This window comes from Vigna unguiculata, chromosome 3 (genome assembly GCF_004118075.2).
Source record: "Vigna unguiculata cultivar IT97K-499-35 chromosome 3, ASM411807v1, whole genome shotgun sequence".
Classification (NCBI taxonomy): Eukaryota; Viridiplantae; Streptophyta; class Magnoliopsida; order Fabales; family Fabaceae; genus Vigna; species Vigna unguiculata.
In genome coordinates, this window is record NC_040281.1 from 37,903,407 (window position 1) to 37,970,968 (window position 67,562).

At 31.0% G+C, this 67,562-nt stretch overlaps 3 protein-coding genes across 3 annotated transcripts; 2 read left to right on the forward strand and 1 right to left on the reverse strand.

Moving 5' to 3' along the window:
* The first annotated feature begins 2,826 nt into the window (after positions 1-2,826).
* LOC114176948 (probable mannitol dehydrogenase) lies at positions 2,827-6,114 on the forward strand. Its single transcript, XM_028062152.1, has 5 exons — positions 2,827-3,059; positions 3,139-3,252; positions 4,806-5,319; positions 5,452-5,602; positions 5,709-6,114. Exons 1-5 carry the CDS (start codon positions 2,962-2,964, stop codon positions 5,912-5,914), a joined length of 1,083 nt encoding a protein of 360 aa, XP_027917953.1. The 5' UTR covers positions 2,827-2,961; the 3' UTR covers positions 5,915-6,114.
* An 8,534-nt stretch (positions 6,115-14,648) lies between these two features.
* LOC114175415 (putative surface protein SACOL0050) lies at positions 14,649-16,000 on the reverse strand. Its single transcript, XM_028060181.1, has 3 exons — positions 15,952-16,000; positions 15,849-15,874; positions 14,649-15,536 (listed from the first exon to the last, which is right to left on the reverse strand). Exons 1-3 carry the CDS (start codon positions 15,998-16,000, stop codon positions 14,649-14,651), a joined length of 963 nt encoding a protein of 320 aa, XP_027915982.1.
* A 14,029-nt stretch (positions 16,001-30,029) lies between these two features.
* On the forward strand, positions 30,030-31,807 carry LOC114179516 (dof zinc finger protein DOF5.7-like). Its single transcript, XM_028065883.1, has one exon. It carries the CDS (start codon positions 30,408-30,410, stop codon positions 31,512-31,514), a length of 1,107 nt encoding a protein of 368 aa, XP_027921684.1. The 5' UTR covers positions 30,030-30,407; the 3' UTR covers positions 31,515-31,807.
* Positions 31,808-67,562: the final 35,755 nt, after the last annotated feature.

A 67,562-nucleotide genomic window follows, 5' to 3' on the forward strand; every position in this document is an offset into this window, starting at 1 on the left:
TGTAAATAAGTAAATGGAAATAAATATAAATTGAATAAATAGGATCAGTGCATAACTAGAGATGAATATAAATAAATAAATAGGAACGAGAACTAAATATAAATTAGAATGAGGTTAGGGACACCTCACTTAAGGTAAATATAGAGATAAAAATAAAAATAATCATCGTAAAAAGATAAAATGATAAATGTCTCATTCCCTTACCTTAGTTACTATGGAAAACACACCAAGGTTGTATGGAGACTGTGATAAAAAAATTTCTTCGTTGTTGTAATCTCTCTCTCTCTTTCAGTGGATCCATACAAAAGTTTCTCTCTATTTTTTCTCTCTTCCAGCTTCTCTTTCGCTCTCTATTTCTCTTACCACACCCCTATTTATACTATATTAGGTAATCATTACTTCTAGTTTGATTCTTAATTAACTTAGTTCCTATACTATTCTGATTTCATTAGTTCTCAACATCCAGTCCTAGATTTTTTTACAGTGAAAGGATAAAAGATAGAAACGAATATGCTAACATTAAATGCTTCTAATCCCTTCCATTTATATATATATATATATATATATATATATATATATATATTCTTTTCTTTTAATTCTTATTAGATACGATAATAACGTTGTTCATTTGTTATTCAATTCACTGACACTTTGTTTTCCAAGATTTTGCATTTGATTGTGACCCGCTTTTCATTTATTCATTTTGCATTTATTCAAACTTTTGTATATAAATTCATATATGGATTATTATTAAACGTATATTCATAATTTATTGTATTATTAGTTTCAATAATATATAAATATTCAACTATCATATAATTTGTTGGTAAAGAATTATTACCTATCAGTACCATTTATTTTCTAAATTTATAGCTAACAGATATTATAAGTACTATCAACGTTTTGCATAAAATGTTGTCAATGAAGATCTTAAATATGGTTTGTTTAAAATATATTGACTTCATCACAAAAAATAATAATAATTTGTTAATAGTGTATATAATATGATTATTGGGATTTTATTTTATAATGTTAGAAATAATGAAAATAAATAGTATAACTACAATATATGAAAAGTAATCTATCATTAACTTTTAGGTGTTAACATACTAAAAAAAATATTGTGGTATAAATTTTATTTATTTATTTATATATATATATATATATATATATATATATATATATATATATATATATATATATATATATATATATATATATATATATATATATATATTGGATGTTACACTTTCAACCTAGTCTAAGTAGCTCTATAGTGATTTCAAATGCTCAATTCATATAAAATTTCAAGTTCACAACAAGCATGAGTAGAAAAGAGTCTAAAACAATATAAATTACATAATTGCTTTCTAAAAATCAACATCAAAATCAACACCCATTTTCACTCATTTACATTACATACAATGGCTAAATCTTCATAAGCAAATCTCAATAATTCATACCAATTCAACAATCTCACAAAACAAATATAGTCTAATTAGCTTTCATTATCTAAAGATGACTTAAACAACTTAAAGAGTATCAAATTCCCCCTTTCCAATTACAAAATGCACAACTCAACCTATGAAGAACACAGACATGCAGGGTACATCATCAGAACCACTGATCAACAGAACTTACAAGAAACACTTAAATGCCACATGCGAACTATATTTGCTCACATGCAAGAACAAGTAAAATTGATCAAGGAAAGGAGAAAAAACCAACTTATCAATTGATGAAATTAATTGAATAGATGTGGAAAGCTCGCCATAAAAATCAATGTAGTGACCTCTAATCTTTATAAAGATGAACGCACGATAAGAAATTTTAGAGAAAAAGAAAATAAGTTTTAAAAGAGTATTTATAGAAAGATAAAATATTTTCTAATTAACAAAATTCTTTTATGAAATTTTTATTTATATTTGAATTTTTTATAATTATAATTATAATAATAATAATAATAATATCTTATTAGTTTAAAATACTATCATTGTTAAAACATGATATTCTACTTTCTGGAAGCATCTCTTTCTTTATATATTTGAATTTTCATCCACAACCGTGTGTGTATATATATTTCAATTTGAATACCTGTTTTACCCTTAGTTATTTTAAAAAAACAACAACAAAAAAAGACTCGTTCGTAGGCACAGGTCTCATAACAGTTTTTATTAAAACACTCCTAACAAAATTCTGTTAAGAGAGCACAACATCCTATATAAAACAAGGTCGATTCATTTCTTGCATTTGTGTCGTTCTTGCATTCTGTCTGTCGCACTCCTCTCCTCTCGCTCTGCAATTCTCTGTCCTCCAGCACTCTTCTTTCTTTCGTAAGTTCATTTCTCCAATTTCCATCGCACTACTGTCTTTTTGTGTCCACATTTTATAATACTCATTTTACTCTTAGTTATACCCGTTTTATCCTTAGTTATTTTAAAAATTAATTATTTTATAAATAATTTATTTTTAATTATTTTTCTATACATCTCTTTTCTCTTAAATCATTATTTAAAATTTTTTATATATATATATTTTTTTTAATTTTAGAACATTTTTTGAAAATTAAAAAATACGAATACACAGACGCGACAAGACCCATATGTTCGCTAGTATATTATATATATATATATATATATATATATATATATATATATATATATATATATATATATATATATATTTATTTATTTATTTATTTATTTTTGGTACCTGTATAAATATATTAAAAGAAAACGAAAACGATACCTATTCCGTGAATACCTTTTCTTAAGGGTTTCCATGAAACATTTTTTGAAAAAAAAAAAAAAACTTGAAAAGGAAAGCACAGTGGGCACGTTGTTGGGAGTTAATGATTGAATAGGGGAAGCAGTGTGAGTCACATATCTCTGATCTTTCGATGCCTTTAAATGTTACAGCGATGATGTTTGGTTCCTTCAAAATTGGGTAGAACATCTTGAAATGGCTGTTACACCAGGACTGGAGCATACAAGGAAGGCTATTGGATGGGCAGCGAGAGACACATCTGGGGTTCTTTCCCCCTTTAATTTCACCAGAAGGTACTCATCTCAAACCTCTTCAATTCCTCAACTTCAATAATGTTTCATCTGAAGATGTTCTTTTTTTCTAATGGTACAGGGAAACAGGAGAGAAAGATGTAGCAATCAAAGTGTTATACAGCGGCATATGCCACACCGACCTCCATAATGCTAAGAGTGAATGGGGTCCATCATTCTATCCACTCGTACCCGGGTATACTTCCTCCACTATTTCAACTATATTTCAATCACCTTCATACATAAAATATTGCCTTCATTTTATTTATGATACAAGAAACACTTCCGTATATTTATTCAAATAAATAATTAATTGAACCATTTCAAACGAAAGAAAATGGCTTCGATACGACTCAAACTTGGAAACTCATTGGATGGTCCGTCCTAGAAGAAACAACTTTCTTTCTCATCATATATATATAATGAAAGTATTAAATTTTTATGAAAAAGAATTTGACACTAAAATAGAATTTATTGATTAATTTTATTAAATGGATTTTAGAGATAAAAATTTCTGTAATAGATTTACCGGTAAAATTTATATGTAAATTTATATTTGCCTCGTATTCGTACTCGTATATGTGTAAATATATATTATGTGAGTACTCAAATATTTTTGTACTATCCACAGATATCTACGGATAGGGGTAGCAAAACGGGTCAGTCCGGCCCGTTTTGGCTCGGCCCGCCAAAAACAGGTCGAGCTGGCCCGCTACCAATAAACGGGTTGGATATTGTAACCCATCTCGTCTTAGGGCGGGCTGGCAGGCTGGTCTGCCTCTTTTTTTTAAATTCTTTTTAAATTTTTTTAATTTTTTGTTTATAAATCTATTTTTTATATATAAATTTATTTATATAATATAAAAAAATATTATTTTTTAATTATTTTAATTTTAAACATAAAAAATAAAAAATATTAAAAAAAATAAAGTGGGTTGACGGACCAGGGCCAGGTTGGCCTGTTTTAGCCCGCTAAACTGGCGGGTTAGGCGGGTCGGGTTACAGCGGGTTGGCGGACTGAAAATTTCAACTCGGCCCGCCCTTTTCTTGGCAGGCTGATGGGCCGGCCCAATGGACTTGACCCATTTTGACATCCCTATCCACGTGTACACACAGATATTTACAAAAAAAAATTAATATTTAATAAAATATTTTAACTATAAATTCAAATAAAAATACAATGCATAACACTAATAAATTTTAACCAAAGTGCAAACAATTCATTTGAATACAAAAAAATGGAAATTTTTTAAAACTAAATGATAGAAAATAACCCATTAAAAATCAATGTATTAATGTTTTAATTTTTTTTATCTTTTTAATTTAAATTAAAGTATAGTGGGTACGGGTATATGCGGGGTACGGATACTATGGTACCTCTACCAGCCCCCGTTAACATGCGGGTATAAATACTTGTACTCGTTATCTGAAGATATATATTTAGAATATTCATTTCCTACCCATTACGGATTTTATCCACATATACCTGCGGGTACGGATTATTTTGACCTCTCTAACCACGTGAGAGAGTAAAAAATGGAAGTCAAGGGTACAGATTATTTTGATATCTCTAGCCACGTGAGAGAGTAAAAAATGGAAGTGAAAGTATAATTCTTCCCTTTTGATAAATTATTAGCTACCTTTTCATCGAAAATATGTTATATGCTTTCCTGTTTATAACCAATGACAAGTGATACAAGTTAATAAGTGTTAATTAGATTGTATTCTAATTTGAGCACTAAAACGCAGGCACGAGATAGCAGGTGAAGTGATAGAGGTAGGAAGCAAGGTGGAAAAGTTGAAGGTGGGTGACAGGGTGGGTGTGGGGTGCATGGTTCTATCCTGCAGGTCATGTAAAAGCTGTGATGAGAATCTTGAGAACTACTGTCCAAAAATGATTCTCACATATGGAGCCAAGTATGTTGATGGAAGCATCACACAAGGAGGCTACTCTGATCTGGTGGTTGTAGATGAACACTTTGTAATCACCATTCCTGATGGTCTACCTCTTGAAGCTGCTGCACCTCTCTTATGTGCTGGAATCACAGTGTATAGCCCTCTCATATATTTTGGACTTGACAAACCAGGCACACATGTGGGTGTGGTTGGTCTCGGTGGGGTTGGTCACATGGCGGTCAAGTTCGCCAAAGCTTTTGGGGCTAAGGTTACTGTAATTAGCACATCTCCAAGCAAAAGGAAAGAAGCCATTGAGCATCTTGGAGCTGACTCATTTGTGGTCAGTCGTGAGGAAGATCAGATGCAGGTACTTACTCTTTTCGAACCTTTCTATACTTTACAGAGTCTGTTTTCAAACCAAAATCTGCTTTGTATCATTTAGTTAGTTTGGTTATGAATGGTGTGTTGCTCAACTTCTAATGACCATTTTTGGATTTAGGCTGTAAAAGGTACCTTAGATGGTATAATAGACACAGTTTCTGCAGTCCATCCTCTGCTCCCTCTGTTGGATTTGTTGAAGAGTCATGGGAAACTTGTCATAGTTGGTGTACCTGATAAGCCTTTGGAGCTACCCGTCTTTCCTTTACTAGGTATGCACGCACATGCAAAATTTCTTCATATGTATATAGAACCTTTGTACTATTCAATTGAGGAACTTACCATTGCGTAAATTTTACACACTTGTTTTATATGCAGCGAGAAAGGGTGTAACTGGCAGTAGCATTGGAGGAATAAAGGAGACACAAGAAATGATGGATTTTGCTGTCAAACACGATATAACGCCTGATATTGAGATTATTCCTATTGATTATGTGAACAAGGCAATGGAGCGTCTCGTCAAAGCAGATGTGAAATATCGATTTGTTATTGACATTGGCAACACACTAAAACCAAGTTCTTGATATTTTTCGTCATTCGTGCGCAGAGAAATAATGCATGTGGGTGGTGTTATTGCTTGAAGTAAGCACAATGTTTTTGTTGTTTCTGTTCTTAATTTGATGAAGTTGGCATTTGTTGGTGATTAATAAACGTCTGTCTCTTCTGTACCAATATTATGTGATTAATAGTTATCATCTTTTATTCAGTCATTTTCTTAAAGGAATTGAAAGTAAATTTCTTCCTAATATCTTAATCATGACTACTGATTCTTATTATGTTTTTTTTTTTTTTATTCATTCCTCTCTAATCTTTTATTTGATATCAGCAGTTCGTAAATAATTTTTGTTTCTTTCTCAACTCAATTGAGCTAAAATTGTAAAAGAAGGTGTATATAGTAACTTGTCTTGAAGAGGTTTCTATCCAACTGTTAAGACACTCATTTAATCAATATTTTCTTTCTATATTTATAAGATAAGAACAATAAAGATAATATAAGTATAAACAATAATTCCTAACATATAAATATAATAATTATAATTCTTTTATTATATATTAAAAGTATAAGACAAATAATACTTCTATTAAATTACTAAACAAATAGAATTATTATATATTTTTATGTACTTGGGGTTGGGTTACGAAACTCATGACTCTCGTGACCCAGACCCAAGGATTTTTGTTCTCTATCTTTCATGGTTTCAAAACAGATATTTCTTCCCGCACCTTCAATTATGTTTCCTGCACCTCCTTAACTTTAAATTCCATTTTTATCATTATATTAAAAATTCTAATTTGATTTTCTCTCCTGTTGATGTCGCTGCTGCACTCATTCCCTCCCTCCCATATCCACTCGTCTTGCCCACTAAATTGTGAACCTCCATCGATCTCGCTCCGCATGTTTTGTTTGGTACAAAAGAATATATCCAACTAATTTTTCATTATGTTATAGCTAGGTTTGAGGAGAAAATGGGTGTCAACGGAGGAGTGGAAAAGGGAAAGAAAGATTCTAATGCATACTGGATCTTCCAGTCCGGAAGATTCAGGAACTCTTCAATATGGGACAGTTTTATCATATTGGCCAATTCGAAATGGGTTGGTAATGATTTCTGAATTGGATAGTCCGTATGTATTAGATTTTTTTCTTTGCATTTTGTAACACCGTAAGTGTTTCAACTTAGAAACTTTAAATCATTACTTACTGATACAAGTACTCAAAAGGCCACACATATCTATACAAAATAAGTTTAAAAGTTATTACAATCCCTTAACATTGTATTTCAAAATGACATCTTATCTTCTTTTCAAAATATGAGAAATAAATTCAGTACACTCTTTCAGAATAAAAATAAAGACTTTATCTCTTAAGTTAGCGGAGCTTCATAGTAGCGGAGGGGCTGTGACCCCCAAATGATTTTTGATTTCTTTTAAAATTATATATATTCTTAAACATTTTTAAAATTTTGAAATTTTTAAAATTATAGATAGTATATTTTAAAAATTGATGAAATTTAAATTATATTTTTTTTATAAAATATAACATGTAATGTTAATAAATAATAAAACATAAAATCAAATATAATAAAAAATAAAAATATTTAGGTTTAATTATTCTTTTGATCTATGTTCTTGCCTAAAAATATCAAATTGCGACTAAAAGATTGGAACTAAATTGAGACTAAAAAATTGGGGGTCAACTTGACATTTTTAATAACAGTAACCAAAAGAGTAATTAAATCAAATATTTATTAAGATATTTTTTATTTTCTTTTGTCATTACCTTTTTAATTTTTCACAAAAAGGTACTAATGTCTTACTCTCATATTTTTTGGAAGAAGAAATTAAGTTAAACACATACTAATTATTTTTGTTCTCATTTCTCATTTGTTTCCTTCATTCTTTGAAGAAAAACAATGTAACTCTCTCTTGTCTCATTTGATGATGAAATATTAGTTTAATAGTTAATAAAAAAATTCATCTGACGAGCCATTTGAATACTCATTTTTTATGATTATAGAAACAAATAATAATGTATTATGTGTTTTTTATAACTGATTTTTTAATTATGACTTAATTATAATATATTTTTCTTCGAATAATTATGTCCCTCAATCTTTTATTAGATTATGATTAATTATTGTAATATATTAAAAAAAGTATATTGATGAACAATATTCATTTGGTAAAAGTTATAACTATACATGAAGATGAAATTATACTTCTTATCCTTCTTCACATCATTAAAGCATTTAAAACATTATACTAATGATTCAATATGACATCTAACATCCAATTGTTTGATAGAAGAGTCATTCTTTAAAGCGTTACACTAATGATCCAATCAGATAATCAAAAAATTATATTATTCTGGCCTCTCCAAATCTCTTAGTCAAGATCCGCCAGTGATCATAAGCCATCAATGATTGGTTTCCACTCCTGAGCTACTAACCCCATTGGTTTCTCCTCCTGCTCATGTATTATACGATCATCGCAAGTAGAGAAAAAAAAAAAGCAACATAAGGAAATAACGTGCCAGCTAATGCATTTAAAAGAAGAGTGAAAAGAAATACTTCATATTACACAAGGTTTGAGAAATAAATTAAAATTTTGTACAGTTAAAATTTGTACGCTTAAATTTTTGTACAGTTAAAATTTGTACGAAGTGTATTCGGAAGACAAGTGTATTCAATGGACTTGTGAAATTATGCACCTTTCATGCTTGCTACCAAATTCTTCAATTAATGTTATATCACTCAGGATCAATGTTCCCAGACCAAGTCATGATAAGGTTAACTCCACTAGCTCACTAAGTATGATCTTTTTCATATCATATCATCTGTCATGTGGAACCTCATTCAACTCACATCTGAACGTCCACAACCTATGTGAGTGAGACACTAGTGAGTCAGGATAGTCTCACTCTCAGAATTCCCTTTCAATACACTTTGGCATCTTAAACCTGTGATGCTCTGACACGGTGGTTGGACAGCGCTTCCCACTCCCGAAGCGGACACGGACACGGAGGCGCGGTATCGGAAGCTTCTCCATGGATCAGACGCAGCCAATTCTCAGACACGTGACCGGCGGACACCTCTGGTTGTTTGGATGCACGACTGATACGAGATTCAGAGAATTTTTTTCGCGTATCCGAGCGAAAAATGGCTGTTCACGTTTTGTTGTTTCACGATGTGTTCACAATTTGCTCTGTTCACCCCACCTAACGTCATTTTGATATTTTATTTGATTGGCATGATATTTTTGTTTGTTATTTTTTTAGAGAATAAAGGAAAATCTAACAAATTTAAAATAAAAAGGGAAATAAAAAAAATAAAAAATAATCTTTCATACATTCTATTAAAATAAACCCAAAAAAAATTAAATAAAAATGGAAATAAAAAGATAAAAAAATAATCTTCCATACATTCTGTTAAAATAAATCCAAAAAAATTTAAATAAAAATGGAAATAAAAGAATAAAAAATAATCTTTCTTACCTTCTATTAAAATAAATCCAAAAATATTTAAATAAAAATAGAAATAAAATGATAAAAAATAATCTTCCATACCTTCTATTAAAATAAAATAAAATCAAGATGATGAACAAAAATAAAATCAATAAGAACAGATTATTCTATAAATTATTTTAAAAGTTTTTTTTTATTATGAAATAAAATTATTAGATTTTAATATGTATATTATCGTGTGTCTTCTACTTTTTCAATTTTGTCGTATCTTCGTATTCGTGTCTGTGTCGTGTCCGTATCCCTATCCGTATTCGGGCATCATAGTCTTAAACAAAACACAAACAATTTAAATAAACAAAAATTAATTTCTACCAGAATATCATACTCTCACATTTAATCCTTTCAACAATTTCAACATCACATTTATATCACAATGGGTCATAAATAAACACAAAACCCATAAACTTAACATATGAGCTCTTTTCAGCTCCATGTCTCTCATTTTATAACAAGAAATTCATACATTTATCCCTTTCACCCCTTAATAATTTTCTTAAGATATTTAGCATTAGATATTTTTGTCATAATTGCAATCACACCAACACCATCACCACTATGCAGTAACACAAATCCAAATCAAGAAAATTCCTAATCATCATTAATGCATAAGAATCACACAAAACAATTATGTCATCACTCTATAATTCATTAAAAATTAAATATATATCCATCTTCAAACACAACACAAAGCACCAAAACTCTCACAACTTCACTGAGTCAAACTTTACCAAATCATTTATGGGTTCTGCAGTTATCAATAATTTTAAATGACCAGCTTCCTTTGCCTTAAGGAACACTTTTACCATCATTCTTCTCTTTATACTGTGTCTTCGGTTACAAGATCCTATATTCATCACAACCCAAAGATTAAAATCAACAATTTAATAATGGTTTAAGGATCAAAGCTAGATAAAGATGCATTTAGAAAATAGAAAAAAAAAAACACATGCAGCCAGAGAAAGCTGCATGCACTAGAAGATTTTGAACTTACCCAATATGGAATTGATTAACTTGAATGGTAGAATCCTTGACACTAACTACTTCTATGGATTTGGATCTTCAAGAGGAAAAAAATGAACGAGGTCAATTTACTAAGAAGGAAGAAGATTGAGAATTGAAAATAGACTGGGTTTCTGTAAGGCTTCTATAAACAACCTTTGCCTTTTTGAAAAGACCCTTTTAAAATCTTTAAACTTTTTTTTTATAGAACAAATAATATGCTATTAGTAAGAAAAATAATGTATTAGTATAATAATATAATTATACTCTTTTTAGAATTTATAATCAGGTTCTCACACATTTACCATACATTTACTGCTTTTGTTGGTTGGGTTCGATGTTATTGTTTGTTTAAGGAGTTGGTCAAACTTAGTTGTATGTTGTTATGATGATTTTTTATGTGATGATTTTGAGATGACGATTTCCATATAAAGAAATGGCTAGGACAACAAGCGCTGGTTCTACCCATGTTGGAAGCATCATAGATGCTACAAGACAAAGACCCACAACATATGTTTCAAGGAAGAACCGTGACAAAGCTCTAGATGTGAACCTTGTTGCTGCAGTTGAGATGATTAGTGATAGTCAAGAGCATGAAGAAGGATTTCCTAGAGGCCCATCAGATACCTCTTTGCTTGTATACTATGTTGATCACGTAGCTTTGAAACTCTGGGATGATAAGGTAAGTAAACAAAATTAAGGTTGTTATTAATTTGATGATGAATTTGCAATTTATGTAATTTGATAACATATATGTTGTGTCTAGGATCAAGAAGAGTTCAAACTAGTATTTCATGGTCAGAAGTTAAATAAAGCAAGGGTTCCTCATACGAATATTTAGGAATATGTTTTGAATTTTGGATTGTTACCTTTGTGCAACATAAGTTAGGAGACAACATATAGGACATTGTTATATGCCTATGTGGAGAGGTGGCATAGGGAGACAAATACAATTCATTTATCGATCGGTGAGATGAGCATAACCCTAAATTATGTGTCTACACTACTTCATCTCCCTATTGTAGGGCAATTTTGTCCATTTGTGTTGTTGGAGTTTGTTGTCGTTGTCTCATTTTTTGTTGACTTGTTAGGGGTAGCACGATGAAAATGCAACTTCAGAAATTGAGACAATGTCATGGACAATATGTAAGACTGAGGTGGTTGAAAGATGTGTACAAGAAGTTGTGCATGGAGGGGCATTCAGAGTTTGCTGCAGACAATAGTACAACTTCTATTAAACCTTACACACATTATTATACAATCCAAAATATATTTACATATATGAAAGTGTATCTTGTATTGCACAACTTAGAATGTATTCTTCATAAATTTAATACATTTCGGTTCTAAAATTCAATATGCAGAACATGTTTTAGATTGCATAATTAAAATGTATTTAATTTATGAAAATTACGTGTATTTTAGATAGTATATTTCGGAATTTATTTTTAGACATGAAAGTGTATTTTAAATTGTACAATCTGGAAAGTGAATCACCTATTAAAATAAATTTTATGATTTGTTTCATCTATATATATTATTTGTTTTATAATTTATTTGGAATTATATATATATATATATATATATATATATATATATATATATATATATATATATATATATATATATATATATATATATATATATATATATATATATATATATATATATATATATATATATATATATATATATATATATATATATATATATATATATATATATATATATATATATATATATATAAAAGACTATAGTATTACACTTACAAATCCAAGTTTAAATGGTACTTAACAAATCCTAGTAAGTAAGTGATCTCCTGTCTCAAAAACCTAAAAAATACATTACAACAAACATATATGTCTTTTTGTCACTTTTTTTACAAAAATAGTAACATATTTTACTTGTATAAGCTTGAAAGCAACCCAGTCCAACTAATTCATTTTGTGTTGCTTTAAAGTTCACGAAATTTCATCAACATGAGACAACATATCAATTTCATATGATATTTTACTTCCAAATATGAATTTCATTTATGTAAAAAAAATTAAGTATTACCACCGATAACAATTTCTACTTCCAAATTACATAACTCAGAACGTCAAAACTATATATATTATAAATTATTAAATTCAAAATACAATTATAAATGGCACGTTATTGTTTTGAATTGTGTAAATCAAAATACTACTTTTAATTACATGATTAGAAGAAAATACCTTTTTCCTACAAATTACATAATCTGAAAGACTTTTAGCTTGCACAATTTAGAAAGAAATCCAAACCAAAAAGCCTATAATGTTTGAAACCAAAAACGAAAATGAAACCAACCACCCACCTTCAAGCTTCATACTATAATGGTATGCATTTCAGCTTATTGGTATGCCAAAAAATTGCTCTCAACAATTTTGTGAAGAACAAAGAACATGCAGGTAGCATTCGTGAAGAAGAAAGAACCCAAAGGTGGCGATCGACGCTTGGAAAAACCTTTATCGCCATTTAATAAAAGAAGGGCAGAGTGGATTTTAAAATTTATGTAGGTATAGGAATAACTTATGGTGGTACAAAAAGCATTTGGCTTAAAACTTCCAACAATGGGCCTATGTTGTAATCCAATAAAAAGTTCAAGACAATTTTTGGATCCCGTAGTGCTATCTTTCACGTCATACTGAATACATAAATGGAAAAGAAAATAAACAAAAATACATAACGATAATTTTAAGAAGAGTGATAAAAATCATGAAAGATATTCTTATTATAAGACGTTTCTTTTTTTTTCTTAAACTCATACTTTGTAAAATTTAATTTTTCTTTTATTCTTTTGTAATTTTGAATTTTATTTGTATTTGTTAAAGATATTAATTTGACTTACTTACTCAAGCCCAAACAAAGTCTTCTGGCTGCTAGCTAAGCAAGAAAGGAAATTTTTTCCTGCACCTCCAAAAGCAAAATGAAAAATTTTCTCTCATCTTCTTCCCTCTTCCTCGACCACCGCAACTACATACTTTCTTCCATCTCCACTCTATCTTCTTCCTCCACCTCCACCTCCACTTCCACTTCCACCTTCAACCCATCTTCTTCTTCCACCTCCATCTCCACCTTCACCTCTATCAATCTTCTTCTTCCACTTCCTTCTCTACTCCATCTTCTTTCTCTACCTCCATCTCATCTTCTTCTTCTATCTCCACCCTATCTTCCTTTTCTTCATTGCAGACCCTTCGTTCTTCCTACATCCCATTCTAGATTATACAATCTATAATCGAAATGTAATATGTATTATAAATAGTCTTCTAAATTTTGTATTATTAATTTCACAATTTAGAATATAAATTTGTATTATCCAAAATAAAATTTCTATTATGGATTATTTTCTAAATATACATTACAGATGGTATAATCTGAAATACAAATCTATATTTTAGACGATATAATCTAAAAAGTGTATAAAATTAATATTAATATTTTTTAATTTTAGATTGTGTAATCAAAATATATTTGTAAAATCTAAAACTATAATTTCAACAAAGAATAATTAAAATTTTAAGAAGTATGAAAGTGTAAGAAAAAACATGGCGATGTTGGAAAAAATTCCGAACAGGAAAAAAAGGATGACAACCGTAACCAAGTATTGACCTACGTGGCTAAATGTTAGGATTGATATAGATTTTGGACATCTGAATTTTAACTTTTAATATTTGAAATTTCCTTCTGGTTAGACTTGAAATGCTTGGCAAGTAAGTTTATAAATAGTCTATATCTCTCTTTGTAAAGATATATGAAAATTCAAAAGTTATTTTAATGTATTAATATTTTTAGAGTTATTTTCTTTCTTACAACATATATCTTGATATCTTAAAATTCGAGTGACAATATCTCCATGTCACTTATATTAAAATGAATTCTTAAATTCAAGTAATACATTCTTCTATCTTAAGTCTTTTTCATTTATTATTTTTCTTTTGTAATTGCTCTTATGTTCTTGTACTTACTTCCTTATCTCCTTCCCATCTTTTTTTTGCACTTGTGTTATTTTGTTGATATTAGTTTAATTTGTAGTTCTTTTTTGTCTTATTCCTAATTCATATATGTTTTTTTTGGTTAAAATACTCTGATGGTCCTCATTTTGGTTCAAAAATCTCAAATTGGTCCTCGAATTTTAATTGATCTCAATTTCGTCCTCGAATTTCAAAATCATCTTTCACCTCATCAATGTTTGAACCACTAACCAATTCATCTGATTACCACTCGAAATCTGACCCTCCACCCTCAGTCCTTACTTCATCAGAATCTGAATCAGTCAACTCTTGTGCTGTGTACCAACCTTCTCCATCAGATGCACTTTCAACAGCACATGGCACATTACCATCCCAATCTGAATCACTATGTCCATCACTGTTAATATTTACATCAACCAAACCTTCCTCATTGAATGATTCAGGCTCACCTTCATTTTCTTGTACTCCATCACCTTCATCAGCCCCCTCTTTTTCAACTACTTCTGGTGCAACACCTTGCTCACCCTCACCCCTCTCCTCTTCCACTACTTCAGCTGTAACATCTTGTTCACCCTCACCCCCCTCCTTTTCAAGTACTGCAGATTCAACATCTTGTTCACCCTCACCCCCCTCCTTTTCAAGTACTTCAGCTTCAACATCTTCCTCACCCTCACCCCCCTCCTTTTCTACTACTTCAGCTGCCCCATGCTCATCAGCCTCATTCACACAGTTAACTACATCATCAGCCTCAGAAGGACCAACCTCCCCCATACCAACACCCTCTATCATGTTGATTATCTCAGGTTCTGTCATTTCATGAACCACATACAAATGAACTGCACCATTTAATGTTGCTAAGTTCGCCATATGACTGGCCCCTCTATCATCACAAAGAAGCTCCAACCTATCTTCTAAGACAGTCCCACCTCCTAAACTATACCACAACTCCTTCACAGATACGTGTCCTAACTCTTTTAATCCAGCAATAACCTCAAAATATCCCCACGTATCAGGGTCACAGAACCACGTGGTTGTTTCCCCATCATATTCCAATTTCCCATTACTAAAAAAGTGGTCACTATGGTGGACCACCACTTGAAAACGATCAACAGACATGGCTATATATGCACCCTGTATACATTGCCCCCAAAGGAATTCAAATATTACAATTCATACCAACAACGACAACACAAAACAATGCATTGAAATGGGGGACCACAACTTAAGCAATTAAAAATGGGGGAACACATTCGAATACGGGACCACATACTATAATCCATACGGTCACCGATTAAAAAACAAAGTCGCATAGGGGACCACCAATCAAACGATTTCATTGTCGAAAATGGGGGGACAAGCAACATTTAATCACAAAATAAAAGCCATACAACATCATTCCCAACCAACAAAACCCTAAACAGCCAAGGATGAACTGATACTCACCTTCACGGTGTGGCGCTCAAGAACGACTACGATCAACGACACTAAAGCTCGAAAATCGAACACTGAAATGTTCGACCTCACCTTCGACGATGCTGAATCTCACCTTCGTCGATGTTCACGGCATTGACGCGAGTCGCCCTCCCAGTCGCCATTCTTCAACACTCAGTTTCAATCCTAATTTAGTAATTTAGGGTTTCCATACAAATGCTTATTTTAATGAATAACGCCACGTACAAATTTTTCAGTCCTCAAATTAATGAATCAAGCCACGTCAGATAACTAAAATGAAGTTAACGTTAAAAATTTTGACACTGTTAACGATTGGGTTAATTTAAAACACATTTACAAAAATGAGGACGAAATTGAGATCAATTAAAATTCGAGGACCAATTTGAGATTTTTGAACCAAAATGAGGACCATCGGAGTATTTTAACCTTTTTTTTTCTATTGATGCAATTATTGAATTAAATCTTTCATAGATTCAATTTATAAATTATAGTAAAAAGTGATATTTTCCTTGTAAATTAATTTCATTACAATTTTTTTTATTAATAATGATACATTTTAGTGACTAAAAATTAGTTATTGTAGTGATCAACTGAGACAGAAACTTATAAACAAAATGATTGGTATTTAAAATAATTTTTATTATAAATAAAAAATTATAATTGGTTTATAAATTGATGACTAAAATATTTTCTATTATAAATTGATATCTAAATTCTCATTAACATTAGATAACAATATGCTGGTTATTAAAGAAATTAGTTTCTAAATTAATTTTTAATTAAAAAATTGATTCTAAATTAATCCTTAAACATATATTTGGTCAATAAATTAATTATTATTTAAAAATTTTCTCGTAGTTCTTTCATTATTGTATATTTTTGTGTTGTTCTAAGTTTTCATATCTCTTTGAATCTTATCATCATTTCTCCATTATAATTGAATAAAGAAAATAACCTTTTAAAGTATTTATAGTTTTTTTTTTTTCAAAAAGTATCACTCAAGAAACCTTTCGCACTATATATATATATATATATATATATATATATATATATATATATATATATATATATATATATATATATATATATATATATATTATAATTGACCAGAGAAAAATATATCTTGAATATCAAGTCTTGACCAGTGATAAATAAGACTAGTGATAGGTATAGTGCATGAAAATATTGCTTATAGATCTTGCATAACAAAGTTGAAATCATGCTTAGTGAGTCACTTACGGAATGCTCACCCTTTAGATCCAAATCTCATATATGAATAAACAATGGTTATGGATTGCAAATAAACTCATTCTTGTGGGTATTATTCGAAACTTTTCTCATTTTGGTAGATAATCCCCGCATTGACTATGTTTAAGTATGGATAATAACTATTTTTTTTTTTCAATTGGGTATGGAGATGGGATGAGTATGTGCATATTTCTTCGTCCCCATCCCAGTACTCGTCTCAATACTCATCTTCGTCCCCGTTTAAATTATTAATGTACACATAGTTTATTAGGTAACGTGATATATGGGTAGGTTAGGAAAGTAAACCCATTTTTGAACTGCGGGGTGGACCAGTCCGACTCGCACTTTGTGGGCTAAAATGTAGGGCGGGCCAAAACGGGTTGAGTTGACCCGCTTTGTCGTCCCTAAGTTAAATCCTCTTTTGTTGGGTTAAATGTAATCACCAAATGCTTTTGTATACTTTTATTACAATGTTATATCACTCTTCTCAATTTATGTTTAATCTTTATGCTTATTTTTGTATTATGGTTTGATCAATCATAAATTTGTTGAAGTTATGAGTTCTTGACCTAAGATAAGACAATCAATAAATAATTGTTTGAAAATGGAGAATAACATATTGATCATCTTTAAATCCTTGAAGTTTGTGAGGCTTATAACACATGAGGTTTTTTGTTAATGTTACTCCTAAGCTTGAGGCTAGTGTACTATTATAGTTAAGGTTACCTTGATTGAAGAAGTAAAATTTTCTTTCCAAAACACTCTTCATTCATTGTTGCGCCTAAGGGCTCGGTGTACAGATATAGTCGAGACGACCTCAACCAAAAGGAAAAGTTATTTTCTAGAAGACTCTTCACTATTATTATTATTATGATTATGCTTTAAACCTAAGAGCTAGTGTATGGATATAACTAAACTAACCTTGACCCAGGGAAAGATAATTTCCATTGTCAAATGCCTCTTTATCATTATTAGACCTTGAGCATATCATTACTTCATAACACTTTTTATACACATTTTGACCTTAGAAAACAATAATGTTGATAAAGGACTAATTAGATAATTATACCTTAATCACAAGTTAAGGATGTGTTGAACACTTTGAGAAGGACTCAAGGAGGTAAAAATTTATTAGAATATTATAAATATGTAAAGATTCTAAAGTATGCATTAATCATTTATTACTTTACTAATATCTCATCTAAGTTGGACATTAGAGTTTTTTTTTTTTTTTTGCAAAATATACCTTATTGGTCATTGTTAGAGCTCATAGATAAATACCTTTTAACACAAAAGTAATATATCACATAACAAAAATGTTGGATCAAGCTCTTACCATTAGGTCAAAAGTTATAACTGATATTTTAAGATAGTGTTATATATGTTTTAGTCTTTAAACTTGGAAGTGAAATTGAAATTTGTCTATGTTTCAAACTTTGATACATTTTGGTCCCAAAACTTTAAAAACGAATGGATTTAGTCATCCTAATCTAATTGTGTTAATTTATTTTTTTGACGCGTCATATGTGTTTAAAGGTGGAGTTTGAGTTGCTTACATTGTTTTGACACCTTTTGACTCAAATGTCAGCTTGAAACACTGTTTAATAAACCTAAAAAAATTAGCGTCATTGGGTTTAAAGAACTATATTCATTCATATTTAAGGTTCGAAAACCAAAATGTATCAAAGTTTAGAACATTGACAAATTTCAATTATGCATATAAGTTTATGGATTAAAAACATATTTACCCTTTAAGGTATGACTTTCTATTTAAGAACATAACAATTTAAACGCTACCATTTAATTGTGACTTGGTTCACATAGTCTCCTTTACGAAACAATTGACATCGACCACAAAACAACTAGTCACTTACAACAAGATCACAAGACAACTTGATACCAATTGTTTAATTATAAGCTTACCACTAAACTTTGTAAAGTAAAAAAAAAAAACTTCATAATATTTTGTAAAAGTAACAACTTCCTTTGTCAGACGCTTTGATGAAATAAGCTTATAGTATGTTTCGATTAAATGGTATACTTTTTTTTTGATTCTATAAATAGTATGAAATAAGCTTATATCAAACCTCGTAAAATTTTGATTCTATATTTAGTTTATTATGCTATTATATACAGTTGCTCTTTTACAATCATTCTAGATATGGTTTATCCTAGTTTTGAAATGCTCAACATCAATGAATAAAGAAAAATAGGTGTCAAATTGATGAATGGATGAGATGTTGAGATGGTCACACCACACAGTACCCAAGTCAGTGAATGAAAGGCATGACTATTCATACCAAAACCTGGGTTTATAAGAATATTCTTGCATCCTGACCCCTATTGTGATTGAAACGCGTGTCTATTATTTGTGGTAAGATAGCTGGACCCTTTCAAAATTCATTCATTAAACACTCTTTTATTTGCAATAAGTATATCTGCTGTTGTACTTTGTTTATGCGAGTTTTATTGTGGTAACGGAGGATTAAAACCCGGTTGAGTTGACATGTCATGAATATGTTGAAGAAGTAGATGATGAAAAGTGTGGCTCGTGAAATAATGTAACGTTAACCTTGTTCCTATGTAATCGCTGTATGGTATGGGCATGGTTTTTTGGTTTGGTCTCACGGGAATCCAACCACCCCTCTCACGTGTTCCTCTCTCCCTCTCTCTCGACTGGACCTGCCTATATAGCTGTTTTCTACGGCGCTGCACGTTTCTTCTAACCCACAACCTTCACAACCTTTGGTCGGTGTTTCCATTCCATGTCTCATACATATTATATTCATTTAATATATATATATATATATATTATAGTCTTAAAATAGTTATAAAATAAACTTTTTATATTTGTAAAAAGAATAATGAAAAAATAAATAAAAATAATATAAATGAGTTTAAAGAGAATAATAACAACAATAATAATATTGATTGTTTGTGGTCCACACGCTAATCTCTTTATTGTTTGTTTTGTTTGTACCTGCTACTCAACTCTCATATTTTAATGTACGCAAAACCATCTTCAATTGAAAAGGAACAAAAATCACATAAAACCTATATTTGAATAAATTTTATTAAATTTATACCTACAATTAAATGTTTTTGTTCTTTTATAATAACTACTCAATTCATTTATACAATTCTTACGTATATGTAGCATAAATGTTACGTGAGAGACAATTCTTACGTATGCGTTGATTTAAGTGCATTTATGAGTGCGAAAAAAATATTCATATGTAATAATGTGTATAATTATAAAATATATTTACATTTTAAAATATTTATACATTCAACATTTCCATGTGTGATAAAACTTTGATAATTAGTCTCGTAACCGGTTCAAAGAACTGAGACTTGTAAAAATATGTCGAAGTTTTATATGTGAGTAAAAAATCTTAATTACGAAAGTTTCAAAAGGTTAAAATTTTTATTTTCCTAATAAATGTCGAGATTAATCAGAATATAAAAGAACAAAAATGATTATACTGTTAAAATTCTATAAAATATATTATACAGTAAAAATATATTGCAAAAACTATATATTTAACTGTAATGATTGTAACTATTTATAATTGATGATGCAACTAAAATATTTTGTCACGTCTTTCACGTTGTCACTAAAGTTTTGGTTTAGGTCATAACTATTTTCGTGAAAAACAATTCTGTGAGTATAGTTCAAATAAACCGAAAAAAAGAAGAAGAAACAAATGCACAAAAAGAGAAAACAAAAAACTGAGAAATATGTGGGAAAAGATGTCCAATTTTATGAGTATTGATGTTAATAAATATGTTTCATAATTTATTCTAAGTTTGGTATAAGTTAAATGGTCACACGTTCTACAACAAAAATTACTTTAGACAACAACATAAAATTATGATATAAATTATAAAAACCGTAATCTAAAGATTAGACCACAATTTTTTAGGCGTGGTATAGGTGAGTGTAGCTATAGGTAATAGACAACGATTTTTAGTATGACAATATTTTTAAAACCGTTGCTTAAAATTCTCACAATAAACAACAATTTTACATGTTGATTTTATACCTTACCTGTGTTTTTATACCACATTTTTACTAGTTTTGCCCACATAGTTTAAAGCAACAATTATATAATCATGGACTTTCATGATATTTATACATCATCTATAAAAATGTTGTTTATTATATGTTTAGGCTATATTTATTTAGCCATTGTCTATTTTAGTGTGGTCTAAACTATAAATTGTTGTAGTGTATATAGATTAAAAACAAAATCAAATAATGTTATGTATGTGAATGTAAATTTTTTTACACATTAATTTTTAGAAATTAAATCGAGTTTAAAATTTATTTCTTAATATAATAATATACTTTATTTTAATAAAATTTGTTGAGTGTATTGTCTCATTTATTATGAATATGTTATTAGACCTATTACAAATATTTAATCATCTTACATATCATTATTAACTTTGACATAATAGTTATGCTCATACTTTAAAATTCATCCCTCATTTGTTATCATATAAAAATTTATTAAAAAAATAAAAATAAAATAATATAAAGTATGGGGGACCACATCAAACCCATGATAAAAATTATACAAAACATAAACAAACTATATATACTATAAAGAATTTAAATAAATACATGGAGATAAACATAATTATATAAGTTTTCAAAGATATATAAATGTACGTAAATCTTATCTTATTTTATGATAGAGCTATCAAAATGGGTAATTCGGCCCGACCCGGCTCAACCCACCACAGGTTGATGATTTAGTGAGTCAACCTAACCCGACTCACTTTTTAGCGAACAAAAAAAATTCGAACCCGACCCGACCCACCACAGGTTGGCAGATTAAATGGGTTGACTCACGGGTTCACTTAATTAAAAAAATATATAGTTTTTATTTTTTTTCAATCAAAACTAAAGTATAATTCTAATTAAAATTTAAATAAACTTTAATACAATCCAAATATAAACCAAAATAAAAAAATACAAATTATTTATGTGTTGGCAAAAAAAAAACCTAACATGATCCAAATGTAAAGTCCAACTTAATAAACACTTGTGTGATCCTTTTATCTGCGGGTTGGTTAGCCAACCCGGCTCACCACGGGTTTAACCCGGATGAACCGGGTCAAAAATCAACCCGTAGTGAAATTTGTAAAAAAAATTCATCTCAATCCGGTATGAACCCATGGTGAGCCGAGTTGGCACACGAGTTCCAACTCATCTTAACAACTCTATTTTATGATGTTGAATTAAACTTCAATTTTACTACCAAAAATAAATAGAAAAGAGAAAACATAAAATTAAAAGAGGAAGTTTAAGAAAATATTTTTAAAAAATAATGGTATCTTTAAAACGAATTCTAGCATTATAAAATGGAAAAGTGAGGAAAAGAATAAACAAAAACGAGTAGGAAATAAATAAAAAGGGGGTAATTTTAATAAAGAAGTTCTTAAAAAGTTAATTATAATTAATAATTTTATTTATTGTGTAATATAATATAAAATTACTTATAAGATACACAATAATCTATTATGATCCTATAAATATTACTTGAATTTTTATTCCTTTTAACAACACAATGGTGTGGATCTTTTTCCCCAGTCATCTTTTCAATCAGGTCACTCATTTTTATTTTTATTTTTTTGCATTTTCTTAGTTTATCTCCCATCTTACATTACATTTTATATATCACATATTATTTCAAGAAAATATTTTATCGTTATGAAAACCTTGCTACTTTATGAAAAATTAAATATTATGACAATTTGATTATAGAAATTCTAGAAAAGAAAAAAAATGAAATGGGGTTCTTCATAAATTAAAAATAACTTATATACATGCCAAAAAATATAAAAAGTTAGATAATACGTAATTGAATTTTAAATTAAAAAAAAAGTTTATTACATTATTTCTTGAAAAGTTATTGTAAAAGAGAATGAGGCACCATACCCTGATATCTCTTACACATTTTATTTAATGTTTATGTACTGATAAGATCCTTTTGGACATAGGTAGGTCACAGAGCTGTCCTCAAGAATTGTGCAACTGAAACTATGTAACATGGCAGGTGAATCACTGATGCATGCATGGCGATCTCAAACTAAATATCTTTTTTTATTTTTTATTTTTTCTTATGACATGGATGTATGTATGGTATGGTTGTCCCTCCCTGCTTCCCAGAAAGGTACTGTGTTCTATCAACTAAGCTACAACAAGACAGACAGATTAATGCTTCATCACAACCGTTAAAGACTTCTTATAGATTCACTATCCTTCACATCTGTACTTCCTTCCATTATGTCACACTCAAATATACAACGCAAACTCTCTCCACTTTCAAATCTTTTTCTTTTTCTCTTTACAAATAATATTTAAAATAATATGTATAGTTGAAGTACGAATTTGGTACTTAATACTTTTAGTTTTTAAATTTGATAATCGTTTTATTATTTTAAATCTGAAAATAAAAACTTCTAAGTTTCTTAAAATTTTCAAAAAATAATCATTTCAGTTTCGTTAATGTTTTTTTTAGTCATTAAAATATTTTTGAAAATTACTTTAGTTTCTCAAATTAAATACTCGGTAACTTAAATATTTTCTGAATTAAAAGAAACTGATTTTTCAAATTTAAAAAGACAAAAATCAAAATCATTCTAAATTTCAGTGACTATAATCATATCTAAAGTTAGCCGACTCAATTGCTACATATACCAAACTACTAATTTTCTTGATTAGCATTCACTATCAACGTGATGGAATGGAGTTTAGATATGATTAAGATTTTAAATTTATAAGTTATGGATAAAATATGATTAAAAAGTAATTGAGAATTTATTTTATAAAACATTTATGAATAAAATTAATAAATATCACATGCAAGACGTTAGAAAAAGTAAGCACTCACCGTTGATGATGGATTTTCTGTTTTATGTCTAATTTATTTATTTTATTATTATTATTAGAAAAATTATTAAATGACAGTTTATCTCATTTAAAGATAAAATTATATTATATTATATAAGTTAATGTAAATCTTATTTTATAAATAAGTAAATTATATATATATATATATATATATATATATATATATATATATATATATATACTTTTTTTGTCACTGCCAAGACAATATCATAATCATTTAGAACTTTTCATAGTTTTCTATTTATAAATATAATGGATTTCGTATTGTTTAGTATCAAATTTCTTCTAGTCTTACACTTAATATGTCTAATTTTTTATATGAGAAAGTTTGTTAAAAAAACAACAATAAAACAAAATTATAATATAAATACAGATTTTATTTCAGTTAATTATAATTTGTAAAATTAAGTTAAATATAAATTTATCGGTGTGTTTGTTTCTAAAGGTATATTTGATAGGAAAAGATGAGATTATTTCGACGAAAAATGATTTTTAAATAACTAAATCTTAACAATTTTTTCTTATTAATTGATATGATATCTTCTAAGTGACTTTTCATTTTTTTATTTTTTTATTTTTTTATATTTCAAAACCACTTAAAAGATGTCACGTTAGGTTGTAAAAGAAAGTTGTGAAAATATCATTATCCTGTTTCGATTAAGGGAATGATGGTAAAAAAATGAAAGGATTTGAGAATAAAGATCATAGAAGTTTGTGAATGATGTGATGAGTTTCATATAGATTAAAAAAGTATTTTAGTTGTTAAAATTAGAAGGACCACATTACCTTTAATCATAAATGTAAGTTAAAATAAAATATAATAAGTACAAATTATGTTTAACATAAAATGAGAATTAATATTTAAAATAAAAAAAGTTTAATTACTCTTTTAGTCTATATTTTTGTCCTAAAGTTTCAAATTGATCCTCTTGTTTTTTTAGTTTCAATTTGGTTCCGATTTCTAAAAAATTGATGCAATCTGATCTTGTTTGTTAAATTTCTTGAAGCGAATAAATGATTTTTCTTTTACCAAAATTGACACTATGATTATATCAATTACATCAATAAAGCAAATCATCATTATTAACAACTTCAATCTTGATGAAAATTGCTTGATCAGTTTCAAGAAATTTAACGAAAAGGATCACATTGCATCAATTTTTCAAAAATCATTATCAAATTGAAACTTAAAAAGACTAAAGAACCAATTTGATACTTTTAGACAAAAACCGAGACTAAAAAAGTAATTAAACCTAACAAAAATAAAATGATAAAATTATATTGAAATAAAATAGAATTGGTATAAATTAATTTCAAATAAATTGTGGATGAGTGATTAGTTTAAATAATAATAATAATAATAAATGTGAGTTATTATTTAAAATAAGAAAATTAAAATTGAAAACTATATTAAACCATAACGGATTTTGTATAAATTAAGTTGAAATAAAATGTTACTTAAATAAATTAAGTAATAATTTGAAACGATGAAAATATTTTAAATTGAGACCTGGTTGTTTAAAACCAAAATGACAATGTGCGAAAGAGATTATTATTCCTATAATTTAACATAGGCTGACATAGTTTATATTTATTCTTTTCGCTCACTAAGCTTGTGTTTTGATTGAGAATGAATTTGAGAGAAAAATTGAGTTATTTGAAAAGGTGAGAAATGAGTTTAGTTGAGATGAAAATTTACATGAGTTGGTGTGTTTGATAGATTAAAAAAATATTTTAATCGACAAAAGTTAGAGATTACTTTTGCCTTGATTATTACTATTTATTATTATTATTTATACTATTATTACTATTTTATAGTTCTATTATGACTATATCAATAATTAGAGTTAAATATGTTTTTAGTTCATTGATTTTCGGTAAATATTAGAATTAGTCCTTCTTCAAAATTTTTGTCCAATTCAATCCCTCAACTTTAGATATGTGTGAATTTAGTTCTTTTAGCCAAATGTTATTAAATTTATCTGATGTTTCAAATGGATTTCAAAATAGCTTATTAGTTAACATTGAATTTAACATGTGTGTTAAATAATGTAAGCATCTTAAATGTTATCATGAAACACGTTTAAGACTTTAAATAAACTTAACAAAAATTGATTAAAAAGTCTAAATCCACATATTTATAAGGTTGGAAGACTAAATTGGGCTAAAGTTTCAAAGATGAACTAATTACAATTTTTACTGAAAATTGAAAAACCAAAACATATTTAACCCTAATAATTATAATGATTATTTTATTATATTATACTATTTTATTAATTTTTTTAATATTCACTCTTATAATGAAAATTAAACTTATTCAAGTATAAACAATTATGGAAGGAGAAAATATCATTGAAACATATTTTCTTGCAAATCTTTGCAATTTTGCAAAAGAAATTTAACCTTCAAATATTTGCTTTGTTTTTCGTTTGTAAATACCTTTTTATTTATTGTTTTTATATCTCTTCAATTTATCGCCTGTCAATTCATCGCTTGTATCGTCTTTGCAATCTCGCATCGTCTTGAGACAAACACAACATTAAAAATCCAGAAAAAATCAATTATTCAAATGTGTCTGTCTAAATCACTACAAATCAGATTATCTAAACCTTTGACACCTCATTTATTTTCTTCTTTTTTACGTCACTCTATATAAACATAACGTTATTGATATAATATTGTTTTTATCCCACTATGAAAACAATAAAACACATGACAAAACGCTTGAAGCTCATATTTCAAAACAAATATATACCAAAAGAACAAGAATCATTTTTTTTTAAAAAACTTTTTCTTCTTTACAGCGAAGAAAAAACAACATAGTTTGCATGTTAGAGTATAATTAATTCTAATCAAATATATAATCAATTGTGTGCAAGTTATATATTTGAATATAATTAATTATATCTGAATAAATATAATAAAATAATTATTTTAAAATAATAATATAATAAATAATTTAAATTTAGTATCTTATAAAATAACTTATTTTAATGTTTGATAAATAATTTTATAAGAAAAAAAATCAAAATCCATTAAATAAATTTTAAATTAATTTATCATATATTTTTTAATTTATATGTAATATATAATAATTAAATATTTTCAAATATATTGTATTAATATACCAAAATGAACAATTAAAATAAAATTTAAAATAATTAATAAGATGAATTTAATATATATATATATATATTAGTGAGATACATTTATTTGATAATTTATTTTATTGATTTTATTATGAAATATAATTTTTATTTATTAAATTTACATAATGATTTTGTATTTTAATTCAAATTTAAATTTAATTTACATTTCACAATTTTGTTTTTTACATAAAATTATTTTATAAATGTATTAATACAGAACTAAAATTATTCTATCACATAGTTAAATCTATGTCAAACTTTTCTCTCATTTTTTTATTCTGTTCTTTTTACTCCAAACAATTTCACTTTTCACCTTCTTTGTTTCATTTTCACAGTCAAACTTTGTATTTTTTTCAGAAGAAGACTTTATAAAACTTTGCTCAATTGGTGTTCAATTAAGTGAGAAAGAATAGGATCGAGGTTGTGACCATTTATAATTGATTGATAAGGAAGCATATACTGCAACCGAAATCAGAGCACCAATTGCAAGAATTAACCAAAGGGTTAATGATCCGTGAAATGAAGTAGCGTAGAAAATATAACACGTGTAAGCTTTTTTTGGGTTCTTCAAAATAAGTTAAAAAGTAATCTTTACTTCTAAAGGGACGTTTCAAGGAAAGAAATAGACAAGGTGCTGGCAGTGTGCAGAGCACCCACTGTTATGCTCCTTTTACTCCAAACTTCTTTCCTCGTCTATAACGCTATTCACTTCAAAGTTAAATTTTGTATTAAAATTTGTATTAGTAATTAATCATCTATTATTATTTTTTTATCATATGCTTATAAAACTATTTTTTAATTTATTTAAATTATTGTATTAACAATCTTGTAAATTACACATAGCTATGATGTGCTATGCAAGTGAAATTAATTTTTCAAAAATGCTTGCATGTGCATCCTTTCAAAGTAAATTATTTTATAGACATGAAAATGAACTAAATAAGTAGTTCTTTTATAATTATGAATTTGATTATAAAAGAGAACATAGAAAAATTGGTTATGTATTATTAAACATAAATGCTAGACCATCATTCTATTTTTTTCAAAAGAAATTAATTTCACATGCTAATAAGTTTACCAAATATGAAAAATGCCAATGACGTGGTTAAAGAAAAAGAAAAAACAAAGAAAGTAATAAATAAGATGAATCATGTATACAATAACAAATATAGAAAAGAACAAATATACGAGTTAGATAAATAAATGCATTAAATATCAAAATAGTGTATGGTGAAAATTAAAAGAAAATTATCTCACTACAAGAATGCATATGCACTCTTTGTAAAGAAAACAAATACAAAAGTAATAAATATAATGAATAGAAAAGAAAAAATAAACAGAAAATCTAAGAATTAAAAACATCAACTATTGGTTCAAATAGAACAAATGTTGAGTTTGAGACTATATTTACCAAAGACTCAATTTGATTCCTTAAATTTGACAGTTTATGCCTCAAATTTATTCCTATGTATTGCTACAGGTTGAGTTGCTCAAGGTACTTTGAAGTTTTAATTATAGATAATTAAGGTGGAGAAATTAATTTTGAATAGTATTAAAAGTGATTAAGAATGATATTTTTGGTCCACAGAAAAAATATGTGGCTAAAAATTTGCCAATTATATTGAAACAAAAAGGGTCAAAATCAAGGTATAAGTAACTTAAATGAGAAAGTAAGGACACCTATGACGACCAAAAAGTTTGTTGTTAGACATATGTCTTGGAGTGAGATGAGATGAAAATGTTTTTTTATTTTTTTTTCTTTTCTTTAATTGAGTCCTGAGAAAGAAAATTGCGTTACTAATTATACAACAAAATATGTTTAATAATTTGGAACTTGGAATGACTTATATTATGTATTTGTTTTCTATTTAAAAACGCAAGTTTTGATCGTTTTTTTACGTTATAATTTATAAAAACAGATGTAAAACATGTTGTATTGTATTAGATTTAGTTACACATTAATTATAATTATTAGGAAGACAAAAAGTATATATGTTATATTACATCGGGTTACTTAGACAGCCTTGTTTTTTACCTGCCATCCAAACACGCGTTTTTAATTTTATTTTATTTTTAAACATTTTATCTAAATTTTTTTACATTGAAAAGAAAAATCAGGACAAGTGCAAATTATATATTAGTCACTATGAAAATAAAAAATTACAATTCATACCAACGTATTTTAACTAACATAAAAACGTATTGAGATTATAAGTGATTATATACTATTTATCATTTAGCAATAAAGAATGTGTTGCCTTGAGAAATAAAAATGATTAAAAGGAATATTTTTTTCCAAGTATTTATTATATGGTGTCTCTGTTAATTGAAGTGTTTAATATGGTGATTAAAAAAATCATAAATGTTAAATTTGATTAAAGGATTACTTTGAAAATGAGGATATAAGTGTATTGTTACATTCTAATCTCAATTAGTAAAATCCTCTTTTCATACATCCTAATTAATGTTTTTTCTCTTAAAACAGCTGCTAACATGTTTTGATCAAGGTTGTGAGGGTTGTGCTTTTACTTGTGACTTGAATGTTTAGTTGACCACAATAATTAGTGTTTGTTAAGTGGTAGTTTTACAGCAAAATTTCCCTTTAAAGGAACAAAAGAACAGAAGGAGAGCAGTGAAATAAAATTAGTGGTATGGAAAAGAAAGAAAAAAGTGGTAATATAAAAACTGTGGGAGGAAGTAAGTATTGTGTTGATATTATTGAACAAATTCCAATACACATCTCTCATCATTAAAATGAAGAGTAGCTAAACTTGTGCCTAATTTTTGTTTATAGGAGAAGTGGCGGATCTCATTACACTGCCATAACAGTTTGCATCATCTTCCTACGTTTCTCTCGTTTACCTTCTCTCTCTAAATCTCCTCTCTTTCTCTCTCCTCAATATACACGATTTATCCTCTTTCTAGTGAGATCTGTCTCCTCCATTGCATATACATTTGTCTAAACGTATGCCTCTCTCCGTTTCCTGATACCTTTAAAAGCCCACTTCACCCACCTCATTCACTCACATACCAATTCTCAATCACTCTCTTTGATGAGAATCACAAGCCCCTCTTCTTCTTCTTCTTCCACCCTGCATGAAACCATTCAATTGAAACTCGAGTTCATCTAACCTTTTCCACCCCCACAGTTCTCTCTTTCTCTCTCTTTCTCTTTCTCCATATATATACATATATAGCTATCGTTCTTTTTTTCTCTCTCTTCCTTCAATGGTACCACCAGAAGGCATGCCACCAACACCGAACGAGCATGAGGTCACTGAGGGCCGCAAAACGACGAGGCCGCCACCGGAGCAAGGTGTGAAGTGCCCGAGATGTGACTCACCAAACACCAAGTTCTGCTACTACAACAACTACAGCCTCACTCAGCCCAGGCACTTCTGCAAGACCTGCAGAAGGTACTGGACCAACGGGGGTGCCTTGCGCAACGTCCCAATAGGAGGGGGTTGCAGGAAGAACAAAAAGGTGAAACCTTCTTCCTCCGCTTCACCCTCCTCCAGACTCTCCTGTGACCCCAAAGACTTCAATTTTCATGGTCTCACAGTTCCACCTTCCGTTGACTTCAACCTGGGAGGGATACCCTTTCCCCCCAGGCTCACTGCTTTCAACACTCAAAACCTCCCAACACCCCCCACTGGGGTCTTCAACCAGTTCTCTTCTTTTGGGGACGTGGCATCGTCTTCCACCACTTCCCTTTCTGCTTTGTCTGCCTTCCAGCTTGACCCCCCTGCTGCTGCTGCTGCTGCTGTTTCAAACCCTCTCTTGGGTCTTGTTCCGCCCAACCCTGACCTCTGGGCTCTACGTAGGTCAGAGAGGGCCTCACTCTCTGATCCTTTGAACAGTGCAATGCAAACCCTGCAGACCATGGAAGCCATGAACGTTCACGGCAGCCTTGCCTCTTCAATTGAGTCGCTCAGCAACATCAACCAGGACTTGCACCTGAAGCTGCAGCAGCAGCGCATGGCGACAATGATGTTCGGTGGGGACAGCCAGAAAGGTGAGAGCAGCGTTGCGCTGAATGGGTTTGGGAATCAGAAGCTGCTACAACCGGTTTCGTTTCAGAACCTTGCGATTTCGAAGCCAGAGAACTTGCCAGCTGGCAGTTCCATAAATGGTGGTCCAAGTGGGGAGACAGTTACTGCAGCACCCACTGAATGGTTCTTTGGGAATTCCTTTCCCTCAGTGTCTCCTTCAACCAGCAATGGTGGTGCCAATGTTAACCACATTAGCAACGATGCAAACAACAACAACAACAACTGGACCGGTGCCCTTGCCTGGGGTGATTTGCCGCACCAACCATACACCGCTTTGCCCTAGATTTCACTAAGGAGGACTTATAGAGTTGGAGGTAGAGCTGCGTTTTTTCAATCTTGCAAGGAGAAGGAAGAAGCTATAATTAGTAGATAGGACAAATCTATAATTGTCTAAAATCCCTTAGTTGCATCTTTTAATTGCTTAATTAGGTAGTTTTCTTCTTTGTGTTTCCTTCAAATCATCATATCATATCGTATATCATATATGTAACAGAAAGCATAGTTAAATTTCAGAACTGTAAGAACATAACTATGTGTTCATATATACTCATATCAATTGAAATAGTTGTTGTTCAATATAAATGTGTAAGTTTTTACTCAATATATTGAATATTAGATATCTCGCTCGTTAATTTTTGCTGATTAATGCACGCGTCTACATTTATCAAGCAATGGCTGATTAATACATTTCTTGTACACCTTCACCAGAAGAGCTAGAATTTGGGTTGTCATTATAGTTTGTTTCTAGATAATCGAGAATGTGCTCACAATATAATTAATTGTTTCTAAGGGAATTAAATTGAAGTCAGGTATTGATCAATTTGATGAACTGTAGTTTTGTCTTTACCTAGCATTTTTCTGAATAGGACGGTGGTAAGATTACCGTTTCCCTCGCTATTTTTTGTGGGATACGTGAAGCGTTTTTGGACTGTTGTTGATTAATACCGGGGAACTTTAATGCTATGATTTTATTTTCTATTTTTTCATGTATTTGGTTAATAAAAAAGAACCAACTCATAACCACTGTCTTAGCGTCTCACTCTCTGAGGCCATTATCAGAGAGCTGAGTCTCAGGTTCCTTCAGTTACTGATCAATGCAAAATACACAAAACAAAACACAACATAGTGGCAGTGACTGGCATAGCCCTTTGCGATAGTAAATTAGTCTGCAATATCAAGGCCCTGTTTGTAGCCTGCAATCTCTCTCTAAATATACACATACATTAATTTTCCTCTATATTTCTATGTTACTCGGTTCTTTTGCAATAATTAGTTACAGTGTGGTGTGATTTGGTGTCTGAAAAAGGGTAGTTTGAAAATATGTTTAATGAAACACTGTCAACGTTTGAATGAGCTAGAGAGAGAAAAATGTGACATCTAAAGCTTAGGTTCGTTTTTTTTTTTTTTTGTTTACTAGCTTTATGGTTTTTGGAGAGTGAGCCCTCAAATCCGTGCTAAATGCCACTGAGCATCAACTCTCATTGCAATTCTGCATCATGTCATAGAATGGGAAAGAGAAAGCAAAACAAAGTAGGAATTGAAGAATTGCTTTTCCTTGCTTCCGGTCTGTCATCTTTATTTCTTACTTTCACTATTTGAGCGGAAAAAACAGACCCCACAAATGCTTCAAACACTACATTGACGTTGTTTTTATCCCTTCATATATCATATAATCTAGTATATATTATGCCACCATGCAACTAAAACACTTTCCAAACTGTTGTTTAACCTTATTTAGTTAAAATTGTCTCACAAAGTTGTGTAATACCTTTATGTCTCCACATATAAACAAAATGAGTCTTTCCTTTCGGTCAGAGATTAACTTCCTTCTTCTTATTAATCTTTTGGGCGAGTATGTTCTAGTTAACGTCCTAGTTTTTAGATTGTGTCCTCATTTTACCAATTTTAAAATAAATAAAAAAGCAACTATAACACGAGAAGCCTTAATCAATCGTCATGGTTAGACAAATATATAATATATAGCAACATTCCCTTTCCTCATGATTCAGTAGGAAAGGTGACTTTGGTTGCAACCCCTTTGCCTCCATCAGAACAAATATATTCCCTCTCTGAATCTGCATAGGTGACTTTTTCTTTTTCCTACTTTTTATAATTTGTTAACTCTCCGTACACTTCCTCTCTGATTAAAAATCCCTTTTCCCTATTAATAAATATTTGCTGTAACAAATAATATATTAGAATGAAAGGTTCCAGTATTTTTCCCTTTATCTGTCACATTAATCATTTATCAGATATTTAATTTTATAATAAAATAAATATCAGATGCTGTATATAAGTAACAGGTATCATAAATATTTGTGCATGAATGTGTGAGAACTTTTAGAAGGAGTGGGCACACAAGTATACATTTCTTCTATAAGTGTTTGTTTCCATATATGAAGATTCAGTGACTCATGGGACACGGCAAGAAAGATAAACTATAAAACATTGACATGAAGACGCGTGATTAACGTGACAGTTGCAGATAGAAACTCTTCTTTTTTGTTGAACTCTGCTGGTGGTTCAAACTGTCATTTTACAACTTAGAAAACTGCAAGAAACTCATGACATACGCATTTATCTACATCCCAGATAAACTCTCTGTTCTCAACTTCTCATGATTCCTACACCGAAACTTCTGGCCCCACCATCTTTCATCACTTGATAGTTCCCCCACTACCCAACTGCAAGCAATCATATGTATGACCACAAACATAAACACTGCCAGTATATTCTTGTTTCCTTAATCATTTTATATTCTTCTATTTCATTTCATGTTGTTTTTCATTAAGATTCTACACAAGCATAGTAGAAGCTACGTTTATAGATATGTGTTGAACATCAAGGAAAAGCATCAACACACGTATCAACCTTGCCCCAGACATGCAAAACATCATCATCGTGCATCAGGGCACAACAAGCTAAAATAACGCACTCTTATTCTTTCCTTAGATAAGAACCCCATTTATCTGTGTATCTTTCCTTCACCATCCACAACATAAGAAAGGAGAACAAAGCTTTCGTCTCTGTCACAGATTTGTCTTCTTCCACTGGATCTGAATTTTGGAGCAAGAGGATTAAAACCCGACAAGACAATCTCCACCATCTCGCCAACTTCATCATTTCACTTCGTGACCGTTTCTCCACCTGCTTCTTTCCATTTCCATTCACTTCTCTCTCTCTTTCTTCTCCTTCTCCTGTGATATAATATAACCCTTCTAATTATATACTCCATCAACCACGAAACTTGGGTTTGATTTACGCTCACATGAACCTTGAGTTTAATTTACAGCTACAGTACATAAAATACTCTTTTTAAGAAAATAACTGCTTTGTGTTTTCCTTTTTCTTTTCTTCAGCAATCTTTTAAAGTCAAAAAATGGTCAATAAGAGAAATTCAGACCAATTTTTTTAAAATCAGCTTTGTAATCAATTATAAATGGTCTATACTTATTAAAATAATTAAGAATTTGTCCATAACTTATTTTTATTTATACAGTTTTTTAAGATAATTTGTATACATACTTCATAATTTATATGGAAAAAAATAATCTCGTCTTTTTTAATTATAGGACACCATACTTATACATTAATATTTATATTAAATTATTGCTGGTACTGAAACTCGTGGATGATATACGTCATTCTTGAAATCTAGTATAATTGATAACATTTTATTTTTTCATTTATGTAATCTAATATCAACACTAAATTTATTGCTTCTAAATTATTGTGCACTTAAAAGAAATCATGAAACTATATATATATATATATATATATATATATATATATATATATATATATTATCTTTAACTAAAATAATTATGCATTAAGTGATATCTAATATATGAAGAACAAACTTATTTTCATTTATCTATGTTTTCGCCATAAACTTTAGGAAATAAATTTTACACAACTTACTTTTTGTTTGAAAATATATCATTAAACAAATCACATATATCACACTTAAAATATTTTAATGTTGTTTAGTTTGAATATATGAACTATATATATAGTAAGTGTGTTATTACTTCAAAGTAATGAAAATTTCTGATAAACAAAGATCAATTATATGTCTTCTTTTCGTAAACTTTAAAAAATAAATGTTATCTAACTTATTTTTATTTTGAAAACATATAATCAAATGAATGAGATACGTCACTCATAATTTGTTCTGCATTATTCTCCTAAACCAACACATATTTTCATTTATGTAGCTTAACATATGGACAGTAAATTTATTCTTGTGTTTACCTGTTTTGCTTTTATAATTTTAAAAACTTGATGTACAATTTTTTTTTGGCGGAAAGGTATTGTAGGACAAATTACATATGTTATTTTTGAAATACAATCTTTGTGTTACATGAAAATTATTTTTGTATCTAATGGTTTTCCTTCCTTGACTTCAAAAAGTTGAAGTTATACAAATTATTATTTGCTCAAAAGGGAGCATTTACTTGTGTTGCTTTTAAAATGTACAATAGTTGTTTTCTTCTTTCAAAATAACACAATTATGCATTTATGTGACCAAATGTATGAAAACCAAATTTATTTTTATTTATCTATGTCTCTATCATAAACTTTAGGAAGTCATCTTACATAACATACTTCTTTTTCTTAAAATATATGATTGAATCACATACGTCATCCTTTATATATTATATAATTGCTTAGTTTCATTATATGGATTTTATATTGTTCCTTCAAAGTAATGCAACTTTATAACATATAAAGTCTAAATATATCTTCTTTCCATAAACGTGAGAAAATAAATATCAAATCTAATTTTTTTGATTTTGAAAGCTTTTCATGGAATGAATGACATACATATAAACACCAACTTTGTTATTGTCTCTACCCGACTCTTTCCATAACTTTAGATAGGTGACGTTATACAAATTATTGTTTGTATGAAGTATATTATGAAACAAATTACATATGTTACTTTTGAAATGTCTAGTAGATGTTTTGCGTTACCGAGTTTATTTTTGTCTCTTTCTGTCTTCCTTTCTTAACTTTAGAAAGTTGATGCTGAACAAATTATTGTTTGCTTGAGAGGTATGTTACTTTGAAAATGTACAATTAATGTTTTTGTGTTATCCTATAAAAAAAATGTATTAATTGTTGCAAGTGAAATCGATTATCATGTGACATAGGTCAGGTGGACTACATCATAATTAAATCGTAATACTTGAATTGTTACGCTCTTAAGTACAAAGAGTTGTATATTAACAATAAAATATATCTTTTTATTTAGTACTAAACACTTAATCCAACAAATGATATTAGAGTCAAAATTACGACTTTGATACCTGGTAGGAAATTGTTGAGGAGGAGGTTGTTGATTGTGGCATCAATTGTCTCATGGTCTAAGCCATGAGTAAAGTCATAATGGAATTGATGCTTGAACTTACACAATTTTAAGTATAAAAAGTTACATCTTGATTGATGCTTAAACTTACAAAAAAAAAGTTGCATTTTTACTTTAAACTATAGCATTTTAACCTAATGACATATGTTTGATCCAACATTGTGTGTCATAATTTATGAAAACCAAATTTATTCTTATTTATTTATGTTTATCATAAAATTCAAGTAACTCATACATTACTTACTTTTTGTTTAAAAAAGTATGATTGAGTGAATCATATACGTCAATCTTAAAATTGTTTAATTGGAACACATTGTTTTTATATTAATTGTGTTGTTCCTTTTTAAAGTAACACAATTTTATAACATAAAAAGTTCAAATATGTATTTTTTGCGTGAATTTTGGAAAATAAATGTTTCCTAATTTTTTAAAACATATTATGTAATGAATGACATACGTCACTCATGATTTGCAATATAATATAATAGATCTATGTTATTGTCTCAAAGTAACACAAAATTTTGCATTTGTGTAACCTAACATATGAACACCAAATTTATGTTTCTCCTTTTTTTTCATATCTTTAAAAAGTTGACATTACACAAATTATTATTGATTTGAAAGGTATCATGGACCAAATTATATGTTACTTTTAAATGTCTAATAAATTATTTGTATTATTCTCTTGAAGTGACAAATTATAAATTCAGGTAACCTAATATACAAACACCAATTTTATTCTCATTTATTGATGTTCCTACTATAAATTTAGGAATTAAATGTTCATGAATATATCATTCAAACATATCACTTAATTACACTTGAAATATATATATATATATATATATATATATATATATATATATATATATATATATATATATATATATATATATATATATAAAAGTGTGTTGTTCCTTTTGGTAATGCAATTGGATAACTTACAAACAGTAAATATGTCTTCATCTCATAAACTTTAGAAAATAAATATTACATTGACTTATTGTTTAGTTTAGAGACTTATAATGGGATAAATGACATAAACTACTATTGGAATCCATTATAATTGTTTTATGTAATTTTCTCAAATTAACATTTTTTTCTTTTTGTAACGCAAACTTTGCCCGGATGGAAATGGTGATTGTACATACCTTCTTGGTAGTGACGATAATTAAAAAGTGGGACGTTCACTAGATGGATGTTCATTACACATTTGTCCATGGCTATTTGGTTCATGAGGTATACATGAAAGTTCCTCTAGGTTTTCAAAATTCTGACCCAAATTTAGATTGCACGTTTAAAAAGTTGTTGTACGACTTAAAACAAGCTCCTCATTGTTGGTTTGCTAAGTTGTCTACGACATTGAAGTGCTAAGGCCTTGTTCAATCATATTCAGATTACTTATTGTTTATATTGCACACGGGAGAAATACATCTCTAAGTGCTAACATATGTGGATGACTTAATTATTGCAAAAAATAATATTTCAGCCATAACAATTTTTAAAGCTTACTAAAGTTCTTATTTTCATATGTAGGATCTAGGAGTATTAAAATATTTTTTAAGGTTGGAGGTAGCCCGTAACCCTAAAGGGTTTTATATTTGTTAGAGAAAATGTACATTGGAAATCATTGGAAACACAAGTTTATTAGGTGTCAAGCTTATGGATTTTCCAATGGAACAACACCATAAGCTAGCATTGACTTTTGATATACCTCTTGAAGATCCAGAACCACATTAAAGGCTGATTGGATGATTGATCTATTTGTATGTGACTATATATGATCTTACTTACTTTGTCCACATTTTATCTTAATTTATGCAGAATCCTCGTAAAGAGCATTGGGAGGCAACCTTAAGGTTTATTAGATATTTTAAGAAACATCCAAGACAAGGTATTTTATTGGTTTGACAGTAAACTGGAACTACAAGGATGGTGTGATTCAGATTAGATGAGTTGTCCACTTACAAGACATTCTTTGACTAGTTGAGTGATGCTTCTTGGTTCTTCTCTGATATCTTGGAAAACTAAGAACATTTCTTGCTCTGTAGAGGTGAAATATCACTTTATGGCAAAGATTACATGTGAGTTAAAGTGGATTAAATAGTTACTCAATGAGTTGGGAGTTAATGATTCTAAAGGGACACGATTGTATTGTGATAATAAATCATCATTACATATTGCTAAGAATCCAATTTTTCATGAAAGAGCAAAACATATTGAAGTAGATTGTCATTTTGTTCGTAATGAAGTAACAACCGACATTATTTGTTCCTCATATGTTCTTACCAAGGTACAATTAGCATACAATTTTACAAGATATTGATATATTATCATTATGGTTATTTATCATTAATTAAGAGATATTTTCTTAGACAATTTGTGGACAATGTTTAATTGGTTATTATTTTATGGACAATATTTGATTGACATAATTATGGATATTATTTGATAAATATTTTTAGGAGTGATATTTTTTGTCTTTATTTAGTTGAGTGTATATGTATATGTGTGACATGAATAAAAGAGTCATGAGTTGTCTTGTTCTACTTCTTCTACTTGTTAACATAAAAGGATTTGAGAATAAATTTTATGAAAGTTTATGAATGATGTGATGAGTTTAATTGATTAAAAAATATTTTAATTGTTAAAATTACAAGATTACCAATTTTTCTTTGGTCCTAAAAGTAAGTTAAAATAAAATATAGTAAGTGAAAATTATCTTAAAATAAAAATAAAAATGATAATATTATATCAAAATAAAATAGAGTTGGTAGAAATTAATTTCAAATAAATTGTGGTTGAATGATTAGTTTAAATAAAGATATTATTATTATTATTATTATGAAATTTTAGTTATTATTTAAAATGAGAAAAATAAAATTGAAAAACTATATTAAAAATAGTGGGTTTTGCATGAATTAAGTTGAAATAAAATGTTGTGATTACTTTAGAGAAATTAAATAATAATTTGAATTGATGAAATTATTTTAAATTTAGATACGATGTTTAAAAGCGGAAAAGACACCATGCAGAAGAGAGGACTATTCCTGTAATCTAATATAGGTGTGTTATGAATGAATGGTACAGTTACTCATATGATTGATATTGATACTCATATATTCATATGATTCGTTATTCTTTATATAAATATTTTGTTTATGTAAATATTTTGTATTAACTATTTGATTTGTATCATTATGAATTATCATGTTGTATTTATAAATAAGACTCTTCCTATCAATAATCTGATCTAAAGAAAGTTGTTCTCTATTCTCCTATTCTTTATTCTTCTTTTTATCTTCTCTCTGTTACTAGCTTTATTTTATAATAAGGTGGAGGTAGTGTCACTTTTATTCTTTTCACTCACTTACAGATTTACACAAGATCAATCTTTCAACTGTCTACCTAAATCACTACAAATCAATTCATTCAAACAACTTTCACACCTCATTTTCTTCACCGGAACATCAACCCATATAAATGTAACATTATTAATATAATATTATTTGTATCGAACTATCAAAAAAATAAAAAAAAACATGACAAAATACGAAAAACTCATGTTTCACAACAAATCTATACAAAAAACAAGAATAACTGTTTTGAAAACTTTTTCTTCTTTAAAGCTAAGAAAGACAAAAAAAAGTTTGCATGTTATAGTGTAATTAATTCTCACCAAATATATAATCAATTGTGTCTAAGCAGTGACGGATCTTGATCAATATTTATGGGGGAGGCAAAATAATATACTTAAAATTTATATATTTAATATTACTGCTACTAATTCAATAAAATGAATATATAATTTAGTATAACTATAACTATAAAAGAAATTTCACATATCTAAAGATTATCCATCATTTTTTCATATTCTAGAACTTATCAAATAATTCAATTATAAGTACATTTTTCAGCTATTTTTTTTCCAATATAAATAACCATATTATCTACAAAATATTCATTTTCTCTTTTACTAATATGCACGTATCGATTCAAAAGTCATCACAAGCATTCCATTTCATTGTTATGCAATGAGTAACGATATTGTCCTGTTTTGATCTTCACTTTTCTTTTATCAATTTAAAAAAATAAATTTATTCTTTTATTTTTCATCAATATACCTATTTAAAAAACAAATTTAATATTAAATTTTTCTTTATCATAATCTAATCAAACATTAACTACTACAAAAAATTATGATAATCAAATTCACTTAAAAATTGTCTATAAAAAATCACATAATACATTACTTACTTTTCTATATTCATAAAAAATAAATAATATACAAAATGTCATAAGATAAAAATTAGTACTAAATATTAAACAGGTATTTCATTACCAAGTTAGACAAGATAAAGTTATCTTCTTTTTTCTTTAAAAATGGAAGAAAAGATTAAAAAATGAGGATAAAAATAATGAGTTTCTGTTTAACTTATTTTTTTTTCTTCGGTAACAAAAAGTTAGATAAAAATGAGACATAAGTACAACATATAAAAAACTTAGTAAACAATGAAAAGAGAAAATGAAAATTATCTTAATAATTTTTTTTTTTATATTTGATTTTATATTTTATTATTTATTAACATTAAATATTATATTTAAAAAAAATATCTAACTTAACTTTTATTAATTTTTTAATATATTATTACCTAATTTAAAAAGATAGACATAATTTAAAAAATTTAATAATATACATAATTTAAACAAATTTAAACAAATAATTTAAAAAAATTGAAAAAACTAAAAAAAAATTGTGGGGGCCGTGGCCCCGCCAGCTTCTAAAAAGATCCGCCACTATGTCTAAGTTATATATTTAAATATAATTAATTATATTTAAATAAATATAAAATAATATTTATTTTAAATAATAATATAATAAATAATTTAAATTTAATATCTTATAAAATAACTGATTTTAATGTTTGATAAACAGTTTTATATGAAAAAAAATAAAATCAATTAATTATATTTTAAATTAATTTATCATATATTTTTAAATGATAATAATTAAATATTTTTAAATATATTTTATTAATATAACAAAATGAATAATTAAAATATAAATTAAAATGATTAATTAGATAAATTTAATATTTTTTAATATATGTATATATATATATATATATATATATATATATATATATATATATATATATATATTAATGAGATAAATTTATATATTTAAATTTTGATAATTTATTTTATTGTTTTTTATTATGAAATATAATTTTTTATTTATTAAAGTTTTATAAAGATTTTGTATTTAAATTGAAATTTAACTTTAATTTACATTTTTACTTTTTAAACTAAATTATTTTTAAAATTTATTTTATAATTATTTTCTAAATATATTAATATACAACTAAAATTATTCTATCTCAATTAAATCTATTACAAACTTTTCTCTCATTTTTTCTTCTCTTCTTTTTAATTTAAATAAAAAATTTTACTTTTCACCTTCTTTCTTTCATTTTCACTGTCAAACTTTTTTTTTTCTTTCAGAAGAAGACTTTGTAAAACTTTGCTAAATTTGAGTTCAATTAAGTGAGAAAGAAAAGGATTAAGGTTGTGACTATATAATTGATTGATAGAGGCATGTACTCCAACCCTAACCAGACCACCAATTACACGAATTAACTAAAGAGTTAATAAAGAGTTAATGATTATATGGATTTTATATTCGGGTGTGTTGATCCTTCAAAGTAGTGCAACTTTATAATATATAAAGTCTAAATGTGTTTTCTTCCAATAAATTTTAGAAAATAAACGTTATCAAGTCTAATTTTAATTTCATGGAATGAATGACATACGTCACTCATGTACTATAATTATTCTGCCACATTATCTTGAAGTAGTACAATACTTTTTATTTAGGATAATGATAGAATGTCTCAATTTTTTGACCCAAATTTTACTCGCCTACGTGGCATGAATTATTTTAATATTTTGTAAATATGAAAAGAGAAATGACGCGTGAGGTTATGAATGGTTTGTACGTCACGCGCTTGTACAGGAAAACTGAGAAAAAAGAAGTGAAGACTGCGTTTTTGGGAAAACAGAGAGTGCGATTTTGGGAAAGGAAAATAGAGGCGGGCTTTATGGCTGTTGCAGCTTCCTCCACAATCGCTGCTAATCGCTGCCGCAGCTTCCTCCACAATTGCAAGCCCTAATTTTGGTGTTTTTCTTCTCCAAATCAAAGGCCAATTCGGTATGTTTTACTTCCCCGATTGCAATCCCGTATTTTTGTGTTGTTCTTCCCCAAAGGAAACCCTATTGTCGTATGTTCTCGTCCCTCGATTGAAATGCCATTTTTATGTGTTGTTGTTCCCCAAATCGATGCTCTCTCAATCCTAAATGTTGTTGTGGATTGTTAATTCGAAATGTGAACGGGTTTGTGTAAGCAAAAATGCTTCGAATGTACGAATGCTTTTGAAGAGAATCATTTCGGCAGTTAGGGTCGGGTGGGTACAAAATGCGAACTGCAGTTGTGTTGTTGGATGTTAGAAAGTGAGTTTGTTGGTTTCGACATTTAGGCTTGGGTGGGTACAAAAAGGAAACTGGATTTGTGTTGTTGGATGTTAAAAAGTTAGTTTGTTGGTTTTTGACTATGTTGTGTGTAATTTGATTGATCTGTGCCAAATTTGTTTAAATTAAATTTGGTTAATGCGTTTCATAATTTCCATGTTGTCGGGTGCATATATTTTTTGGAGGTAAGTAAGTTTGTTTTTCTTGAATTTTGTGTTTTGTAGCATTTTGGTTTTTGTTATGAATCAATAACTTTGTTTTAAATGAATTGTATTATTTTAGGATGTAGCTATGGGCTTTTGATCACTCCCTGTTTGTGAAGAGAAAGGGCTGGAAGGAATTTTGCAATGAACATCAATTGAAAGAAGGAGATCGTGTGCTCTTTGAAGTGGATCACGCTGATGCCGATGAATTCATTACAGTCTTTGTTAACAAATGTTTGTGTGACGAATAACTAGATGTTCAAACAAATAGATGTGATGGTATGTATGTTAAAGTTTTTTGTTAAATATGATATTTGTGTTTTGTGGTGAATGAGGTCCTACTTTAATTATACACAGCTATATTGATGTTTTAAATTATATGTATTCCTTGGGGTATTAGAATGAAGTGTACTTTTCTAAATGAATAAGTGTCTTTTTGAAGTCAAGTTTTGGTACGAGCAGTACTAGAACTGGTTTTCAAGTGTATTTTTACATAAAAACTACTTTGCACACAATGCAAAAGCCATCCAAATAATTCCATCAACGTGAATCATGAGCAAACAACTTAAAGAAGTAAGTGGAATTGAAGATACAAAAAAAACCAACATTTCTGGTACTAGAATGAAGTGTACTTTTCAAAGTGAATAAGTGTCTTTTTCAAGTCCAGTTTTCGTACGAGCAGTACTAAAACTGGTTTTCAATGTATTTTTACATAAAAACTAGTTTAGACACAATGCAAAAGCCATCCAAATAGTTCCATCAACGTGAATCATGAGCAAACAACTTAAAGAAGTAAGTTGAATTGAAGATAGAAAAAAAACCAACATTTGTGGTATTAGAATGAAGTGTACTTTTCTAAGTGAATAAGTGTCTTTTTCAAGTCCAGTTTTCGTACGAGCAGTACTGAAACTGGTTTTCAATGTATTTTTACATAAAAACTAGTTTAGACAGAATGCAAAAGCCATCCAAATAGTTCCATCAACGTGAATCATGAGCAAACAACTTAAAGAAGTAAGTTGAATTGAAGATAGAAAAAAAACCAACATTTCTGGTATTAGAATGAAGTGTACTTTTCTAAGTGAATAAGTGTCTTCTTCAAGTCCAGTTTTGGTACGAGTAGTACTGGAACTGGTTTTCAAGGGTATTTTTACATAAAAACTGGTTTACACACAATGCAAAAGTCATCCAAATAATTCCATCAACGTGAATCATGAGCAAATAACTTAAAGAAGTAAATGGAATTGAAGATAGAAAAAAAAACCAACATCTCTGGTATTAGAATGAAGTGTAGTTTCCTAAGTGAGTAAGTGTCTTTTTCAAGTCCAGTTTTTGTACGAGCAGTACTGGAACTAGTTTTCAAGTGTATTTTTACATAAAAACTGGTTTGCACACAATGCAAAAGCCATCCAAATAATTTCATCAACGTGAATCATGAGCAAACAACTGAAAGAAGTAAATGGAATTGAAGATAGAAAAAAAAAACAACATTTATGGTATTAGAATGAAGTGTACTTTTCTTAGTGAATAAGTGTCTTTTTCAAGTCCAGCTTTTGTACGAGCACTACTAGAATTGGTTTTGAAGTGTATTTTAACATAAAAACTGGTTTGGACACAATGCAAAAGCCATCCAAATAATTCCATCAACGTGAATCATGAGCAAACAACTTAAAGAAGTAAGTTGAATTGAAGATAGAAATAAAAACCAACATTTCTGGTATTAGAATGAAGTGTACTTTTCTATGTGAATAAGTGTCTTTTTCAAGTCCAGTTTTGGTACGAGCAATACTGGAACTGGTTTTAAAGTGTATGTTAACTTAAAAACTGGTTTGGACACAATGCAAAAGCCATCCAAATAATTTCATCAACGTGAATCATGAGCAAACAACTGAAAGAAGTAAGTGAAATTGAAGATAGAAAAAAAAACCTACATTTCTGGTACTAGAATCAAGTGTACTTTTTTAAGTGAATAAGTGACTTTTTCAAGTCCAGTTTTGGTACGAGCAGTACTGGAACTGGTTTTCAAGTGTATTTTTACATAAAAACTGGTTTGGACACAATGCAAAAGCCATCTAAATAATTTCATCAACGTGAATCATGAGCACACAACTGAAAGAAATAAGTGGAATTGAAGATAGAAAAAAAACCAACATTTCTGGTACTAGAATGAAGTGTACTTTTCTAAGTGAATAAGTGTCTTTTTCTATTCCAGTTTTGGTACGAGCAGTACTGGAACTGCTTTTCAAGTGTATTTTTACATAAAAACTGGTTTGCACACAATGCAAAAGCCATCCAAATAATTTTATCAACGTGAATCATGAGCAAACAACTTAAAGAAGTAAGTGGAATTGAAGATAGAAAAAAAAACAACATTTATGATATTAGAATGAAGTGTACTTTTTTAAGTGAATAAGTGTCTTTTTCAAGTCCAGTTTTGGTACGAGCAGTACTGGAACTGGTTTTCAAGTGTATTTTTACATAAAAACTGGTTTGGACACAATGCAAAAGCCATCTAAATAATTTCATCAACGTGAATCATGAGCAAACAACTTAAAGAAGTAAGTGGAATTGAAGATAGAAAAAAAACCAACATTTGTGGTATTAGAATGAAGTGTACTTTTCTTAGTGAATAAGTGTCTTTTTCAAGTCCAGCTTTTGTACGAGCACTACTAAAACTGGTTTTGAAGTGTATTTTAACATAAAAACTGGTTTGGACACAATGCAAAAGCCATCCAAATAATTCCATCAACGTGAATCATGAGCAAACAACTTAAAGAAGTAAGTTGAATTGAAGATAGAAATAAAAACCAACATTTCTGGTATTAGAATGAAGTGTACTTTTCTATGTGAATAAGTGTCTTTTTCAAGTCCAGTTTTGGTACGAGCAGTACTGGAACTGGTTTTAAAGTGTATGTTAACTTAAAAACTGGTTTGGACACAATGCAAAAGCCATCCAAATAATTTCATCAATGTGAATCATGAGCAAACAACTGAAAGAAGTAAGTGGAATTGAAGATAGAAAAAAAAACCTACATTTCTGGTACTAGAATCAAGTGTACTTTTTTAAGTGAATAAGTGACTTTTTCAAGTCCAGTTTTGGTACGAGCAGTACTGGAACTGGTTTTCAAGTGTATTTTTACATAAAAACTGGTTTGGACACAATGCAAAAGCCATCTAAATAATTTCATCAACGTGAATCATGAGCAAACAACTGAAAGAAATAAGTGGAATTGAAGATAGAAAAAAAACCAACATTTCTGGTACTAGAATGAAGTGTACTTTTCTAAGTGAATAAGTGTCTTTTTCTATTCCAGTTTTGGTACGAGCAGTACTGGAACTGGTTTTCAAGTGTATTTTTACATAAAAACTGGTTTGCACAAAATGCAAAAGCCATCCAAATAATTTTATCAACGTGAATCATGAGCAAACAACTTAAAGAAGTAAGTGGAATTGAAGACAGAAAAAAAAAACAACATTTATGATATTAGAATGAAGTGTACTTTTTTAAGTGAATAAGTGTCTTTTTCAAGTCCAGTTTTGGTACGAGCAGTACTAGAACTGGTTTTCAAGTGTATTTTTACATAAAACTGGTTTGGACACAATGCAAAAACCATCCAAATAATTTCATCAACGTGAATCATGAGCAAACAACTTAAAGAAGTAAGTGGAATTGAAGATAGAAAAAAAACCAACATTTGTGGTATTAGAATGAAGTGTACTTTTCTAAGTGAGTAAGTGTTTTTTTCAAGTCCAGTTTTTGTACGAGCAGTACTGGAACTGGTTTTCAAGTGTATTTTTAAATAAAAACTGGTTTGCACACAATGCAAAAGTCATCCAAATAATTCCATCAACGTGAATCATGAGCAAACAACTTAAAGAAGTAAGTTGAATTGAAGATAGAAATAAAAACCAACATTTCTGGTACTAGAATGAAGTGTACTTTTCTAAGTGAATAAGTGTCTTTTTCTATTCCAGTTTTGGTACGACCAGTACTGGAACTGGTTTTCAAGTGTATTTTTACATAAAAACTGGTTTGCACACAATGCAAAAGCCATCTAAATAATTTCATCAACGTGAATCATGAGCACACAACTGAAAGAAATAAGTGGAATTGAAGATAGAAAAAAAACCAACATTTCTGGTACTAGAATGAAGTGTACTTTTCTAAGTGAATAAGTGTCTTTTTCAAGTCCAGTTTTGGTACGAGCAGTACTGGAACTGGTTTTCAAGTGTATTTTTACATAAAACTGGTTTGGACACAATGCAAAAGCCATCCAAATAATTTTATCAACGTGAATCATGAGCAAACAACTTAAAGAAGTAAGTGGAATTGAAGATAGAAAAAAAAACAACATTTATGATATTAGAATGAAGTGTACTTTTTTAAGTGAATAAGTGTCTTTTTCAAGTCCAGTTTTGGTACGAGCAGTACTGGAACTGGTTTTCAAGTGTATTTTTACATAAAACTGGTTTGGACACAATGCAAAAACCATCCAAATAATTTCATCAACGTGAATCATGAGCAAACAACTTAAAGAAGTAAGTGGAATTGAAGATAGAAAAAAAACCAACATTTGTGGTATTAGAATGAAGTGTACTTTTCTTAGTGAATAAGTGTCTTTTTCAAGTCCAGCTTTTGTACGAGCACTACTAGAACTGGTTTTGAAGTGTATTTTAACATAAAAACTGGTTTGGACACAATGCAAAAACCATCCAAATAATTTCATCAACGTGAATCATGAGCAAACAACTTAAAGAAGTAAGTGGAATTGAAGATAGAAAAAAAACCAACATTTCTGGTATTAGAATGAAGTATACTTTTCTATGTGAATAAGTGTCTTTTTCAAGTCCAGTTTTGGTACGAGCAGCACTGGAACTGGTTTTAAAGTGTATTTTTAAATAAAAACTGGTTTGGACACAATGCAAAAGCCATCCAAATAATTCCATCAACGTGAATCATGAGCAAACAACTTAAAGAAGTAAGTTGAATTGAAGATAGAAAAAAAAACCTACATTTCTGGTACTTGAATCAAGTGTACTTTTTTAAGTGAATAAGTGACTTTTTCAAGTCCAGTTTTGGTACGAGCAGTACTGGAACTGGTTTTCAAGTGTATTTTTACATAAAAACTGGTTTGGACACAATGCAAAAGCCATCTAAATAATTTCATCAACGTGAATCATGAGCAAACAACTGAAAGAAATAAGTGGAATTGAAGATAGAAAAAAAAAACAACATTTATGATATTAGAATGAAGTGTACTTTTTTAAGTGAATAAGTGTCTTTTTCAAGTCCAGTTTTGGTACGAGCAGTACTGGAACTGGTTTTCAAGTGTATTTTTACATAAAACTGGTTTGGACACAATGCAAAAACCATCCAAATAATTTTATCAACGTGAATCATGAGCAAACAACTTAAAGAAGTAAGTGGAATTGAAGATAGAAAAAAAACCAACATTTGTGGTATTAGAATGAAGTGTACTTTTCTAAGTGAGTAAGTGTTTTTTTCAAGTCCAGTTTTTGTACGAGCAGTACTGGAATTGGTTTTCAAGTGTATTTTTACATAAAAACTGGTTTGCACACAATACAAAAGCCATCCAAATAATTTTATCAACGTGAATCATGAGCAAACAACTTAAAGAAGTAAGTGGAATTGAAGATAGAAAAAAAAACAACATTTATGATATTAGAATGAAGTGTACTTTTTTAAGTGAATAAGTGTCTTTTTCAAGTCCAGTTTTGGTACGAGCAGTACTGGAACTGGTTTTCAAGTGTATTTTTACATAAAACTGGTTTGGACACAATGCAAAAACCATCCAAATAATTTCATCAACGTGAATCATGAGCAAACAACTTAAAGAAGTAAGTTGAATTGAAGATAGAAATAAAAACCAACATTTCTGGTACTAGAATGAAGTGTACTTTTCTAAGTGAATAAGTGTCTTTTTCTATTCCAGTTTTGGTACGAGCAGTACTGGAACTGGTTTTCAAGTGTAGTTTTACATAAAAACTGGTTTGCACACAATGCAAATGCCATCCAAATAATTTTATCAACGTGAATCATGAGCAAACAACTTAAAGAAGTAAGTGGAATTGAAGATAGAAAAAAAAAACAACATTTATGATATTAGAATGAAGTGTACTTTTTTAAGTGAATAAGTGTCTTTTTCAAGTCCAGTTTTGGTACGAGCAGTACTAGAACTGGTTTTCAAGTGTATTTTTACATAAAACTGGTTTGGACACAATGCAAAAACCATCCAAATAATTTCATCAACGTGAATCATGAGCAAACAACTGAAAGAAGTAAGTGAAATTGAAGATAGAAAAAAAAACCTACATTTCTGGTACTAGAATCAAGTGTACTTTTTTAAGTGAATAAGTGACTTTTTCAAGTCCAGTTTTGGTACGAGCAGTACTGGAACTGGTTTTCAAGTGTATTTTTACATAAAAACTGGTTTGGACACAATGCAAAAGCCATCTAAATAATTTCATCAACGTGAATCATGAGCACACAACTGAAAGAAATAAGTGGAATTGAAGATAGAAGAAAAACCAACATTTCTGGTACTAGAATGAAGTGTACTTTTCTAAGTGAATAAGTGTCTTTTTCTATTCCAGTTTTGGTACGAGCAGTACTGGAACTGGTTTTCAAGTGTATTTTTACATAAAAACTGGTTTGCACACAATGCAAAAGCCATCCAAATAATTTTATCAACGTGAATCATGAGCAAACAACTTAAAGAAGTAAGTGGAATTGAAGATAGAAAAAAAAAACAACATTTATGATATTAGAATGAAGTGTACTTTTTTAAGTGAATAAGTGTCTTTTTCAAGTCCAGTTTTGGTACGAGCAGTACTGGAACTGGTTTTCAAGTGTATTTTTACATAAAACTGGTTTGGACACAATGCAAAAACCATCCAAATAATTTCATCAACGTGAATCATGAGCAAACAACTTAAAGAAGTAAGTGGAATTGAAGATAGAAAAAAAACCAACATTTGTGGTATTAGAATGAATTGTACTTTTCTTAGTGAATAAGTGTCTTTTTCAAGTCCAGCTTTTGTACGAGCACTACTAGAACTGGTTTTGAAGTGTATTTTAACATAAAAACTGGTTTGGACACAATGCAAAAGCCATCCAAATAATTCCATCAACGTGAATCATGAGCAAACAACTTAAAGAAGTAAGTTGAATTGAAGATAGAAATAAAAACCAACATTTCTGGTATTAGAATGAAGTGTACTTTTCTATGTGAATAAGTGTCTTTTTCAAGTCCAGTTTTGGTACGAGCAGCACTGGAACTGGTTTTAAAGTGTATGTTAACTTAAAAACTGGTTTGGACACAATGCAAAAGCCGTCCAAATAATTTCATCAATGTGAATCATGAGCAAACAACTGAAAGAAGTAAGTGGAATTGAAGATAGAAAAAAAAACCTACATTTCTGGTACTTGAATCAAGTGTACTTTTTTAAGTGAATAAGTGACTTTTTCAAGTCCAGTTTTGGTACGAGCAGTACTGGAACTGGTTTTCAAGTGTATTTTTACATAAAAACTGGTTTGGACACAATGCAAAAGCCATCTAAATAATTTCATCAACGTGAATCATGAGCATACAACTGAAAGAAATAAGTGGAATTGAAGATAGAAAAAAAACCAACATTTCTGGTACTAGAATGAAGTGTACTTTTCTAAGTGAATAAGTGTCTTTTTCTATTCCAGTTTTGGTACGAGCAGTACTGGAACTGGTTTTCAAGTGTATTTTTACATAAAAACTGGTTTGCACAAAATGCAAAAGCCATCCAAATAATTTTATCAAAGTGAATCATGAGCAAACAACTTAAAGAAGTAAGTGGAATTGAAGACAGAAAAAAAAAACAACATTTATGATATTAGAATGAAGTGTACTTTTTTAAGTGAATAAGTGTCTTTTTCAAGTCCAGTTTTGGTACGAGCAGTACTAGAACTGGTTTTCAAGTGTATTTTTACATAAAACTGGTTTGGACACAATGCAAAAACCATCCAAATAATTTCATCAACGTGAATCATGAGCAAACAACTTAAAGAAGTAAGTGGAATTGAAGATAGAAAAAAAACCAACATTTGTGGTATTAGAATGAAGTGTACTTTTCTAAGTGAGTAAGTGTTTTTTTCAAGTCCAGTTTTTGTACGAGCAGTACTGGAACTGGTTTTCAAGTGTATTTTTAAATAAAAACTGGTTTGCACACAATGCAAAAGTCATCCAAATAATTCCATCAACGTGAATCATGAGCAAACAACTTAAAGAAGTAAGTTGAATTGAAGATAGAAATAAAAACCAACATTTCTGGTACTAGAATGCAGTGTACTTTTCTAAGTGAATAAGTGTCTTTTTCTATTCCAGTTTTGGTACAAGCAGTACTGGAACTGGTTTTCAAGTGTAGTTTTACATAAAAACTGGTTTGCACACAATGCAAAAGCCATCCAAATAATTTTATCAACGTGAATCATGAGCAAACAACTTAAAGAAGTAAGTGGAATTAAAGACAGAAAAAAAAAACAACATTTATGATATCAGAATGAAGTGTACTTTTTTAAGTGAATAAGTGTCTTTTTCAAGTCCAGTTTTGGTACGAGCAGTACTAGAACTGGTTTTCAAGTGTATTTTTACATAAAACTGGTTTGGACACAATGCAAAAACCATCCAAATAATTTCATCAACGTGAATCATGAGCAAACAACTTAAAGAAGTAAGTGGAATTGAAGATAGAAAAAAAACCAACATTTGTGGTATTAGAATGAAGTGTACTTTTCTAAGTGAGTAAGTGTTTTTTTCAAGTCCAGTTTTTGTACGAGCAGTACTGGAACTGGTTTTCAAGTGTATTTTTACATAAAAACTGGTTTGCACACAATGCAAAAGCCATCCAAATAATTTTATCAACGTGAATCATGAGCAAACAACTTAAAGAAGTAAGTGGAATTGAAGATAGAAAAAAAAAACAACATTTATGATATTAGAATGAAGTGTACTTTTTTAAGTGAATAAGTGTCTTTTTCAAGTCCAGTTTTGGTACGAGCAATACTGGAACTGGTTTTCAAGTGTATTTTTACATAAAACTGGTTTGGACACAATGCAAAAACCATCCAAATAATTTCATCAACGTGAATCATGAGCAAACAACTTAAAGAAGTAAGTGGAATTGAAGATAGAAAAAAAACCAACATTTGTGGTATTAGAATGAAGTGTACTTTTCTAAGTGAGTAAGTGTTTTTTTCAAGTCCAGGTTTTGTACGAGCAGTACTAAAACTGGTTTTCAAGTTTATTTTTACATAAAAACTGGTTTGGACACAATGCAAAAGCCATCCAAATAATTTTATCAACGTGAATCATGAGCAAACAACTTAAAGAAGTAAGTGGAATTGAAGATAGAAAAAAAAACAACATTTATGATATTAGAATGAAGTGTACTTTTTTAAGTGAATAAGTGTCTTTTTCAAGTCCAGTTTTGGTACGAGCAGTACTGGAACTGGTTTTCAAGTGTATTTTTACATAAAACTGGTTTGGACACAATGCAAAAACCATCCAAATAATTTCATCAACGTGAATCATGAGCAAACAACTTAAAGAAGTAAGTGGAATTGAAGATAGAAAAAAAACCAACATTTGTGGTATTAGAATGAAGTGTACTTTTCTTAGTGAATAAGTGTCTTTTTCAAGTCCAGCTTTTGTACGAGCACTACTAGAACTGGTTTTGAAGTGTATTTTAACATAAAAACTGGTTTGGACACAATGCAAAAGCCATCCAAATAATTCCATCAACGTGAATCATGAGCAAACAACTTAAAGAAGTAAGTTGAATTGAAGATAGAAATAAAAACCAACATTTCTGGTATTAGAATGAAGTGTACTTTTCTATGTGAATAAGTGTCTTTTTCAAGTCCAGTTTTGGTACGAGCAGTACTGGAACTGGTTTTAAAGTGTATGTTAACTTAAAAACTGGTTTGGACACAATGCAAAAGCCATCCAAATAATTTCATCAATGTGAATCATGAGCAAACAACTGAAAGAAGTAAGTGGAATTGAAGATAGAAAAAAAAAACCTACATTTCTGGTACTAGAATCAAGTGTACTTTTTTAAGTGAATAAGTGACTTTTTCAAGTCCAGTTTTGGTACGAGCAGTACTGGAACTGGTTTTCAAGTGTATTTTTACATAAAAACTGGTTTGGATACAATGCAAAAGCCATCTAAATAATTTCATCAACGTGAATCATGAGCAAACAACTGAAAGAAATAAGTGGAATTGAAGATAGAAAAAAAACCAACATTTCTGGTACTAGAATGAAGTGTACTTTTCTAAGTGAGTAAGTGTTTTTTTCAAGTCCAGTTTTCGTACGAGCAGTACTGGAACTGGTTTTCAAGTGTATTTTTAAATAAAAACTGGTTTGCACACAATGCAAAAGTCATCCAAATAATTCCATCAACGTGAATCATGAGCAAACAACTTAAAGAAGTAAGTTGAATTGAAGATAGAAATAAAAACCAACATTTCTGGTACTAGAATGAAGTGTACTTTTCTAAGTGAATAAGTGTCTTTTTCTATTCCAGTTTTGGTACGAGCAGTACTGGAACTGGTTTTCAAGTGTATTTTTACATAAAAACGGGTTTGCACAAAATGCAAAAGCCATCCAAATAATTTTATCAACGTGAATCATGAGCAAACAACTTAAAGAAGTAAGTGGAATTGAAGACAGAAAAAAAAAACAACATTTATGATATTAGAATGAAGTGTACTTTTTTAAGTGAATAAGTGTCTTTTTCAAGTCCAGTTTTGGTACGAGCAGTACTAGAACTGGTTTTCAAGTGTATTTTTACATAAAACTGGTTTAGACACAATGCAAAAACCATCCAAATAATTTCATCAACGTGAATCATGAGCAAACAACTTAAAGAAGTAAGTGGAATTGAAGATAGAAAAAAAACCAACATTTGTGGTATTAGAATGAAGTGTACTTTTCTAAGTGAGTAAGTGTTTTTTTCAAGTCCAGTTTTTGTACGAGCAGTACTGGAACTGGTTTTCAAGTGTATTTTTAAATAAAAACTGGTTTGCACACAATGCAAAAGTCATCCAAATAATTCCATCAACGTGAATCATGAGCAAACAACTTAAAGAAGTAAGTTGAATTGAAGATAGAAATAAAAACCAACATTTCTGGTACTAGAATGAAGTGTACTTTTCTAAGTGAATAAGTGTCTTTTTCTATTCCAGTTTTGGTACGAGCAGTACTGGAACTGGTTTTCAAGTGTAGTTTTACATAAAAACTGGTTTGCACACAATGCAAAAGCCATCCAAATAATTTTATCAACGTGAATCATGAGCAAACAACTTAAAGAAGTAAGTGGAATTGAAGATAGAAAAAAAAAACAACATTTATGATATTAGAATGAAGTGTACTTTTTTAAGTGAATAAGTGTCTTTTTCAAGTCCAGTTTTGGTACGAGCAGTACTAGAACTGGTTTTCAAGTGTATTTTTACATAAAACTGGTTTGGACACAATGCAAAAACCATCCAAATAATTTCATCAACGTGAATCATGAGCAAACAACTTAAAGAAGTAAGTGGAATTGAAGATAGAAAAAAAACCAACATTTGTGGTATTAGAATGAAGTGTACTTTTCTAAGTGAGTAAGTGTTTTTACATAAAAACTGGTTTGCACACAATGCAAAAGCCATCCAAATAATTTTATCAACGTGAATCATGAGCAAACAACTTAAAGAAGTAAGTGGAATTGAAGATAGAAAAAAAAACAACATTTATGATATTAGAATGAAGTGTACTTTTTTAAGTGAATAAGTGTCTTTTTCAAGTCCAGTTTTGGTACGAGCAGTACTGGAACTGGTTTTCAAGTGTATTTTTACATAAAACTGGTTTGGACACAATGCAAAAACCATCCAAATAATTTCATCAACGTGAATCATGAGCAAACAACTTAAAGAAGTAAGTGGAATTGAAGATAGAAAAAAAACCAACATTTGTGGTATTAGAATGAAGTGTACTTTTCTAAGTGAGTAAGTGTTTTTTTCAAGTCCAGGTTTTGTACGAGCAGTACTAAAACTGGTTTTCAAGTTTATTTTTACATAAAAACTGGTTTGGACACAATGCAAAAGCCATCCAAATAATTTTATCAACGTGAATCATGAGCAAACAACTTAAAGAAGTAAGTGGAATTGAAGATAGAAAAAAAAAAACAACATTTATGATATTAGAATGAAGTGTACTTTTCTTAGTGAATAAGTATCTTTTTCAAGTCCAGTTTTTGTACGAGCAGTACTGGAACTGGTTTTCAAGTGTATTTTTACATAAAAACTGGTTTGGACACAATGCAAAAGTCATCCAAATAATTTCATCAACGTGAATCATAAGCAAACAACTGAAAGAAATAAGTGGAATTGAAGATAGAAAAAAAACCAACATTTCTGGTACTAGAATGAAGTGTACTTTTCTAAGTGAATAAGTGTCTTTTTCTAGTCCAGTTTTGGTACGAGCAGTACTGGAACTTTTTTTCAAGTGTATTTTTACATAAAAACTGGTTTGGACACAATGCAAAAGTCATCCAAATAATTCCATCAACGTGAATCATGAGCAAACAACTGAAAGAAATAAGTGGAATTGAAGATAGAAAAAAAAACCCAACATTTCTGGTACTAGAATGAAGTGTACTTTTTTAAGTGAATAAATGTCTTGTTCAAGTCTAGTTTTGGTACGAGCAGTACTGAAACTGGTTTTTAAGTGTATTTTTACATAAAAACTTGTTTGGACACAATGCAAAAGCCATCCAAATAAGCCATTCATCAGTAAACCTCTGTCAATGAATGAACTAAAATTTAATACAATCAAAAATTAACATTTGTCTTCCTAAAATTAAGTATATTGTTCATCCTGTATAATTGTCTTTTTGAAGTGTACATATAGTACAAGGTATACTGCAACTCTCTTTGAGGTATGTTTTCACAACAAATTTCGTTTGCCATCAATGGCATTCACATTCAAATTGTTAGATTACCATCAAATCACCAATAAATCTGTCAATGTACAAACTACATATTAACTCCAACAAATGATTCAACAATATATATTATTGTGCCTACATAAGTGGCTTTTTCAATGACAGTTGTAGTTCAAACACTGCAGAACACATTGCAAGTCAAATAACAGTTTTCAATGTATCAATTTCTATTTCATCTAAGTTTCCAAACTAAATATACAATAAGTACATTCATTTCCTGCGTCTACTTCATTCTAACTATACATATCTACAATTATCTACATCTTATTTCTCAAAAAGCCTGTTATTGCATTCCATCAAAGGAATGCCCAAATTCATAATCTTAGTCTCCAAAACAATACAATCACATAATTATGTTGTATGAAAAACCACAAACTTCTACATTTACAACAGTTATTTCTTCATGAGCAGATCGTAGTGTTGGATAACGTCATCGCGGTGGACATTATCTTCATGTAAAACCCAATCACAAATGAATTTCTGCCTAATTAATTGCAGCTCGCCATTTCGGAACTAACCGCCTTCAAACAGGGGTTTTGGACAATAACCTACCGGGCAAAGATTACTTGTGTGAATGACCTTTAATGAACCAAGAACTACGCCACCAAGACTGCGGCCAAGCAATGTGCCGAAAGGTACCCACCAATTTTCGGCGAACCAACCGCATCCAACAACCCAAACCACTCTTGAGAAGTCCACTCTCCGCTTCGACTGCTACCCACACCAGATATCAACAACAACAATCTTTGTGGAAGAAGAGCCTTTTGGGGAAGAAAAAGCTCTGTATTTGTGTAACCTTGTGGAAGAAGAACATTGCGGAAGAAGAATGAGGGAAAATCGAACCAACGCAGTTTATTTTTTTAAAATGTTTTCCCAAATGAACGTGTGTGCACACCACACAAAAAAACCTGGGACGTTGCCTCCAATTACTGTAAGATTTAAAAACATTAAAATAACCCATGCCACGTAGGTGGGTAAAATTTGGGTCAAAAAACCAAGGCATTCTATCATTATCCTTTTATTTATAGTCTAGCATATTAACACTAAATTTATTCCTGTTTCTATTTGTTTTCTTTCCATAACTTTAGAAAGTTGACGTTGTACAAATTATTATTTGCATGAGATGGATTAAGAAGCAAATTATATATGTTACTTTTGAGATGTCTAGTAGATGTTTATGCGTTACATCAATTTTTTTTCTACCTATTTTCCTTCCTTAACTTTAGAAAGTTGATGTTGAATAAATTATTGTTTTAGAGGTATCGAAATGATTGTATATGTTACTTTCAAAATGTACAATGAATATTTTTTGTGTTATCTTGTCAAAGTAACATTTTTATGTATTAGTTGTTGTAGGTGAAATTGATTATCTTGTGTCATAGGCCAAGTGTGTTACGTTACAATCGAGTCATGACACTTGAGTTATTATACTCTTAAGTACAAAGAGTTGTATTTGACAATAAACTATATCTTTTAGTTTAATAGTAACCACTCAATCCAACAAATAGTATCAAAATCAAAATTATGACTTTGATTCCTAGCAGGAAATTGTTAAGGAGGAGGTTGTTGATTGTGACGTCAATTGTCCCGTGGTGTAAGTCATATGAGTAAAGTCAGAATGAAATTGATACTTGAACTTACACGCTTTTAAGTAGTAAAAGTTGCATCTTTATAACATTTTAGTCTATTGACATATGTTTGATCCAACATTTATATGTCGTAATTATATGAAAACCAAAATTATTCTTATTTATTTATGTTTATCGTAAAATTAAAGTAAATGTTACATGACTTACTTTTTGTTTAAAAGTATATGATTGAACGAATCAAATACGTCACCCTTAAAATGTTATATAATTACTTAATTTGAATACTAAGCCTTAAACCCTAATACAATTTTATAACAGACAAAGTCCAAATATGTTTTTTTCCCTTAAACTTTAGAAAATAAATGTTTCCTATTTTTTTTTTATTTTAAAGACATTTCATGGAATGAATGATATATGTCACTCATCATTTGTACTATAATTGTTTTATGTTTTATTCTCTCAAATATGGCTCGCAATTCGGAGCGGATCGGTCCATAGGCCCACAATGAAAAGTGTGGGACAGGCTAAGATCCTAAGCCCGTTGGCTCACAAAGGAACACGGCGGGGCAGACTGACCCACTGGAAAATATTTCACAAATAAAATCCAACTACTTATCTTTTTCAAAATTATCTAACAAAATCTTAATTATCTAATAAAAGATAAAATACTTATCTTTTCTAAAATTATTGAATAAACCTTTAATCATTTAAAAAGATAATAATAAAAATAGTAATAAAAGATAAAAATAAACATAATAAAAAGCATGATAATGTCAATTATCAAAAGGATGTTGTCTCAACTATATTAAAGAGTCATAATGAGTTCCATGCATGCTTCTTCCTTCCATGAAAACTAACCATTTATGATTAGAGGGATTAGTGACATAAAATATTTGTCTTGCACGTAAACAAATATTTTATTCTGAATATGAATTGAACAGATTGACACCTTCTTTCGACAATAGTTTCAAATCATCAATCAAGGGCTTCAGATGCACATCAATATCATTTCCGGGTTGTTAGGTCCATAAATCATCATAAACAACATCATATATTTTCTTTTCAAGTACAACGAAAGAGGAAGATCGTATACCATCAACAAAATTGGATAAGAACAATGTTTAATGCTTAAGTTCAAGTAAGGATTCGTACCATCTGTAGCAAGTCTAAGTCTTAAGTTTTTTGAATCTGCACCAAATTCTTGAAATGTTACAACAAACTTCTTCCATTATGGAGAATTTGTTGGGTGTTGAAGAAGATTGTCACATTTTCTTCCATTTGCATGCCGTGTCAAGTTCTTTGCATCATCTTTAATGGCCAACAATCGTTTGAACCTAGGTATTATGGGAAGGTTCCATAACACCTTTGTGTGTAGGGGGCACAATCTTTTTCTTCATCAACATTATTTCCATCAACTTTCTTTTTAAATCGTGATAGCCCACACGTTGGACACACATTCAATGCATCAAATTTGTTTCTGTACAATACAAATCATTAGGACATGTTTGTATCTTCATGTACTCCAAACCCATTGGACATAGAACTTTCTTTACCTCATAGTTACAATTAGGTAATTGATAAGTGCCCAGGATCAGATGAATTTGACACTTATCTTATTTTGATTTTATTGAGTTTTTATATAAATCACCCTAGTTTAACTTGTTTTGCAATTTCCAATAGTAATAGAGAGTAAAAGTGGAAAAATAAAGAAAATGGTTGAATTTCAAGCAATTTTGGACAAAACTGCCATTGGTTCAACTGAGCGACAAAACTGACACTTGTTCAGCTCAACGACAAAACTGACACTTGTTCAGCTCAACGACAAAACTGAGGCTTGAGCCATAAAAGTAAACTCATTGCAAAGGAAAACCCCAAACACTGAACCAGAGGCTAAGCCATGAGTTGTAGCACTGGATCATGAGGCCAGACCATAAAGGAAGCCCAACTAAGAAAGAAACATCTACAATTGGAGCCACAAATGCACTATTGAGCACTGTTCTGGACAGTGTTTAAAAACAGGGTTGCACCCTTGTTTAGACAAACTTTTGAAAGGGTTTTGAGAGACTCTTTGAGAGTTTTTTTGGAAACACTTACCTTTATGTTTAGTGAACATTAATAAAGGACTTAAGGGAGGACGAATCTTCGACACCTTATATTGTTTTCATCTATTATGAGTAGCTAAACCTCTTTAAATGTTGAAGCAAAGATGTAACCTTTTGGAACTCTATTGTATTAGTATTGTTATATTTATCAAAGTATGCTTTTATTACATGGTTGTGAATTAGTTTATGCTTGTTGTTGGATGAACTAATCACTTATCTTATTTCACTAGCTTGGGATTGAGTGAGAACTAGTTCTAAGTTGTGGTCCAACTGATTATCGTCATGCTTTTAGATGCTAGGTATAGATCTAAGGTTCTAGCTGGTTGTAGAGTTTTGATCTTAATGCAAGTGCTTAATTCAAGCAATCATTGAGGAATCATACTGAAGTTTGATAATCCTAGGCTCTAGGTGTTAGGAATGAACCTATAATTACATTTAAAAAGAACTCCAAGGACATGAATGATTGTGTCTTTATAAATAATGATGGAAGCAATACAAGAGAGTAGGAATGTCAAATGGGCCAGGCCCGCCGGGCCGGGACGGGCCGGCCCGCCAGCCCGCCAAAAAAAGGGCAAGCTGGGTTGAAATTTTTAGCCTGCCAACCCGTTGTAACCCGGCCCGCCTAGCCCGCCAGTTTAGCGACCAAAACGGGCCAGCCCGCCTTAGCTCGTCAACCCGTTTTTTTATTTTTTTTTAAATTTTTTTATGTTTAAAATAAAAAATAATTAAAAAATAATACTTTTTTTATATTATATAAATATATATATATATATATATATATTAGATTTATAAACAAAAATTTATAAAAAGTTAAAAAAAAGTTAAAAAACCTAAAAAAATAATAATAAAAAAAGACAGGCCAGCCCGCGGACCAGTCTGCGGGCCCGCCTGCCTGCCCTAAGACGGGACGAGTTGCAATATCTAGCCCGTTTATTGGTGGCGGGACAGCCCAACCCAGCCCATTTTTGGCGGGCCACAGGCTGGTCGAGCCAAAACGGGCGGGGCTGGCCCGTTTTGCCACCCCTACAAAAGAGGGCAAAAGTGGGGAATCTAGCTTCAATACGTCTTTATTATCTTGAAGTATATCTGCCCCTCAAAATTGTTTTAGCATATCCTTACTCCATTAAATCAACACGTTTTATACACTGAATCTAATTTTTCACTTCTCGCTCACCACAAGCATTATTTCATTCAAAACAAACTCGTCTAAACTTTGTGCGCTCTACCAAATCCTTGTGGATATGACACTTGTTGTACTACAAACTACCCAATATATTTGTTGGGAAAATTTGCATTAAAGCATCAACAATAAGATGCTATTTTCTATAAGCATCTCCTTTAACAACTCCAACAATTATGTGAAATTTTTATTAGTCCATCCATTTCTTGCTTTTAAATTGAATAATTTCAAAATTGCCAATTATCATATAAAGTTAGCGCATCTTGGGTACAACTGCTCCTCTAAATACCACATATTTTATTGCTTGTGACGTTGTAGCGTTGTCTAATACTTCTCTACACTAAGTCCAAATTGTATAAATCCTTACTATACTGAAGATGAACATATGATCACGTATTTTGCCCAAATCTTGGCGTATTTGATTCAAACTAAGAACACAAGGACAATACTATTTCTCGTTCACAAAGATAGCGTGCTCTTGAACATATTGCAAGAACTCATAAACTCCCTTTTCAAACTCTTCACTAACAAAACGTGCATTCATCTAGCTTCAATCTATACTACATTGGTACCAAACTCCATAATTTGCAAGTTTTAATTTTCATAAGGTCAGGCCCTACCCATTTGAAAAAAATATTTTTCATATTTGCTAACAGGTATACGACGAAGTTTATCATCATAAATTTGATAAAATTTCAGCAACATTTCACATTGATCTATAAAGCACAGGTAATGAAAGTGGTAACTCATGACCACAATCAAATATGCATCCGGAGAACAACACAAAATTGTCTGAATCGAAATCTTATAAAATTAATGTATAAACTTACAATGCACGTGATTAACAAATTATGAAAAATATTTTTTCAAACTATACAATTAGACAATTCAAGATTTAATACAAACGATTAAAATTTAATCATTTGTACTAAATCTCAAACGAAAACTAAGGTTTGTAACGTCCCATTTAATTATTACGCGAAATTAAAGGAAACGTCACACAAAATAGTACTGTAGCGTAGTCCTGTGGTCCTTAACGCAACCCCTACAACTTGGGCACACCACGATGCCAACGGAACCCAAAATACAAGTCTAGCAAAAGAGAAAAGAGTAGCAAGGCGTAAAACAATACATGGGCCATAGCCCTAACGAAAACCATGAAGAAAAGAAATATGAAGTCCAGCCCAGATGGCTAAGCAACGGAATCGCCATTTCCTTGCTGACCGCGGGAACCTCGCCCATCTGCTCCCATAAATTAAATTGTTGATCATCACAAGAAAGAATAGCCACATACAAGACAATCATACAACAAACAGGGTAAGCTAAAGCCAACAATATTCTCATCATACAGTCAAATATATTTTCACCATACAACAACCAAGCATGTTATGAATTTAAATCGATACACTACGACTCGACTTGACTCATCCGGATACATATAACTTGGTCGCATTCAGCGGATGCTCGCACTTGTGGTGGATACCTCTGCTCACCCCCGAGCTGCTCACCCCCGAGCTATATGTCACAAGTGTTACAATGAATCAATTTCCCTCACCACAAGGTTAGCCCTTAATGAGTTTCAGGCCTCCTACTACTCTCACCACATGAGTAAGTCCGCTCTAGGTGAGACTAACTGACTCCTTAGAGCGTCAGGATGGAACCTTACCTTGAATCCTTACATAGTTATACAGATGGGACACCACCATGGACACCCACTAACAGGGGCCATGGAATTACATCCCGACCACTGAAGCATGACCCTGAAAGTCTCACCTAGAGACTCCAAGGAATTATGCACTGACACAGATCAACCATATTCACACAGTCAAAGAATATTCACCATGCATAGATATACATTAATCGTACCAACCTTTAAAGTTAATGCCTTTTTATGTCTCAGGCCCAACTCATTTCAACTCATCACAAACCATCCATGCATAAAGGATTTCCATCTTATCTTATTATCATGCCTCTTTGATACCAACCATGTCATTAAAATCGCATGCTAAACTCATAACAACCCAATATTCACAATTTATGACTTGCACCACTCATTCATCTCAAACTTTCAGCACAATACTTAAAATCAAGCAAGCATTATCCACACAAAGCCAAGAAAAACAATCACACCTCGTACTGCCTCGCCCAACACCTCGCTCAGGCTGAAGGGTCTCGCTCAGGCGAGACGTTCTCGCCTAGGTGAGCCCCCTTCGCCTAGGTGAGGGCTCGAAAAAGGCAGCAGGAGCACACGCAGGATCTCGCTTAGGCGAGATGCTCGCTCGCTCAAAAAGTCGAGCTGGTCGCCTGGGCGACTTGTCGCGCAAAAGTCATGGGCAAGCTCCCTGTTCATCTCCCCTAGGCGAGACTGGCTCGCTTGGGCGAGATTAACAGGTATCGTCATTATTCTCCTGTAACAGTCACCTGTTCGCACCCAAAGAGGACAGTACATGGCAGTTCACACATTCAACACAATCATATAGTGCATACAACATCTAAAAACTCTAACCCAGCCATAAAATAATCAGGACTCAGACTCTAACTTCCTCGTACCTGGAAAAAATCTAGCGAAGACCCCGACTGTACGACCACGAGCACGACAGCTCCAAGGATGAACTACAGGGCTGAGGTGAGAGTGGAACAGAACCAGACAAATGGGGTTAACCCAAGCTCTTACAACAGATTACGAAAAGGTTATAAAAAGGGAACTAGCATGAACTCAAAGGACACTTACATGGAGTAACGGAACTTCCTGGCTCAACGTAATAGCGGAGGCAGAACCCTAGCAGAGGGGTTGACGGCTGCAGGTCTTAGGTTTTCTGAAAAGAGGGGAAAAGTGAGACTTAGGGCAACGAAGAGTGGTTTTATCTACTGGTCCAGCCCTTAGGCCCACTCGCAAGGGCAGCCCCTTACATTTTTAGGCCAGAAGAATTGGAACATTTTTAATGGGCCTTACATTCTCCCCAACAAGAAAATTTTCGATCTCGAAAATAGAGACTCACCAGACAAACAGATGTGGATGTGATTTTCTCATGTCCTCCTCTAACTCCGAAGTCGAGTCACCCGTCCTCCAATCCGAGATGACTTTAACAAGACTGACGGTCTTTCCATGGTGTTCCTCAACCCTGCTATCCTCAAGGGCGATGGGTGGTACTTCCACTGTGAGGTCTTCCCTGATTTGTATATCCTCAGCTTCTAAAACGTGGGCCGGGTCAAATACATACTTCCCCAACTGTGACATATGAAACACCGGATGAAGGTTCGCCAACTACGGGGGTAAAGTTATCTCATAAGCCACCGGTCCAATCCTTCTCATGATCTGATATAGGCCGAGGAATTTAGGGGAAAGTTTCCTTGAGCGGAGAGCCCTTCCCACGCCAGTGGTTCGGGTCACCCTCAAGAACACATGATCACTGACTACGAACTCCAAGGGCCTCCTCCTACGGTCTGCATAGGCCTTCTGTCTACTCTGAGAAGCCTGCATTCTGTTCCTCACCATCCTCACTTTCTCAGTGGTCTGCTCTAACAACTCTGGTCCAACCAATACCGCCTCTCCATCCTGATACCAACAGAGAGGAGTCTTGCACCTTCTGCCATAAAGAGCCTCGTATGGCGCCATGCCAATGCTCACATGAAAGCTGTTGTTGTAGGTAAACTCGATCAAGGGCAACACCTCATCCCAAGCCCCTAGATGATCCAATATACACGTCCGTAGTAAGTCCTCAAGTGACTGAATGGTCCTTTCTGATTGACCATCAGTCTGGGGATGGTAGGCTGAGCTCATAGTCAACTTGGTCCCCAAAGCCTCTTGTAAGGTTTGCCAGAATCGGGAGGTAAACCGTGGGTCTCTGTCGAAAACTATGCTCGAAGGGACTCCATGCAACCTCATGATCTCCTTAACGTACAGCTGGGCCAACTTGGCCATGGACATCCTCAAGTTCATTGCCAAGAAGTGGGCACTCTTGGTCAATCGATCCACTATCACCCAGATGGTGTCATGCCCTCTAAAAGTGTGTGGTAGATGGGTCACAAAATCCATGGAGATGTTGTCCCATTTTCACACTGGTATTTCCAAGGGCTGTAGATTCCCACCGGGCCTCTGGTGCTTCACCTTCGCCTTCTGGCAAGTTAAACATGCTGATACGAACTGAGCAACATCCCTCTTCATTCCCTGCCACCAGAAGGTTTCCTTAAGATCCTGATACATCTTAGTCATGCCAGGGTGCAGACTAAGACGACTCTTGTGCCCTTCCTCCAGAATTAACTTCTTCACCTCAACATCATCAGGTACGCATACCCTACCCTGGAACCGCAGTATACGATCATCACCCAAAGCAAAATCTCTAGCCTCATCTGACCCAAGCTGTTCTCTGACTCTGTTCAGACTGTCATCCAATAACTGTCTCTCTCTCACTGAGCCCAAGAAGTCACTAGATATAGTTAGGGTACTACATCTAATGAACTCAGACCCTACCTCCACCTGTAGCTTCATATCCCGGAATTTCTCTAGTAACTCCATCTCTCTGACCATAAGGTGTGCAACATGTACGGTCTTCCTACTCAATGAATCAGCCACCACATTTGCCTTCCTTGGGTGATATAGAAGCTCGAAGTCATAATCCTTCAGGAATTCCATCCATCTTCTCTGTCTCATGTTTAGCTCCTTCTGGTCAAACAAATACTTGAGACTCTTATGATCATTGAACACACGGAACTGGGCACCATAAAGATAATGCCTCCAAATCTTCAAAGCAAACACTATGGCTGCCAACTCTAGGTCATGAGTGGGGTAATTACGCTCATGCACCTTAAGTTGTCTTGACGCATACGCCACTGCCTTCTTCTCTTGCATCAATACACAACCAAGTCCGAGGTGGGAGGCGTCACAGTAGACCTCAAACGGCTTCCCGACATCCAGGATCACTAATATCGGAGCGCTAGTCAATCTTCTCTTCAGCTCTTGGAAACTTTCCTCACACTTATCTGTCCAAGTGAAAGGTTGGTCCTTCCGAGTAAGCAAGGTCAAAGGTGCCACTATCTTGGAGAATCCTTATATGAACCTCCTATAGTAGCCTGTTAGCCCCACGAAGCTCTTGATCTCCGTGGCCGACTTAGGACTTTCCCACTTTACTACTGCCTCAACCTTCGCTGGGTCCACTGCAATCCCCTAGGAGGATATCACATGCCCCAAAAACTGAACCTCACTCATCCAGAACTCACACTAGGACAACTTGGCATACAGTTGCCTCTCTCTCAAAACACCAAGCACCAATCTCAGGTGTTCTGCATGCTCTTCCTGAGTCCTGGAATAGATAAGGATGTCGTCTATGAAGACTACAACAAACTTATCTAGGAAAGGCCGGAAGATCCTATTCATGTAGTCCATGAACACTGCCAGAGCGTTGGCACACCGAACGGCATAATCACATACTCATAGTGGCCATATTTGGACCTAAAGGCCGTCTTCGGTACGTCATCGTCCTTCACCAGTATCTGGTGGTATCCTGACCGCAGATCAATCTTCGAGAATACTGCTGACCCATGTAGCTGATCCAACAAGTCGTCGATTCTCGGAAGAGGGTACTTATTCTTGATTGTCATTTTGTTCAACTGTCTATAGTCCACATACAGACGCGAACTCCCATCCTTCTTCTTCACTAACAGCATTGGCGCTCCCCAAGGCGAAGTGCTGGGTCGGATAAACTGTTTCGCCATCAGTTCCTCTATCTATTTCTTAAGTTCAACCAACTCCGCCGGAGCCATGCGGTAAGGAGCCATCGATATTGGACTTGTCCCCGGCACTAGATCGATAGAGAACTCTACCTCTCTGCGGGGTGGTAACCCTGGCACTTCCTTTGGGAACACATCCTCAAAATCTTGCACAACCAGTATGACTGACGTCGTCTATCCTCCTTCCACCTCCAGATGTGTGAAGATCATGTAACACTGCGCGCCGTAATGGAGTTCCTTCATAACACCCTGAGAAGATACCAACTCAGGCTCCTCAATGTTGGGGAAAAGCAGCTTCTTCTCTCGGCAGTCTATAAGATCGCGATTGGCATAGAGCCAATCCATTCATAAGATCACTTCCAACTCTTGTAGAGGCAAACAGATTAAGTTCACCCTGTACCTGCGTCCCTCTACCTCCACTAGACACCTAGCACATAAGGACGACGTCCTGACCAAGCCCAACGCTGGAGTAGATATCGCAAGCTCACATTGCAGCTCGCGCACCGACAGACCCAAACGTTCCACACATGCATTTGACACAAAGGAGTGTGTCGCTCCAGAATCATACAACACACAACAAGAAGTACCAGCTA

Bases quoted from the DNA above. Each gene is read 5' to 3' on its own strand.
- LOC114179516 (XM_028065883.1), top strand. From the start codon at position 30,408: ATGGTACCACCAGAAGGCATGCCACCAACACCGAACGAGCATGAGGTC.
- LOC114175415 (XM_028060181.1), bottom strand. From the start codon at position 16,000: ATGGCGACTGGGAGGGCGACTCGCGTCAATGCCGTGAACATCGACGAA. The intron at 15,875-15,951 runs GTGAGATTCAGC...CGTTGATCGTAG, and splicing joins TGCCGTGAACATCGACGAAG to TCGTTCTTGAGCGCCACACC. The intron at 15,537-15,848 runs GTGAGTATCAGT...CAATGTATACAG, and splicing joins TTGAGCGCCACACCGTGAAG to GGTGCATATATAGCCATGTC.
- LOC114176948 (XM_028062152.1), top strand. From the start codon at position 2,962: ATGGCTGTTACACCAGGACTGGAGCATACAAGGAAGGCTATTGGATGG. The intron at 3,253-4,805 runs GTATACTTCCTC...ACTAAAACGCAG, and splicing joins TTCTATCCACTCGTACCCGG to GCACGAGATAGCAGGTGAAG. The intron at 5,603-5,708 runs GTATGCACGCAC...TTTTATATGCAG, and splicing joins ACCCGTCTTTCCTTTACTAG to CGAGAAAGGGTGTAACTGGC.